This window comes from Euleptes europaea, chromosome 10, assembly GCF_029931775.1.
Source record: "Euleptes europaea isolate rEulEur1 chromosome 10, rEulEur1.hap1, whole genome shotgun sequence".
In the NCBI taxonomy this organism is placed as follows: Eukaryota; Metazoa; Chordata; class Lepidosauria; order Squamata; family Sphaerodactylidae; genus Euleptes; species Euleptes europaea.
This window is the reverse complement of record NC_079321.1, coordinates 15953203-16021679: the sequence shown is the minus strand read 5'-3', so window position 1 is coordinate 16021679 and position 68477 is coordinate 15953203. Positions and strand designations below refer to the sequence as shown.

General features: G+C 42.7%; 2 protein-coding genes and 1 pseudogene across 4 annotated transcripts; all 3 read left to right on the top strand.

Annotated features, from left to right (window-relative positions):
- The first annotated feature begins 17671 nt into the window (after window positions 1-17671).
- On the top strand, window positions 17672-56447 carry LOC130483377 (UDP-glucuronosyltransferase 1A1-like). 3 transcript variants are annotated; one of them, XM_056856131.1, is made up of 5 exons: window positions 17672-18535; window positions 45288-45419; window positions 50679-50766; window positions 52256-52475; window positions 56094-56447. In XM_056856131.1, exons 1-5 carry the CDS (start codon window positions 17672-17674, stop codon window positions 56389-56391), a joined length of 1602 nt encoding a protein of 533 aa, XP_056712109.1. In that variant the 3' UTR covers window positions 56392-56447. The 3 variants fall into 3 exon arrangements, with proteins under 3 accessions (XP_056712109.1, XP_056712110.1, XP_056712111.1); XM_056856132.1 differs by lacking the exon at window positions 17672-18535 and adding an exon at window positions 30803-31666; XM_056856133.1 differs by lacking the exon at window positions 17672-18535 and adding an exon at window positions 43059-43802.
- Window positions 23444-27786, top strand: LOC130483876 (UDP-glucuronosyltransferase 1A1-like; annotated as a pseudogene).
- On the top strand, window positions 28513-29463 carry LOC130483875 (UDP-glucuronosyltransferase 1A1-like). The gene has a single exon (XM_056856787.1). It carries the CDS (start codon window positions 28513-28515, stop codon window positions 29461-29463), a length of 951 nt encoding a protein of 316 aa, XP_056712765.1.
- Window positions 56448-68477: the final 12030 nt, after the last annotated feature.

Below are 68477 nucleotides of genomic sequence, written 5' to 3'. Positions count from 1 at the left end.
TTAGAGCATGCAATCACTAAGTGCCCAAACCCAGTTTCGTATGTCCCAAGATGCTATAGCAGCTTCACCGATCACATGACATTTACCCAACGATTGTTGAACCTACTAATTAGCTTCTTAGAGACACCACTTTTCAAGTTTGTGTATACTAACTACCAAGTGATTGCTTCAGAGCTTCTCAAGAGAGAAGTGCATTTACCGACCCTTTACAGAAATGGCTCTGTTTGGCTTTTACGATATGACTTTGTGTTTGAGTATCCTAGACCAGTTATGTCCAATATGGTCTTTATTGGAGGGATAAATTGTGAAGAAGGAAAACACCTGTCACAGGTAGGTGGTATATATATCAATGTTTTAAGCTCAGCTTTTCAGTGACAGTGTATTTCTTGCTACTAACAAAGTCGTACTTGTGAGATTAAAGGTTTGTAGAAGTGGTTTTGTGTCTCCCCAGTCAGGAAGCAAGGGGTTTGGAAAAACTGTGCTCCACAGTTGGACGCTATGTGACATTCATAAAGACATATGAATAGCACTTTCCCTTTTTAATTTGTGGAGCACGATGAATTTGTGGAGCACGAATTTATTCAACTAGGGATCTAGCAGTTTTTTTATTTCTAGAGTAGCTGGAGTTGTATGAATTTGTGGCTGAGGTTTTCTGTTGCTTTTGTTTCATTTTTACTATTTTTCTTTTTAATCACTGTGCAGTTGATAAAAAAACAAACCAAGTAGCTATATATACTCCATCCGGGGATAGTGGAGCAATACCCTTATTAGGACCAACTCACCATTACAATGTAATGTGCTAGTTAGGGTTGCCAGGTGCCCCCTGACCCAGTGGGGCATGGGGGGGTAGGGTTACCAGGTTCAAGTTAGGACACAACTTTTGGAGATTTGGGGATGGAGCCTGAAGAGGACAGGGATCTCAGTGGGGTACAATGTCATAGAGTCCACCCTCCAAAGCATCTGTTTTGTCCAGGGGAACTGATCTCTTTAGTCTGGAGATGAGCTGTAATTCTGGGGGATCCCCAGGCTCCACCTGGAGGCTGGCGTCCCTAGTGCTAACTGTCAGGGTAGATGTGAAATCACTAACAAGAAATGGGGTAAGGCAGGGAGAGGAAAATATTGTTCTGGGCCTGGTGCAAGTACCAGCCCACTGTTTGAAACAGTCTTGAAGTGTACTGGTTGGGGGTGCTTTGGAGACTAGTAAGTAAGTGCAATTTATTTGTATGTGGCTTTCACAAAACATCATCCACAGAGTAACACATTATAAACAAAAGGAAACATGTACAGCAAAATAAAATCTGGAAGGATTAACATTGATTTAGACCGATAACAACATCATTTCTGGAATTCTGCTCTAGAGCTATCTGCCTTCGCCCTTATTTTCCGTGTTGCCAGAGCAAACAGTGATGGTCTATAAGATATAAACTCGTTTGAGTCAGACTGCAAGAGTATGATTTTCTCCTTTTCAGAGGGAAGGTTTGTACCCACTAGCAGCCCATCAAGAAACTTAACCCTGGGCTGTGCATATAGTGGACAGTAAATAATGGGGTAAATAACAAATCTTGTAGGTTATCCGGGCTGTGTGACCGTGGTCTTGGTCTTTTCTTTCCTGACGTTTCCTGTCCTGCAAAAAGTATCAAAAGTAATGTGCTAATCATTGACCTTTGATACGTTTTGTAGGACAATGATTCAGCTCAAACCCAACCCCTTTCTGACTATATATTACTCTTCCTACACACTTGACACTGAGAGACCCTGTCCTTCAGTGTTACTCCTCTGAAGATGCCTGCCACAGCTGCTGGCGAAACATCAGGAAAGAAAATACCAAGACCACGGTCACACAGCCCGGATAACCTACAAGAACCAATGAACTCTGACCGTGAAAGCCTTCGACAATACCTTGGGGATTTGTTTGTACCGCCCAACTAAAACGGCCATTGGCATTGTTTCAAAGGCTAGAGCAGAAAACGCTGCTCTAAGGTTATAATTTGAAATCTTAGTTAGATACCGGGCTCTAAAGTGGTCACTTTTGAATAATTTAAACCATAGCGTAGACTGTGCTTTCTGAATTAATGTCCTGTCAACCAGGGCATCACCCCTGAAGACCCAGTCTCTTAGTGCGTGTTACCTACTGAAGGTCTTACAAGTTCATCAGGGATGGAGTACTGAGTTAATAATTTATTGTTAAAGCCTGATCATGCCGGGTCCCACAAGAGCATAGTATCAAAGGATAGTTTGCTGAATGCATTTGATCTGTCCGCTCTATTTTTTTAAAAAGGTTTTAGGTCCTCCAGGTAGACGCGGGCCCTAAGATATGGTAGGCCAGTTTCAGCTCTTATCAGAGCAATCAGGGTACCCTTAGGAAGGGCCAGAATACATCTCAAGAACAAATTTTGAATTATTTCTACATTGGCAATATTGTCCTCTTTCCAACCCCAGATTTCCACTCCATATAGGAGGTAAGAAATGACATTGCTTTTGAATAATTTTATAGCCGGATCTATGAGGTGACTTCCCCTGGTGTAGTAAAACCTCAGGATAGAACCCATGCTCCTTGTCGCAGATGACCTTATAGATGCCAGATGGTTGTTCCAGTTTAGGTTCTCTCTAAATTTTAGGCCAAGATATTTAAAGGAGCTACTCTGCTTGATTTGGTTTTCTAGTATACACCAAAGAGAGTTTTTTGCCTTTTTTCTAAAAACCACCACTTTTGTTTTTTCATAATTTATACCCAGGGCCTCCTCCTTACAGTGTGTTCCTAATTGCTGTAAGAGCCTTCTGAACCCAATTTTGGTAAGAGAGATTAAAGCCATATCATCTGCATATAGGAGAACAGATATTTTATTGTCTTGTAGGGTTGGTAGGAAAAATTGAGGGCCAGCTTTGGAGACTAATTACGTTCAACTGTGCTTTCCTCATTTAAAAAGATCTTAGACCTGCCAGAACAAAGATGCAGTGGCCACTCTTCCTTTTGAGAATGTAAAATCATAGAAGTTGGAAGGGACCACCAGGGTCATCTAGTCCAACCCCCTGCACAATGCAGGAAATTCACAACTACCTCCCCCACACACACCCAGTGACCCCTACTCCATGCCCAAAAGATGGCCCAGATGCCCTTCCTCTCATGATCTGCCTAAGGTCATAGAATTAGCATTGCTGACAGATGACCATCTAGCCTCTGCTTAAACACTTCCAGGTAAGGAGTGCTTACAACCTCCCAAGGAAGCCTGTTCCACTGAGGAACCGCTCTAACTGTTAGAAAATTCTTCCTAATGTATAGATGGGAACTCATTTGATTTAATTGCAACCCGTTGGTTCTGGTCCAACCTTCTGGGGCAACAGAAAACAACTTGGCACCTTCCTCTCTATGCCAGCCCTTCAAGTACTTGAAAGATGGTTATCATATCCCCTCTCAGTCTTCTCCTCTTCAGGCTAAACATACCCAACTCCTTCAACCTTTTCTCATAGCAGAGCAGTGATACTTCTGTTGATACAGCCCAAGACCGCATTTGATTACACAGTAAGTGCAAGTCATGGTTTGCTAGTAGGGTTGCCAGGTCCCTCTTTGCCACCAGCAGGAGGTTTTTGGGATGGAGCCTGAGGAGGGCAGGGTTTGGGGAAGGGAGGTGAACTGATCGATATCGGCTGGAGATCAGTTGCAATAGCAAGAGATCTCCAGCTAGTTAAAAAATCACTATATAGATCGATAGACAGGGTTGGCTCCAGTTCTTGGAGTTTCCTGGACAAAATGGACTCCTTTGGGCCCTCCTTGTACATGCATGCAGGGAAATGAACACGCCTCAAGGTGGCGCCTTCTTTGCACTCCTCCATCAGCACCAATCAACAGTTGTTTTCCATTTCCATTCCTCATCATCCTGACAGCTGGAAATGAAAGAGGGCCCTGCAATATCCAGAAGCCTCTAGGGAGGTCTTTCATTTGCACCTGGGAGGAAGGCTAGAGAAGGGTCTGAGCATGGCCTCAGTTCAAGACTGCCCTTCTTCAAGTCCTGTCAGCACTGCGTGGGGCTTAGAAGAAGGCAAGAGAGCCACGCACAGCTGCTTCTGCCTCCTGGGCAGCTCCTTCTCGCTCTTCAAGCTTGGCATTAGGGTTGCCAACCTCCAGGTGGCAGATAATAACAGCACCAGCTCACGATAGTAAACCTAAGCGTCCCCACCTAGGGGCTAGTTCCCACTAGGGAATATAATAAGATGAGGGTCTCTATACAAAAGCAAACTATGCAAAAAGAATTTAATAAACAAAAGTAGTTAATTCACTAAACCAATATAATGGTATAACATAAATTGGTTACTTCACCAGGTCCAATTCCTAAATATCCAAATTGATAACATAATTCAAGTCCAAAATCCAACTGAATGTGTCAATCCAAAGTTCCAAGTTCAGAGTCCAATTTCCAAAAAGTCCAGTCAGAAAATATAATTCATTCATAGGTAAATTTCCTTTCAATCAATTTTCTTTTTGATCAAATTCCTTTTAATCAAAATGCCACCTCCAGATTTGTGTACGTTTCGCAGATATAAGCTTCTTCAGTTGATTCACACGGGTGCATAGACCTCTAGAAAATAAATATGTACACCAAATGTCTAGAACGTAACACCAGTATATCAGACATTGCCATGTAAATGTACCATACATACCGAAGACCAGCTGACCATAAGGTTCTATCTCTCTGAGGGCTGGTAACTGAAACTCTGTGCGTCGACATAAAGTATGCCTTCCCAGCTGTGGCTACTTAGCCCTGTCCAAAGAAATCTATTGCTTAAGGGGACCCTTCAGAGAAAATTGGTGAGGTCAAATTCATTGTTCAAGCCCATAGGGGCCAGTGTTTTGAAGATGTATATTAGTCTTGTTTCGTGCCGATGCAAAATCTTGGAAATATCCTCCATCTGATATCTACACGGTTTATACTGCCAAAGCGCGAAAAACAGCAAATCAGAATCAGAATGACCCTTCTCCAGGAAATGGCTGGTAAGATTGGTGAGCATTGGTGAGCATAAAGCAGGGATACGCTCTAGGACCCTGAAGAAGCTTATATCTGCGAAACGTACACAAATCCGGAGGTGGCATTTTGATTAAAAGGAATAGCCAAGGAATAGAAAGTCTTGAACAATTTCAATTTCATCATTGTTCACCTTAAAGTTGAGTAATTATCCAACAGTTATTAGTTTTGTCTTCTTGATGTTCAGTTCTACTCCTGTTTTGGCACTTTGTCTGTTGTCTTCACAAAATTCTATGAGCTGGAGAGTAACTCATAGAATTCTGCGCAGACAACAATTTCAGGCACCCAATTAGATGATTGTGTGTGTGTGTGTGTGTGTGTGTGTTAAGTGCCGTCAAGTCACTTCCGACTCATGGCGACCCTATGAATCAATGTCCTCCAAATTTTCCTATCCTTAACAGCCTTGCTCAGATCTTGCCAATTGAGGGCCGTGGCTCCCTTTATAGAGTCAATCCACATAATAGAGTTAAAAAGAGACTTTTCATCTCCATATCCACAGATTTGTCTGACCTTTCCCTTGTGGGGCATTCCATTCCTCCCTCCCCAAAAGGAAGTGATGTGATCTAGCTGTTAGTTCCCAAATCCCTTTCTCCTAGGTGTAATTCTTTGACGGATAATAATTTGTCTTACCTCCTGCATATCCATGTTACTGAATTACCCTGTCAAAACTGACTCATTTCCTCTTAGCTTAGAAAGGCCCTTTGAGCATGTAAAGACTGCAGACCCAGTTATTGTAGCTCTGGCATGAATCCTAGGATGCAGGGCATTTTTGCGCAGCCCTTTTTTATCCTTACAAGAATTATGTGGTTTATGTTACTCCTCTTTACAGGAGGCAAACTGAGGCTGACTGACGATGACTGCCAAAGCGGCCATTTTCTCCAGGTAGAATGATCTCTATCGGCTGGAGATCATTTGTAATAGCAGGAGATCTCCACCTAGTACCTGGAGGTTGAGAACGTTACTATTAACCCCATGGCTGAAGTCAAATTTGAACCTTGATCTCCCAGTTCAAAATACAAAAGATCACAAACGGGTCCTCATTGGAGGTATACACTGTGAAAAGAAGACTCCACTGACACAGGTTGAATTGCTCTGAAAATTACATGTATGTACTATTCGGTTTACAAGATGTGAGATTATCAGTGCAAAACCGATGCACGCTTTCCTGGGAGTGGCAAAGTCCAGGCAGAATCAAGCAAAACCAGCAGCAGAACCTATGTCAAACTGAATAATTTTTGCAGAAGGAAGTACAAACTGTGGGGGAAATGCAAAGAAATGTTTAAAATGCTGGCATTCTGTGGTTTGACAATGGTTCTGCTGGGCTTGCCCTGGCAGAGTGGGCCTGGGTTCTGGTGGGCAACTGCATGTCGCATTTGGTTTGCCTGGGCTAGCAAAAGTCCCCCCTCCCTTCAATCTCCACTCTTCTAAGGAGCGTCACCAGCAGTTATGCTGCAAATTTGGTTCCTCTACCTTAAAAAACAGCCCCTCCAGAGCCCCAGAAAGATTCCCCATAAGCTATAATGAAGCTGAATTTTTTTTTCAGATTCCGGACAACCCCCCTGAATAAAACCCATACTGTTATGGGAATTCGGGAATATTCAGGAATCCCAGCAATTTTCAGGTCCAATGTACTAAATCTGTATCCTCCTGACCCTTTTTTTTTATTTATTTTTTGCACACCCCTTAATTGTTCAGAGGCAGGCAACATCTTCCTAAACCTTTCTGTCCTATTTCAGCACCACTCTGTAAAATGTAACAGCTGAAGTTACAAAAGGGTATATTGATTTTCTTCAAAGAGAAATCCCTCCTTTAAAAAAAAGGGGGGGTAAGAGCAATCAATGGCTATAATAAAAAATGTGAATTTCAGAAAAATAAATTCCCCTTTGCATAACAACATAAGGATGCCAGCCTCCAGGTGGGACCTGGGGATCCCCCGGAATTATAGCTGATCTCCAGACTACAGAGGTCAGTTCCCCTGTACGCTATGGAGGGTGGATTCTGTGGCATTGTACCCCACTGAGGTCCTTGCCCTCCCCAGTTCCCCAGGAGAGGCTGTGGCTCAGTGGTAGAGCATCTGATTGGCATGTAGAAGGTCCCAGGTTCAATCCCTGACATCTCCAGTTAAAGGGACTAGGCAAGTAGGTGATGTGAAAGACCTCTGCCTGAGACCCTGGAGAGCTGCTGTCCGTCTGATTAGACAATACTGACTTTGATGGACCAAGAACCTGACTCTGTATAAGGCAGCTTCATGTGTGTTCATATGTGTTCATCATCCCCAAATCTGCAAGAGTTTCCCACCCCGAATCTTCCCTCCATCCCCTGCTGCTGGCCAGAGGGGACCTGGCAACCCTCTAACAACACTAGTTACTTGACTCTGTCTCTGGCACTTACTGAAACAGATGGGTGGTTCCTTGTAAAGTGGAGAATAGATGTAAGAAAAATGTGGTAGCTCTTATATTAGCAAAGATAGGGATTGGTTTTAGATGATGCACTAGGTGTAGAATCAATACAAATCAAATGGGACAATATTACCTTGTGGTTGTGTGCATGTTTTCTCTAGCCACCGACGAGGCTAATTAAGTCTGCAAAGCGGAGCTGAGTGCTGTTGTAAGGAAGGAAGCTGGGAGAGAGAGCTCTGACGTTTGACACACTGCAGGGAAAGAAGGAAAACCAAAGGGCTCAGCATGATTCAGCAGTTTTGTCCAGGATTACCCTTCTATGCCAAACCGCTATGGAGGTAGGGGGAAATGTTGCAACATTCACTTATCAGAGTAGTTCAGATCTCTCTATATCTTGGTCAGCTTGTACCAGGTCGGGCCTTTTATCTGCATTTACAGATCACCATAACACCAGTCTCAGAAAAGAACTGTTTAACTTTACTTGTATATTGGCTACAAAAAGGGGGGGAGAATAAGGATATAAGAACATAAGAAAGGCCCTGCTGGATCAGACGAAGGCCCATCAAGGTCACACATGAACACACATGAAGGTGCCTTATACCAAATCAGACCCTTGGTCCATCAAAGTCAGTATTGTCTACTCAGACCGGCAGCGGATCTCCAGGGTCTCAGGCAGAGGTCTTTCCCATCCACTGCTTGCCTAGTCCCTTTAACTGGAGATGCTGGGGATTGAACCCAGGACCTTCTGCATGCCAAGCAGATGCTCTAGCACTGAGCCACAACCCCTCCCCCAGGAGTGGAGGTCCAGCATTCTGTTCACACAGTGGCCAACCGGGTGCCTCTAGGAAGCTCACAAACAAAACGACTGCAGCAGCATTATCCTGCCTCTGTTCCAAAGCACCTAATATAATAGGCATGTTCCTTTGATCCTGGAGAGAATGGGTATGCATCATGACTTGTATCCATTTTTACTAGTACGGTAGCCATGAATACACCCGTCCTCCATGAACATGTCCACTCCCCTCTTCAAGCCTTCCAAGTTAACAGCCATCATCACATCCTGGGGCAGGGAGTTCCACAGTTTAATTCCCATCCTTTGTACAAGAAGAAATATACTTAGGAAGTCTTTTGTGGGGGAGAGGCGAGAGCTTAAGGAAGGAGGCCAACAAGATGGCAGGGAAAGAGAGAGAGCAGGACAGAATAATCTTGGTGGTACACAGAGTCCTTACCTGGATAGTCCAGGCTAGATCTCAGAAGCTAAGCAGGGTCAGCCCTGGTTAGTACTTGGATGGGAGACCATCAAGGAAGTTCAGGGTTGCTACGCAGTTGTAGGCAATGGCAAACCACTTCTGAACGTCTCTTGCTTTGAAAACCCTGTGAGGGGTCTGCATAAGTTGGCTGTGACTTGATGACAGAAAAAGCAGCTGTATAGGGGCTGGTTGTAAAATCTGGGGAAAGTTATCAATAATAATATTGAGAACCAGTATGGTGTAATGATGAGAGTATTGGATTAAAATCTGGGAGGCCTTGGTTCGAATCCCCACTCGTGCCATGGAAGCTCACTGGGAGGCCCTGGACCAATCACACAGTCTCAGCCTAACCTACCTCACAGGGTTGGCAAGAGGAGAACGATGTAAGCTGCTTTGTGTTCCCCTGGGGATAAAGGCAGGGGATAAATGAATAAAATAAAATATAACCCCAAGGAGACTTATGTTAGGGTTTGCCACATGAGTGACCCCACACATGAAACCATAGACACCGGTTCCCATGGGACCTTTGAAGTCATTGTATACACAGACATGACAAGGATTGATATACTTCCGAAGAAGAAAGGGAAGAAAGATAGATGCTTGAACTGTTGATAGCTTTATTGTCCTGAAGAAGGAGTAGGAGTAGGAGGAGGAGTTGATTTTTATATGCCGACATTCTCTACCTTTTAAGGAGAATCAAACCGGTTTACAATCACTTTCCCTTCTCCCTATAACAGGCACCTTGTGAGGTAGGTGGGGCTGAGAGAGTTCTGAAAGAACTGTGGCTAGCTCAAGGTCACCCAGCTGGCTTCATGTGGAGGAGCAGAACCAACCTGGTTCACCAGATTAGAGTCCGCCGCTCATGCGCAGGAGTGGGGAATCAAACCCGGTTCTCCAGATTAGAGTCTTCCGCTCCTAACCACTACATCACACCGGCTCACCAAGATACTGAGTAGCAAAACTACAGGAAAAACAATAGTTTTCAAGTAAAACTCAGTCCTATGCAGCAAATACAGATGGCAATTCTATGTGGTTCAGTGATAGAAATGTAATAACAATTGACTTATGGCTAGGTGGTGGCTGGAGATCTCTCACCATTACAACTGACCTCCAGGTGACAGAGATCGGTTCTCCTGGAGAAAATTTGAACAACATGTATTTGTCACCTTAAAGATGCAGCAAGGATTGTTGCTTTGAATAGACTTGAAACTTCACTGCAAAATGTTACACTATGTAACTCTGTACAGGCTATTGAAATTGTATAAGTGTTTTTGCTATTGTTGAAAAATTGTATAAGTATCTTGTATTGTTGTATGTCACATTTTTATATAGGTATAGATATAGATAGGATTTTGTTGTCACGTTTTATTAGTGCACAGTAAATTGTCAATTTCATATATATCAAGTCAAGTCAAGTTTATTGTATAAGGCCGTAGGCCATTACAATCTAAAACAGTATAGTAGCAGTTAAAATAGGCAGAACCAGAATCATTAAAAGAATACAAAAATTTTAAAAATTGAAATACGCCCAGTCGGCTCTAACCAACTTTGTCACCCTTCATAGTTTGCTTTTCCCTAATTTTCTTGGCCGCCAGACCACATACAGTGCCAATCTTTTGGAAATATACGGGTCCCTATCTGACAATAAATAGATTAATCTGTCAGCATCCGTTGACAATTGTGACCCTAAAAGAATGTTTGCTAGAAGCTTGTTCCAGGGCTCAGTATATAAAGGGCAGGCCAGGACAAAATGGGGGAGACCCTGCACTGAAGCCCCGCATAGACAAATGCGTTGACCCAGTGGTATTTTTAAAAAACGGCCTGCAAGGAGCTCCGTGGGCAATTTTCATATATATGGCCAGTGTTGCTGTTCATTTTGGTTAACCTCCAGGTGGTGGCTGGAGATCTCTCGCCATTACAACTGACCTCCAGCCGACAGAGATCAGTTCTCCTAGAGAAAATGGTCGCTTGAGCAATTGAACTCTATGGCATTGAAGTCCCTCCCCTCTCCAAACCCCGCCCTCTTCAGGCTCCACCCCCAAAATCTCCAGGTATTTCCCAACCTGGAGATGGCAACCTTACCTATGGCAGCTCAGCAATAACATGTTCACCTCGCAGGGCTATTCTAAGAAAAACCACCAAGGAACAGGTGTGGGGTTGTCTCCAGAGAGACGTGAAAATGCAGAAGGCAGGTGGGGGAATTCTAATTAGATCTTTCAAAGTTTGTAACAGAGGGAAAGTAGCATGGTATAGCCTGATCTTGTCAGAGCTCGGAAGCTAAGCAGGGTTGGCACTTGGATGGGAGACCCCCAAGGAAGACTCTGCAGAGGAAGGCATTGGCAAACCACCTCTGCTTGCCGTGAAAGCCCCTTGCTAGGGACACCATAGGGTGGTTCCAATTTGACATCACTTACACATGTACGTAAGTTTGTAACACATTGAGACTGGCTGTTACATTCAGATTGGCAAACAGCAGGATTCCAAGATGGGATAAACTACCGTCAAGAATCCTTGTTTACACAGTAAGCGCAAGTCATGGTTTGCTAGTAGAGTTGCCAAGTCCCTCTTTACCACCAGTGGGAGGTTTTTGGGGTGGAGCTTGTGGAGGGCGGGGTTTAGAGAGGGGAGGGACTTCAATGCCATAGAGTTCAATTGCCAAAGCGGCCATTTTCTCCAGGACAACTGATCTCTATCAGCTGGAGATCAGTTGTAATAGGGGGAGATCTCCAGCTAGTACCTAGAGGTTGGCAACCCTATTTGCTAGTGAGTGAGTGTGGGGGGGGGGGAGGCGCCTGCAGACCATGTATAGGGTTGCCAACTGCCAGGTAGTAGCAGGAGATCTCCTGCTAATTCATCTGATCTCCAGCCAATAGAGATCAGATCACCTGGAGAAAAATGCCCACTTTGGCAATTGAACTCTATGGCATTGAAGTCCCTCCTCTCCCCAAACCCCGCCCTCCTCAGGCTCCACCCCAAAAATCTCCCACCAGTGGCGAAGAGCGACCTGGCAACCCTATTCATGTAGCGCCTGCCATGGTTTGGGGTTCTCTGTCTGAAGCAAGGCAATGAGAAGCAGCAGTGGTTGTAGCACCCCTTGGTCTGTTACCCTTAGTAAAGAGAGCTGTACCCAGGGTGGGACAAATATACACACCACTGCTGCTGAAACACTGATTGGCCGCAACAACTAACCACGTTTCAAGCTTTTTACAGAATGAGAACTTCTGTTTAGTATAAGAACTTTTTCTGGTTAAAAAGAGCCAGTGTGGTATAGAGGTTAAGAGTGGTGGTCTAGTATTTGGGAGACTCCGGTTCAAATCCCCACTTGTGCCATGGAAGCTTGCTGGGTGACCTTGGGCCAGACACTCTCAGCCCAACCTACTTCACAGGGTTGGTGTGAGGATAAAATGGAGGAGATGCGAACAATGTAAGCTGCTTTGGATCCCCACTGAGGAGATGGGTGGGGTGTAAATGAATAAAATAAAAATAAAATGAAAACATCTCCCCAGCTGATCAAGATGTTCCAAGGTCCCCAGGACCCTCAAGACCCCCCCTTCAGCTATTATTGCCCTGGCCTTATGTTTAAAGGGGGGGAAGGGGTTATATAACAAGAATTATTAATTTAAGTAAGCCTGGTGGTGTTTCGGACACTCACAATGACTGGGCATTAAACTACAGGACACTATGGCATTCAGTCAGAACTTGGTCACACAGTATGAACTTTACATTGAAATGCTGCCCATTTCTTGCACCTTATATGAAGTTTGAACTTCTGTTTGAACTTATGGTGCACACTTTGAACTTCATGTGCTTATCGTGCTAAAGATTTACCTGGACAGCCTAGGGCATGCGAGGGAGGCATCAAAAGGATGGCAAAAGAAATGTGCCAGATGTGATGGGTGGTTTTCTGGCAGGGTCAGAAGACACATGCCGAGACAATTGCTCTCTTCGCTGTTCTTTCAGTACTGCCGCTTTTCAGTTCTTCCCAGAATGTGTGTGTGACTTGTCATAATTCAGTCCAGATAATGTAAATTTTGTACTGATACTTGCTGGTCAAATGACTGTAAATAAACTGAACTGAACAGTCCAGATAAACTGCTGCTGATGTTTCTGACCAACAGTTGAGGATTCATCATGGAATCATAGAGTTGGAAGGCACCACCAGGGTCATCTAGTCCAACCCCCTGCACAATGCAGGAAATTCACAACTACCTCCCCACACACCCCCAGTGACCCCTACTCCATGCCCAGAAGATGGCCAAGGTGCCCTTCCTCTCATGATCTGCCTAAGGTCACAGAATCAGCATTGCTGACAGATGGCCATCTAGCCTTTGCTTAAAAACCTCCAGGGAAGGAGCACTTACCACCTCCTGAGGAAGCCTGTTCCACTGAGGATGGGGTTGCATTTCCCACAACTTGGAGCTGACAGATCCATCCTGAAGATGGAACACTTAAGAGTTCCCCATGGATGCCATGGCTCCCACCAACATTTTTCCTGGTGCCTGCTAATTATTTTTAGAAAGTCAGCAGGGCCAGGGGGGGCTTTTGACCAGCAAGGTTTCTGATTGGCCACTGCAGATTTGAGTGGCTGCATACATTGTTTAAAAAGTTACATTGACAGCAGCTGCCAGCACAGCACAAGGATCTTCACTGTGCGAATGAAGCTAAGCCATAGTATTAGGGTTGCTAGCGTTCAGGTATTAGCTGGCGATCTCCCGCTATTACAACTGATCTCCAGCAGATTGAGATCAGTTCCCCTTGAGAAAATGGCTGCTTTGGCCATTGGACTCTATGGCATTGAAGTCCCTCCCCCCAAACCCCATCCTCCTCAGGGTCTGCCCCAAAAACATCCCGCCGGTGGCAAAGAGGGACCTGGAAACCCTACTGGCCTTGTGTTTAGAGGGGAGCAAGTGCTTACATAACAGAATTATTTATTTAAGGAAGGCCCTCCTTGTGGGTGAGGAAAAGCCTGGTTGTGTTTCAGACACTCACAATGACTGGGCATTAAATTACAGAACACTATGGAGTTCAGTCAGAACCCGGTCACACGATGTGAGCTTTACACTGAAATGGTGCCAATTTCTTGCGCCTTATGATATGAAGTTTGAACTTCTGTTTGAACTTCATGGTGCACAGTTTGAACTTCATGTGCTTATCGTGCTAAACATTTACCTGGACAGCCTAGGTCACGCGAGGGAGGCATTGAGAGGATGGCAAAAGAAATGTGCCAGATGTGATGGGTGGTTTTCTGGCAGGGGCAGAAGACGCAGGCCGCCAAGACAATTGCTCTCTTCGCTGTTCTTTCAGTACTGCTGCTTTCCTGTTCTTCCCAGAATGTGTGTGTAACGTGCCATCAAGTCGCAGCCGACTTATGGTGACCCAAGAGGGTTTTCAAGGCAAGAGACTACCAGAGATGGTTTGCCATTGCCTTCCTCTGCATAGCAACCCCCCAACCCAAAGACATGTTTTCATTCTAGCAAGACTAAATGCATTCCCCACACAGGTTTTAAACTGCCTCTTTCTAAAAATCCCATTCAGGTAGCGCCTGTGTGACTGCGAAGTTGGTGAAATTGAAACCCGGCCTAGGGCACCTACTTATTTTTTGTAAAAATTGGAATAAGGAGAGAACCAGGTGGATCATACCCATTCTAACAAAGTATAATCTTCCTTTAGAACTCTGGATCGTCCCTTTTCTCTTATCAGATCTAGAGATAGATACTTTGAGAAAATTCATCAGGTGGCAAAATATTTAACTCAAGTAAGAGCTCTAAAACTCCTGCTAAATGGTACAGGTATTTTGCTCCAAGAGGTATTGTTGAACCTGTATAATTTTATTATATGTATTTCGTTTATAAATTTTAGATATTTTATAATTTTATGCGTATTTGCTTATGTATTTGCTTATGGCTTTGTTAATGAGCAATAAACCAAACCAAGCATAGCAACCCTGGTATTCCTTGGCGGTCTCCAATCCAAGAACAAGCCAGGAATGATCCTGCTTAGCTTCTGAGATCCGACGAGATCAGGCTAGCCTGCCCATCCAGGTCAGGCCACTTCTCAGAATGCTCATAGAATATTTGAACTCAATTACTTTTACTCAACACATCAAGAATGTGTTTTAAAAAATTATTTTAGTATTTCCTCGGCCATTTTCTTTCAAATTTTGCAGATGTGAACTTAGCTTCAGAATTCCTTCAACGAATCCCAGCGTTGTCTGAGCAGTTAAGTCAGACAGCACCAACACAAGCTGGAAAAAAAACACTAGAAACTTTACTCTCCCAAGTCCATGATGATGAAAGGTGGTCATAACTCAGTCCAGATAAGACTGATGTTGCTGATCAACAGTTGAGGATTCATCATGTTTTGGATGGGGTTGCATTTCCCACAGCTTGGAGCCAACAGATCCATCCTACAGATGGAACACTTAAACTAGAGTTCCCCAACATGATGCCCATGGATACCATGGCACCCATCAAAAATTTTCCTGGTGCCTACTATAGGGTTGCCAACCTCCAGGTGGTGGCTGGAGATCTCCTGCTATTACAAATTATCTCCAGCCGATAGAGATCGGTTCACCTGGAGAAAATGGCCCCTTTGGCAATTGGACTCTATGGCATTGAAGTCCCTCCCCTCCCCAAACCCTCCCCTCCTCAGGCTCCGCCCCAAAAACCTCCTGCCGGTGGCAAAGAGGGATCTGGGAACCCTAGCCTGCTAATTATTTTTTGAAAGTCAGCAGGGATAGGTGGGGCTTTTGACCAGCAAGGCTTCTGATTGGCCATTGCAGATTTGATTGGCTGCGTACATTGTTTAAAAAGTTACATTGACAACAGCAGCTGCCAGCACAGCAGAAGGATCTTCACTGTGCGAATGAAGCTACGCTATGTGCCTTATACAGCCCTGCTGAACAGTTATGAGCCAGCATGGTGTAGCGATTAAGAATGGTGGACTCTAATCCAGAGAACTGGGTTTGATTCCCCACTCCTCTACATGAACGGCAGACTCTAACCTGGAGAACTGGGTTTGTTTCCTCGCTCCTCCACTTGAAGCCTGCTGGATGACCTTGGGCTAGTCACAGTTCTCTCAGGACTCTCTCAGCCCCACTTACCTCACAAGGTGCCTATAGTGGGGGGAGGGGAGGAAAGGTGATTGTAAGCCGGTTTGAGACTCCTTTCAGTAGAGAAAAGTGGGTATAAAAACCAACGCCTCCTCCTCCCCCTCCTCCCTCTTCTTCTTCCTCTTCTTCAGGATTACTTTGTTGGTGACGTGTGGCTATCACAGATGGCACCTTCTTCCTGATGTCACTTCATTGTTGGAATTACCTCCCCTTTCCTGTTCACCGGGCTCCGACTATGATGACTTTTAGGTACCTGGAACAAGTGATGTAGCTTTTCAGACATTTGGAGGAATTTAATCAAGTTTTTCTACTCCTTTTCCCCCTCAGGAAGGACAACAGCTGAGGAACTAAATACATTAAAGCTACTTTGTGTAACCAACGTTTAAGTCTGGGACCCCCTTACTGGTGGTCTTTGGCATTGCAACAGAGCAATTCTGTAGTGCTTTTATTTTTGCATTTGTTTTTAATCCATTGTGAACTGCGAGGCGCAGAGACAAAATGCTGATATCAGTTGAGTGCAGTGAGGCAAGATTCTGGGAGAAGTGTGGGGTCAGGTCCCTTCTCTTGCACATTATGTTTTTGCTTCAAAACAGATCCTCTTACCTTCCTGCTTAAGGATCCTGGGCAAGGAGGGAAAAGTCACACTTTAAATATTTAGGGTTTGTTTTGTATGCCTCTGGCTCAAGGAAAGCTCACTGCGACTATGTAGCTGATGCAGGACAAAAATCTGCCTATAATTATTTTTTTACATACCAAGGGTGGTCAATATATTCCAGCTGCCCTTTAATTATTTCATGCTAAAACACTAGCTCAGCTTCTCTATGGAACCATGACTGGGCCACCATCTTCTTGCTTTATCCCTCTGGAGCGGGTACAATTGAAATTTCTGAGAGCAGCCCTTCAACTAGCCCACTGTGCTTCAAATGCAAATGTGAGTTTAGAGACAGGCATGGCAAAAGTTCAGGCTAGGGTGTGCCTCGCCTCCATTAACCTTTGGCTAAAGTTAAATTTCATTCCTTGAGGCCTAACTCCTATAATTCTTCGACATAGTTATCAATCTACATGGTTAAAGGCAGTCAAGACTAAACTGGCTATCTTGGATTTCCCCCCTCATTCTGTCTTGGAAATGGGGTATGAGCAGTCAAAAAGTTTTAAAACAAAGGGTGATGGATACTGAACGGCAGGCAGATTTAGAGAGATTACCAGCTTTCCTGTCTTCTCAAACTTCTAGATACCTAGTTCCCCCGTCTGCTTATCTCTCCCGTTTGGAGATTTTTAGTTATAGGGAAGCATTTTTCCTTGCTAGGTGTCAAGCACTCCCTTCTGTGGGATGGGCAATACAAAGAGTGCCCAAAGGGAGACAGGCTATGTCCCAGTGGTTTAGGGGAGACTGAAATTACGGAACATGTTTTACTTCATTGCCCTTTATATCAGTAGATTCGTTCTAAGTTTATTCTTCACTTGCTTAGTAGGTATCCCGGTTGATCAGACTCAGTTTACACTTGTATGTTACTTATTGATGAAAAGTCACTGGTTTCGGCATGTACTGCGAAGTTGTGTGCGGCAGTTTGTAATAGTCACCAATCATTGACAGTTTACATTTTTAGCTATATATTACAGAATTTTAAAACAACCTTTATTATTCTGCTTAATTTGTATCTACCCTAAATTATAAGCCAACTCAGATTAAGGGCTGAAATTGTTCAACTGGAGATGCAAGGGACTGACGTTGGAAATTTCGTTATACAAAACATGTGTTTTACCCTGATCTACAACCCTTCTGGAAAGTTAATGTTCAACTAGCATACAACGACCTATGGCATAACAGGCTGCTCTGAAGCAGGCAAATGGTAGTAGACGTTTAATTCTTGCTGAGAGTGTTAGACGAGAGAGATGCTTCCCACTTTCCACTCCCAGAAGGGGTATGTTGCGGCGCTGTTGCTTTTCCTGTCTTGGAATTTTACCTCTGGTGGGAAGCTCCTGGTGGTACCCATGGATGGAAGCCATTGGCTGAGTATGCAGTCTGTCTTGAATCAGCTCAAACAGAACGGCCACGAGATTGTCGTCGTTGCACCTGAAATAAATATGCACATAAAACCATCGGGTGATCTTTATACCATGAAAACATATCCTGTGCCTTTCACAAAAGAAGAGCTGAAGGAACATTTTCGAGGCGGTATAAATGTCATGTTTGAAGATCTCCCTTTTCTATTTAAGTTTGTTAAAACCTATAACAGGATGAAAAATACGACTACTGTGTTGTTTTCCACTTGCACAAGCTTATTATACAATCAAGAACTGATGGAGGACCTTGAGCAGAGCAAATTTGATGCCATTTTTACAGATCCTATGATGCCATGTGGACAAATAGTTGCTGAATATCTTGACGTCCCTTCGGTATTTTTCTTGCGAGGAATTCCCTGTGGTTTAGACTCTGAAGCTCTTCAGTGTCCCACCCCTCCTTCATATGTTCCAAGAATATTTACAACTAATACAGACCGTATGACGTTTGTCCAACGTGTGAAGAACCTGCTTTTTTATATGTCAGAATCCTTCCTTTGTGGATTTGTTTATTCTCCTTATTCAAATCTTGCTGCTGAGTTTCTTCAAAAAGACATTACTGTCACAGAACTTTTGAGTCACGGATCAGTTTGGCTGATGAGAGCAGACTTTGCATTTGATTATCCCAAACCATTAATGCCTAATATGATTGCAATTGGAGGGATCAACTGTGCTGGGAAAAAATCCTTAACTCAGGTTGGTAATTCTTGCAATTTTCTTAAAAACATCAGAATAGGACTCTGAATTTTGTAGATATGTTTTATTAGATACCGATAATACAATTATACCTATATTAGACAAGATGATTCAAAGCGTTTCCAGCAATGGCCACAGTTACTTGCATTTAAAGTCTATTGAAATTCACAGGTTTAAACACACCTGGCTCTACAATCGATTGATGACATTATGTATAAAGGATTCAGCTTTACTAAATCAGCTTTGTGATAATTTAATACTAGAAATATAATTATGATTGAAATGTGTTCCAAACATTTCATAATGGGGATAATAGTTAAGCTTTCGAATCACACAATTGTTTGCTCGTTATAAAAAAAGTAAGTAGCACACTAGCAATTCTGGTAGATCTGCTGCTAAGAAGTAGTTCATGTTATTTACATTATTTTTTTATTTTTTACATTGCTTATAGTCTGCCTTTCTCAATGAGACTCAAGCTGGATTACTCAGTGTAGGTCAAATAGATTCAACAGGATGGAACATCCATTAAAAAAGGCCATAATGTTTAGATTATAGAAACCTGAAAATGAGCAGGAACCTAAAAGCAGAGCTGAAACAAAGGATAAGCATTTAACATGGCATGTTAAACAATGCAGAAATTATGTACCGGTAGTAGGATTATACTTACTTAAACAGCCAGTACGTACTATACACAGTATGTGATTTACTGTGTATCGTACATACTGGATGTTGATGTAAGCATGACCCCTATACATTAGTATATGGTGCTGTACAGTAGTGTGTAGTACCAAAACATCTTTCCAGAACATTTCATTACTGTACAGTCCTAATTTCCTGTGTAAAAATGTCCTGAATAATTCAGTTTTGCATAATTCAGTTTGTGCACTTTGAATTACCTGCTGCTGATTAGAGTTCTTCTGCTGTTAAGATGTTGCATGCAGACACAGAATAAGGGGAGCCAAAACCTTCAGTAGGGTAATAAAAAGGACTAAGTTTAATTATTTACATCGAAAAGGGGAGGGGATCTGCAGTATCCCGCAGGCGAAACCCCATTCTTAACCTAGTTGCAGTGCCTAGGGTTGCCAACTTCCAAATGGTAGTTGGAGATCTCTCGCTATTACAACTCATCTCCAGGCAACAGTGATCAGTCCCCTTGGAGAAAATGGCTGCTTTGGCAATTGGATGCTATGGCATTGAAGTCCCCCCCCTCCCCAAACCCCACCCTTCTCAGGCTCCACCCCCAAAATCATCATGAGTGGTAAAAGGCCCGTTGCGATGCAGCACTTCCTGGTATAAACTGGAAATGATGTGATTGTGTCGGTGCGGCATCGCACACGCAATCCCTGCCTCAGCTCCATCCCAGAACCTCCCACCAGAGCCAAGGGGGGACCAGGCAACCCTAATCCTGGGGTATAATTTGAATGGTGAAGGGATAACCCTCAGACCAGGCTTGGAGTCTCAGGTGTCTTTGTGGACCTGGGATAGGAAGCCCTTGAGGAACATCATTATCCTTGAGCTGTATGTATGAGATAGCTCAAGGCTTGGCGCAAGGGTGGCCTCACCCATAAATTCAGGCATGTGCAAAGAAGAGGAGGCCTGACTCTTCTGCATCCCACCAACGTTTACACCCAGAAGCGCCGTATCGCAACAGGCCTTTTACCACTCAAACTGGGAGTAGTCAAAGGCCCGTTGCAATGAGGCACTTTCAGGTGTAAACCGGAAGTGATGCGATCACGTTGGCATGGCAGCACATGCATGCGATCCCCGCTTCCAAGCCGGGCACTGGATTGTTGGGCAATTGCCCGCCAATCTAAGCAACCTGGCAACCCTACCCAGGATGCTTACCTAAGCTGTACTGTGTACCGTTCAAGCAACTTGACCCACACTGATACCACCGTAATGAACAACCCATGCCTAGGCATTATTGAAAACCAGTGGATTGCCTGTTACTATTTTCAGAGTAGAGTAGGCCAAACCCCTACCCAGGCTAGTGCCATTCTGCCAGAGGGGGAGAAAATCCTACTCAGCTCCCAAATGTGTGATGAGCTAGCACTTACTTTGAAATAAAGGGAGGGAGGGTGGATGTCTCTCTCGTTGTTGGTCAAAAAGACATGGGAGTGGGGCAGATGCCGTCCCTTATATGGCCTTCATCTAGGGTAGCCAACTTCCAAATGGTGGCTGGAGATCTCCCACTATTACAACTGATCTCTAGGCAACACAGATCAGTTCACCTGGAGAAAATGGCAGCTTCAGAGGGTGGGTGGACTTTATGTAGGGTTGCCAGGTCCCCTCTCCTGATCGACAGGAGGTTTTAGGGGGAGGGGCTGGGGCAGCTGTGTGCATTCACGTGCACACAATGGTGTCTCTTCCGCCGCATCACCACAGCTGATTTAACACTCAAACCCCCAAATTTTGAGTGCTAAAGCAGCCGCGGTGATGCGGCACTTCTGGAAGTAAAACTGGAAATGACGTCACCGTGTGTGCACTCGCACCTGATCACCACTACTAATTTTGAGTGCAAAAGCAGCCACAGTGATGTGGTGCTTCCAAAAGTAAAACCGGAAGTGACGTCATCGTAGGTGCACATGCACACAATTACCACTCCAGAGTGGCTGGGTGAATTGGCGGACAATTGCCCACCAAAACCACCCACCTGGCAACCCTACTGTATGGTGTTATACCCCACTGAACTCCCTCTACTCCCAAAACCCACCCTTCTCAGTCTCCACACCCAAAATCGCCAGGTATTTTACAACCGGGAGTTGGCAAACCCTACCTTCATCCTCCACTCCAAGTGCACCCCAAAGAAGGCAGTGTCATTCCACCAGCAGAGGCAAATCACACCCCTTCTCAATGCCTTGTTGAGTCAAGGGTTCCGGAGCTCTCTTCTCATTGCATTTGCACCTAAACCAAAGTGTCTGGATATAAGCGAAATCTCCAGAAATCAGAGTTTATGCTGATAAATTTAGAAGTAACTGAAATTGATGAGAGCTGCTAGCTAGCCCAGGTTAAACGTACTTCATATTTGGTTAAATAGCTTGGTATTTACGTACCTAAGAATAAGGTACGTAACCCCTTTGCACTTTACTCTACTTCTAAGATGGTTTAAAGACATAATAGCAACGTGGGAACCCTTGCACCTCTCGCTTTTTCGATGGAATTAATGCTCTTAAGATGGTGTTATTATCAAAATTAATATTCTTGTTCCGAAATACACTGGTCTCAATATCAGAAGGAAAATTAAAAGAATGGCAAAATATCTGTAATAAGTTAATTTGGCAAAATAAGAGACCCGGGTTAGCCTGGAAAGTTGACCAAAGAAAATGGAATCAAGGTGGCTTAGCTATTACAAATATTACTTTACATTATTATGCGACTCGGTTAACTGGGTACTTATGTGTCTCAATAATATAGACTATAAGCTGAATATGTTTGAGCAATCATTTGTAGGAGCTGGTTTAACTCAGAGAAACCTGAGAGGAATATCTACCATGAACAAGATAATTATTCTATTAACTCTATTGTTGAGACATGGAATACAACAGGAAGCTGGCCCCCAGGTTCTCTGTATTGTCATCCACGGTAGAGAGCTAGCATCAAAGGTTAGCTGAAATGTTAGAGGGGTTGCTTGATGGGAAACTGCTTGAATTGATTGTTATTGTGACCTAGTGAAAGATAGGAAAATGATTGACTATAATTATATCCACGAGAGAAGTGGTGGAGAAATTCCAGTGGTTCACTATCTGCAGATTAAGCATTTAGTAACTGCAAGAATTTGTAGATGAGAGGCAGGAAGAAAAATTATTCCTTTCCAGATGATTATTACATCTATTAGTAAACCCTCCCTCTCTAATTTATATAACCTGTTATGCATTTCTGTGTGGGGTTCCCAATAAGAGTTTAAGAAAAAAATGGCACAAGGCATTAGAACATGATGTGGATAATAACAGGTTTTCTCTGTAAGTCTAAATTTGAGGGAAAATACCATTAAAATGCTGCATTCTTGGCATTTTTCTTCAGCTAGGCAGGCAAGAACCTATACTGGAATCAATATTCAGTGTTGGTACTGTCATAAAACTCATGCAGATTTTGTACATTTGTGGTGGAAATACATTAGTGCAGTGAAATATTGGGTGATGGTTGTGATACTGATTTGTAAAGGAATTATGTGTAATATTGAAAATATAGCGGAATTATGGGACACATGCATCTACATATATATGGCTATAAATAACAGAGCTGGAAGCACTGTCTGCTCGGAGAGGTTTGCTGGGACAAAAAACAGGAAGAAAGATGGAGGAGATTTGGAATGTGCCTTGTCTGCCTAATTGAGTGATATAGCCATTGCGCCTGTTTAATGTATACAATAAACCTAGTTTGGATCTTAAATTGTACTCAGTTGCTTGATACATAGGGTTGCCAACTGCCAGGTAGTAGCAGGAGATCTCCTGCTAATTCAACTGATCTCCAGCCGATAGAGATCAGATCACCTGGAGAAAAGTGGCCGCTTTGGCAATTGAACTCTATGGCATTGAAGTCCCTCCCCTCCACAAACCCTGCCCTCTTCAGGCTCCGCCCCCAAAATATCCTGCCTGTTGAGAAGAGGGACCTGGCAACCCTATTGTTACACAAACATCAACATTTTAAGCTGCTTTTTACTGGATCAAACCACTGATTTGTCCACCCCAATAAACCTCAGATAAAGGCCTGAAATCCTTAAACTGGAGATGCCAGGGACTGACCCCGGAAATTTCGTTGTACAAAGCATGTGTTTTACCCTGATCTACAACCCTTCCCAAAAGTTAATGTTCAACTAGCATACAACGACCTATGACATAACAGGCTGCTCTGAAGCATTCTGATAGTAGTAGATTAATTCTTGCTGAGAGACAGCGTGAGACGAGAGAGATGCTTCCCACGTTCCGCTTCCAGAAGGGGTATGTTGTGGCGCTGTTGCTTTTCCTGTCTTTGAATTTTACCTCTGGTGGGAAGCTCCTGGTGGTACCCATGGATGGAAGCCATTGGCTGAGTATGCAGTCCGTCTTGAAACAGCTCAAACAGAACGGCCACACGATTGTCGTTGTTGCACCTGAAATTAATGTGCAAATAAAACCATTGGATGATCTTTATACCATGAAAACATATCCAGTGCCTTTCACAAAAGAAGAGCTAGAGAAAATGTTTCGAGGCAATATAAATGGCATGTTTGAAGAGCTCCCTTTCCTAGCTAGGCTTCTTAGAACCTATAACCGGGTGAAAAAGACATCTGCTTTTTTTTTCCTACTTGCACTAACTTATTATACAATCAAGAACTGATGGAGTACCTTGAGCAGAGCAAATTTGATGCACTTTTTATAGATCCTATCATGCCATGTGGCCAAATAGTTGCTGAGCATCTGGGTGTCCCTTCGGTATTTTTCTTTCTAGCGATTCCCTGTGGTTTAGACTCTGAAGCTCTTCAGTGCCCCAGTCCTCTTTCTTACGTTCCAAGATTCTTTACAACGAATACAGACCGGATGACGTTTGCCCAACGTGTGAAGAACCTGCTTGTTTATATGTCAGAATCCTTCTTTTGTGGATTTGTTAATTCTCCTTATTCAACTCTGGCTGCAGAGTTTCTTCAAAAAGACATTACTGTCACAGAACTTTTGAGTCATGGATCAGTTTGGCTGATGAAAGAAGACTTTGTATTTTATTATCCCAAACCATTAATGCCTAATATGATTGCAATCGGAGGGATCAATTGTGCCGGGAAAAAATCCTTAACTCAGGTCGGTAACTTTTTCTATTTTCTTAAAAAAAATCAGGCTAGGACTCTGAATTTTGTAGTAATTTTTATTAGATACCAACAATACAATTATATCTATATTAGACAAGATGATTTGAAGAGTTTCTAGCAATGGCCACAGGTCAGTGTCTGATTACTTGCATTTAAAGCTTATTGAAATTCACAGGTTTTAAACACAGCTTACTCTACAATGGATCAATGACATTATGTATAAAAGATTCAGCTTTACTGTACTTTTGTTTGTGATCATTTAATACTAGAAATACAATTATGATTGGAATGTGTTCCAGACATTTTGTAATGGGGATAATACATGGGTTTGCTAATGATACAAATATTTGCTCATTGTAAAAAAAGTAAGTAGTGCACTAGTGATAGGAAGAAAGTAGATTCCTTTGAAATGTGGTGTTGGAGGAGAGTGTTATGGATATCCTCGACTGCCAAAAAAACAAATCAGTGGGTTTTAGATCAAATCAAGCCTGAACTGACCCTAGAAGCTAAAATTAGTAAACTGAGGCTGTCATACTTTGGACATATTATGAGAAGACAAGAGTCACTGGAAAAGACAGTCATGCTAGGAAAAGTTGAAGGCAGCAGGAAAAGAGGAAGACCCAACAAGAGATGGATTGACTGTATAAAGGAAGCCATGGCCCACAATTTGCAAGATCTGAGCAAGGCTGTAGGGATTTGGACACTTTGGAGGAAATTGATTCATAGGGTCACCATGAGTCGGAAATGACTTGACGGCACTTAACACACACACACAGTAATTCCAGTAAGTCTGCTGTTAAGGACTAGTTTATTTCCATTATTTATATTCTGCCTTTCTCACTGAGACTCAAGGCAGAGTACACAGTGTAGGACAAATATAATCAACAGGATGGGCCATCCATTGTAAAAGCAATAAGGCTTGGATTGCAAGCAGTAACCTGAAAACGGAAATGAAACAAAGGACAAGCATTTAATACAACATGTGAAACCATGCAGAAATCACGTAGTAGGACAGACTTACATCAACAGCCAGTACACACGATTTGCTTTTCAAACAACAAGGCAGGGTCCATAAGAGCCCCCAAGTTTTCAAACAAATCATCAGTCAGTCCTTCAGCATTTAGAAAGGATGGATCTGGTTACTAAGAGCCAGCATGGGTTTCTCAAGGACAAGTCACATCAGACTAATCTTATCCCCTTTTTTGAGAAAGATATTACCTTGCTGGATCAGGGGAATAGACATAGTTAATCTTGATTTCAGTAAGGCTTGTGATATTCTTGTGGACAAATTGGGAAAATGTGGTTTAGATCCTATTTCTGTTAGGTGGATCTGTAACTGGTTGACAGATTGCACCCAAAGAGCGCTTGTTAATGGTTCCTCACCCACTTGGAGAGAAGGGACTAGTGCCTTAGGGATCTGTCCTGGGCCCTGTGTTGTTCAACCTTTATAAATTATTTGGATGAAGGAATAGAGGGGATGCTTATTAAATCTGCAGATTATACTAAATTGGGAGGGGTAGCAAATATGGTAGGAGACAGAGCCAGAATACAGGATGATCTTGACAGGCTGGAGAATTGGGCTAAAACTAATAAAATGCACTTCAACAAAGATAAATGTAAAGCTCTGCATTTAGGTAGCAAAAATCAAATGCATAATTATAGGATGGGGGAGACTTGTCTCAGCAGTAGTCTGTGCGAGAAGGATCTTGGGTCTTAGTAGACCAAATACTGAACATGAGTCAGCAGTGTGATGCAGTAGCTAAAAAGGCAAATGCGATCTTGGGATGTATCAACAGAAGTATAGTGTCCACGCGAAGTGATGGTTTTGCTTTACTCTGCTCTGGTTAGACCTCACCTAGAGTATTGTGTTCAGTTTTGGGCACCGCAATTTAAGAAAGATGTAGACAAGCTGGAATGTGTCCAGAGGAGGGCAACAAAGATGGTGAGGGGTCTAGAGACCAAGTCCTAATAAGAAAGGTTGAAGGAGCTGGGTATGTTTAGGCTGAAGAGGAGAAAACTGAGAGGTGATATGATAACCATCTTCAAGTACTTGAAGGGCTGTTATGTGGAGGAGGGTGCTGAGTTTTTTTCTGTTGCTCCAGAACCAACAGGCTGAAACTAAATCAAAAGAGTTTCCATCTAGCCATTAGGAAGAATTTTCTGACAGAGCAGTTGCTCATTGGAATAGGCTTCCTCAGGAGGTGGTAAACTCTCCTTCCCTGGAGGTTTTTAAGAAGAGGTTAGATGGCCGTCTGCCAGCAATGCTGATTCTATAACCTTAGGCAAATGATGAGAGGGAAGGCATCTTGGCCATCTTCTGAGCATGAAGTAGGGGTCACTGGGGGTTTGGGGGTTAGTTGTGAATTTCCTACATTGTGCAGGGGGTTTGACTAGATGACCCTGGTGTTGCCTTCCAACTCTATGAGTCTATGATTCTTAATCTGCTCTTATAAAAAAGCCAACATTACTCTATCTAGGATAAGCGGATCCAGTCCCTCTAGAATATCAGCCCAACCAGTACTACCTCAGTCTTGTCTGGATTCAGTGTCGGGTAGTTCTTTCTTGACCACAGCCTCGAAACACTGGTTCAGAACCAAGACGGATGCACCTGGAGGCTTGGATAATGAAATATAGAGCTGGGTGTCATCTGCATATTGATGATACCCAACCCCAAACCTCTGGACAATCTCATTCAGCAGCCTGAAATATGTATTAAAGGGCATGGGTGAGATAATAGAACTCTGTGGCACCCCACAAGATAAATTCCACCCAGTGAATTCTGCACCCCTGGTGGAGACTCTTTGTATCCGGTCATACAGAAAAGAGTGAAACCACCCAAGGGCTATGCTCTTAACATTCAAGCTGGTGGATAATAGTGGAGTGAAAAAGAAGAGTTGGTTTTTATATGCTGATTTTCTCTATCTTTTAAGGAGAATCAAACCGACTTACAATCTCCTTCCCTTCCTCTCTCAACAACAGACACCTTGTGAGGTATGTGAGGGTGAGAGAACTCTAAGAGAACTGTGACTAGCCCAAGGTCATCCAGATGGTTTCATGTGGAGGAGTGGGGAATCAAACCCGGTTCTCCAGATTAGAGTCTGCCAATCTTAACCACTACACCACACTGATCAACTGTATCAAAGGCTGCTGAGAGGTCCAACAGTATCAACAGGAAAGATGGATCCCTCTTCACCTTCCCTAGAAAAGGAAAATTAGAGACTGGACTGTAATTGGCCATCTCCTCCATAGCCAATGAAGGTTCTTGGAGCAGAGGTCTAATAACTGCCTCCTTAAAGGGAGAAATTAATGATTTTCAGTAATGGCTCTAATACTTTTTCCTGGCAAGATTTTAAAAGTCATGACGGGCATGAGTCAGGAACACAAGGGGTGGCCCTCGCACTTCGAAGGGCCAATCCATAGACACGATCAATCTGAAACTATCCATAACAAAAAGACAAGAAGGCGCTTCTGACACCTCGGGCATTGTGAAGACGTACCTTCCTCTTTGCGGGGTTTGGTTCAAAGATAGCTGGAGCATTTCCTCTGTGCATCATCAGTGATGTTAAACACATGCCACCTTGTAGTATCGTAAACACAGGACATATCAGCTTTGCTTAATTTAAGAAGAATTTTATTAAGTTCTCTGTCTTTCTACCCTGCCTTCTCTCCGTCTCCCTCTCCATTGGCTGCCTCAGCCATCAACCGCATGCAGGAACCTCTAGGGCCAAAACTAACAAACATGCAAAGCAGAAACTTGCCCCTTAGAGGTTTCTTGTATACATTACAACACACCTGTAGTCCTGCTCACTGTATGGTAAGGTTTTCCAGTAGGCAAGGATTTCTCACGAGAAGGTGGAAGAGGAAGAGCCTGGAAATGGCTGAAGACGTTTCCTCTAGTCAGGCCGGGAAAGTTTGTGCTAACTTTGAGGCATTAGGATGGAGGCAGTTACTTGATCAGCATTCAAGATTCTTTCCTTTCACTTCAGAAGACCTTGTTTGGTTAATTCTTCCTGAAAAGTACCTTGTAGGGAACCGGTCCCCTTCGTTTGATTAACTGGATGCAAACTGTCGACTCAAGAAAAACTGAGCCCGCCTTTGACCCTTGCGGAAAAGCAAGTCATGGGAAATTAAACATTTACAGAATAAAGGGTAAAAGGAGCGGGTCAGAGAGCTCCTCACATTTCACATGGTGTTCATAATGAAGTTTGTAAACCCATTTAACTTCGGATTAAACAAGAGCACAACTACTAAGAAGACTCCTCTGCACCAAGGCATCTGCCAGATACCCATATGGTTTTTACTTACTTTCCTTTTCTGGAGCCCTTCAGATGGGGGGAAGGTTTTGGTAATCCCCTTGGATGGCAGCCACTGGCTCAGTATGCGTCTGGTTCTGGAACGCCTTCACCAGAGAGGACATGAAATCGTGGTGATTGCTCCTGATGTACGCATGAGGATTAAGCCATCCATACATTACACATTGAAAACCTTTGCTGTCCCCTACGGAGAAGAATACATGAAAGAAGAAGTCAAACAATTTGGCCAGAAGGCTTTTTCGCAGCAGCCTTTCTTGGCAGAAATGACTGAGATGATTGCAACAACAAGACATATTACCACACGTTTCTTCAACACCTGCAAGCAACTTTTGTACAACAAAGAGATCATTGCTTACCTTGAAGGAAACCAATTTGACGTTGTATTTACAGTTCCGGTGTCACCATGTGGACAGATCTTAGCCGAGCATTTATCCCTCCCTTCTGTTTACTACTCACGGGGTTTCCACTGCGGTTTAGAGGCAACCCAGTGTCCAAACCTGCCTTCTTATGTCCCAGAATACTTCACAGGCTACACAGATCATATGGACTTTAATCAGCGGGTAAAGAACTTTCTCATCAGCCGTTTGGGATTCTTGATGTGTTCTCTTCTTTATTCATCATTCAACATTCTCAGCACAGAGTTCCTGCAGCGAGAGGTGACAGTACACGAGTTATATAGCCAGGCATCCATCTGGCTTCTGCGCTACGACTTTGCATTTGAGTATCCCCGGCCTCTCATGCCAAACATGGTCCTCATTGGAGGTATACACTGTGAAAAGAAGGCTCCGCTGATACAGGTTGGAATTGCTCTAAATGTTACACATACGTACAGTTGAGTTTACAAGATGCGAGATGAACAGTGCAAAACCTATGCTCGCTTTCTTGGGAGTACACCTGAGTAAGATACCGTCAAGGGGAAAACTGCTCCCCCTCCCCAGTAGATTCAACTTCCCTATATCCTAAAATGTCTGTAGTAGGCTTAAACCATCTTTTCAGGATGCCAGAAGTGGAGAATCTAGTGAATTTGAACTTTCCACATCATCTTTTAATTGAAGGGGGGGGGGGAATAGGGTAGAAATCCAGGGATAAAGTTCTCTGCTTATCAAAGTGTTAAATCACCATGTTTTTTTTAAATAATGGAATTTCCATTATTATATGTTATTGAAACATTCTAGCACTTATCATATTAGATCCAGTGGTTCAGGAACTGCAGATTAAGTGTTTAGTAACTACAGGACTTTGTAAGGTAAGAAGAAAAATGATCCTTTCAAGGTGATTGTTACATCTATTAGTAAACCCTCCCCCTAATTTATATAACTTGTTATGATTTCTGTGTGGGGTTTTCAATAAGAGTTTAAGAAAAAAACTGGTACAAGGCATTAAAAAATGAGGTGGATTATAAGGTTTGGAAGGTGTTTTTATTGTTCACAGGGTTTCTCTGTAATTCTGAATTTGAGGGAAAATACCATTAAAATGCTGCATTCTTGGCAACTTTCTCCAGCTAGACAGGCAAGAACTTATATTGGAGTCAATATTCAATGTTGGTACTGCCATAAACCTCATGTAGATTTCATACACTTGTGGTGGAAATGCATTAGTGCAATGAAATATTGAGAAATGGAAGCGATACTGATTTGTAAAGAAATTATGTGTAATATTGAAAATACAGCGAATTATGGGACACATACATACATACATACATACATACATACATACATACATACATGGCTATAGTTAACAGAGCTGGAAACACTGTCTGCTCTGAGAGGTTTGCTGGGAAACAAAACAGGAAGAAAGATGGAGGAGATTTGGAAAGGGCCTTGTCTGCCTAACTGAGTGATATAGCCCTTGTGCCTGTTTAATGTATACAATAAATGTAGTTTGGATCTTAAATTGTACTCAGTTGCTTGATACATCAACATAAACATTTTAAGATAGTTCTTACTGGATCAAACCACTGATTCGTCAAAAGGCCTGAAATCCTTAAACTGGAGATGCCCGGTACCGACGCCGGAAATTTTGTTATACAAAGCATTTTTTTTACATTGAACTACAACCCTTCTCGAAAGTTAATGTTCAACTAGCATACAATGACCTATGATATAACAGGCTGCTTTGAAGCATTCTGATGGTAGTAGATTAATTCTTGCTGAGAGACAGCGTGAGACAAGAGAGATGCTTCCCACGTTCTGCTTCCAGAAGGGGTATGTTGCGGCACTGTTGCTTTTCCTGTCTTGGAATTTTACCTCTGGTGGGAAGCTCCTGGTGGTACCCATGGATGGAAGCCATTGGCTGAGTATGCAGTCCGTCTTGAATCAGCTCAAACAGAATGGGCACGAGATCGTCGTCGTTGCACCTGAAATAAATATGCACATAAAACCATCAGACGATCTTTATACCATGAAAACATATCCTGTGCCTTTCACAAAAGAAGAGCTGGACGAACAATTTCAAGGCAGTATAAATGGCATGTTTGAAGAGCTCCCTTTTTTAGTTAGGTTTGTTAGAACCTATAACAGTGTGAAAAAGACATCTGCTTTGTTTTTTTCCACTTGCACAAGCTTATTATACAATCAAGAACTGATGGAGGACCTTGAGCAGAGCAAATTTGATGCACTTTTTATAGATCCTATGATGCCATGTGGCCAAATAGTTGCTGAATATCTTGACGTCCCTTCAGTATTTTTCTTGCTAGCGATTCCCTGTGGTTTAGACTCTAAAGCACTTCAGTGTCCAAGTCCTCCTTCTTACGTCCCAAGACCGCTTACAACGAATACAGACCGGATGACGTTTGCCCAACGTGTGAAGAACCTGCTTGTTTATATGTCAGAATCCTTCCTTTGTGATGTTGTTTATTCTCCTTATTCAACTCTGGCTGCAGAGTTTCTTCAAAAAGACATGACTGTCACAGAACTTTTGAGTCACGGATCAGTTTGGCTAATGAAAGAAGACCTTGTATTTAATTATCCCAAACCGTTAATGCCTAATATGATTGCAATTGGAGGGATCAATTGTGCCGGGAAAAAATCCTTAACTCAGGTTGGTAACTCTTGCTATTTTCTTTAAAAATATCAAACTAGGACTCTGAATTTTGTAGATATGTTTTATTAGATACCGATAATACAATTATACCTATGTTAGACAAGAGGATTTGAAGAGTTTCCAGCAATGGCCACAGTTCAGTGCCTGATTACTTGCATTTAAAGCCTATTGAAACTCACAGGTTTAAACATACCTAACTCTACAATGGATTGATGACATTATGTATAAAGGATTCAGCTTTACTGAATCAGCTTTGTGATCATTTAATGCTAGAAATATAATTTTGATTGGTATGTGTTCCAGACATTTCATAATGGGGATAATAGATAGGCTTTCGAATCACACAAATGCTTGCTCATTGTAAAAAAAACCCCAAAAAACCAGTAGTGCACAAGTAATTCCAGTACGTCTGCTGTTAATAGCAATTTTTCATTATTTACATAATTTGATTTGGTTCTTGTAGGTTATCCGGGCTGTGTAACCGTGGTCTTGACCACGGTCACACAGCCCGGATAACCTACAAGAACCAATGAACTCTGACCGTGAAAGCCTTCAACAATATAATTTTATTTATTTACATTATTTATATTTTGCCTTTCTCACTGAGACTCAAGGTGGATTACACAGTTTAGGACAAGTATAATCAACAGGATGGGATGTGTAGTAAAAAAAAAAAGCAATAAGGTTTGGATTGCAGAAATCTGAAAACAAGCAGGAACCTGACAAGGGAGCAGTAAGAAAGGATAAGCATTTAACATGACATGTGAAACAATGCAGAAATCATGTAGTAGGACATACTTACAGTAACAGCCAGTATTTGCTTTTCAAACAGCAAGGCAGGGTCCATGAGCATCCCCAAACTCTTAACCTGCTCTGAAAAAGCCAACATTACTCCATCTAGGACAAGCGGATCCAGTCCCTCTAGAATATCAGCCTTCCCAGCCATACTACCTCAGTCTTGTCTGGATTCAACGTCAGTTGTTCTTTCTTCACCTGACCACAGCCACAAAACACTGGTTCAGAACCAAGATGGACTCACCTGGAGGCTTGGATAGTGAAATATAGAGCTGGGTGTCATCTGCATATTGGTGATACCCAACCCCAAAGCTCCGGACAATCTCATTCAGCAGCCTGAAATATGTATTAAAGGGCATGGGTGAGAGAACAGCACTCTGTGGCACCCCACAAAATGAATTCTGCACCTCCGGTGGAGACTCTTTGTATCCGGTCAGACAGAAAAGGGTGAAACCACCAAAGGAGCCTGGAAATGGCTGAAGATGTTTCCTCTAGTCAGGCCATGAGAGTTTGTGCTAACTTTGATGCATTAGGATGGAGGCAGTTACTTGATCAGCATTCAAAGTCCTCTCCGCTCACTTAAGAAGACCTCGTTTGGCTAATTTTTCCTGAAAAGTACCTTGAAGGGAACGAGTCCTGTTTGTTTGGTTAATTTGATACAAACTGTTGAATCAAGAAAAACTGACAGAGCCCGCCTTTGAGGAAAAGCAAGTCATGGGAAGTTAAACATTTACAGAATAAAGGGTAAAAAGAACGGGTCAGAGAGCTACTCACATTTCATGTGGTGTTCAGAATGAAGTTTGTAAACCCATTTAACTTCGGATTAAACAAGAGCAAGACTGCTAAGAGTCATGGCATTAAATCAAGGCATTAAATCACTTTTTAAAAAAATGGAATTTCCATTATTACTTGTTATTGAACCATTCTAGTGCTTATATTAGGTCATGTCCAGGTATCAGATCAGTCCTCAGACAGGTGCATTGATGGAAAGTTACTATCTCTCAGCCTCAGCTTTTCCCAACCTCAAAACAGGGTTAGGGGGTTGCCAACCTTCAAGTGGGGCCTGGTGATCTCCCAAAATTACAATTGATCTCCAGACTCCAGGAGATTCCCAACCCTAGAGTAACTGAGGATGACAATTCACTCAGGATAATTCAGGGAGAAATTGAAATAAGCAGCTTTACTAACCTTCAGCCTTAATTACCACCAGTAGCACTATAAATCTATAAATGAAATATGGTGGACACAAAATGAACCAACTAGCCACTGGTGTCTGAGTGTGGGTAAAATACTGACAGTGCAGTTATGTTACATCACATGTCGCGCAGGATCTTAAAGAGTTCGGGGCAATCCGGCTAGCCAATAACAGCTGCTGTTGGCTAGTTGGATTGCCCCGAACTCTTTAAGATCCTGGCCCATATGTGATGTAGCATAATTGATGGTGAATTAGTAGGCTTACCAGGCGGGAGGTTTTTCCTGTCCTTTGGCAGGAGGTTTTTAGGTTGGAGGTGAGGTGGGATCGCAGGTGTGCGCGTGGCTGCGCCGACGTGATTATGTCGCTTCCATTTTACAACCGGAAGTGCTGCATCAAGAGGCCTTTACCACTCAAACTGGGAGTTTGAGCGGAAAAGGCCTCTTGCGATGCAGCACTTCCGGTTGTAAAATGGAAATAACATACCGCTGTGGGCAGGCGTGCGTGCACGCATTGCCCGCCAACCCTCAGCTGGTCGACGGGAATCCAGGTGGATTGGCGGGGGCGGGTTGGCCGCCTCCACCTGGCACTTGGCAACCCTATGAATTAGGTTAGATTTGTATTAAAGTTCTTGTGATTTAATATAATTTTAGGTATTTTTGTAGTTGACATTGATATTTTTCCTCATGTTTTTTTAACCATTTTGGTTACCTGGTTTGTTCTGAGTTTAATTTTTTCTCTTCACCCCCCCCCCCACTTTTGTTTCATTTTTGCTTAATGTCACTTAGTCCACCCTCCAAAGCAGCCATTTTCTCCAGGGGAACTAATCTCAGTCACCTGGAGATCAGTTGTAATTCCAGGATATCTCCAGCCTAGAGGTTGGCGACTTTATGGATGCTGCATGAATGCTTCCAAAAGGAGCTCTAAGATGTGTAGGGTTGCCAGTCTCCAGGCGGAAAAGGCATGCATGAAAAGGAAGCCCCAAAGCAGTCGGCAGGGGTGACCGCAGGGAGACATTCCCAGTTATTGTAACTCTGGCATGAATCCTAGGATGCAGGGTATTTTTGCGCAGCCCCTTTTTATCATTACAATGAGTATGTGAATTTTGTTACTCTTATTTACAGAAGGCTAAATGAGGCTGACCTAGGGTTGCCAGGTCCAGGTTGGGAAATACCTGAAGATTTTTGGGGCGGAGCCTGAGGAGGGTGGGGTTTGGGGAGGGGAGAGACTTCAGTGCCGTAGAGTCCAATTGCCAAAGCGGCCATTTTCTCCAGGTGAACTGATCTCTATCAGCTGGAGATCCGTTGTAATAGCAGGAGATCTCCAGCTAGTACCTGGAAGTTATTCAACATTTAGCAATCACTATGGCTTCTTAAACAAAAACCAATGATATCAATCTTTGTATAAATAAATCATATATTAGTCTTCTGTTTCTTCACAAAGACAACTTCACAAAGACATGGAAGTTGGCAACCCTAGGCTGACCGACTGGGACTGCCTACTAACCCCATGGCTGAAGTCAAATTTGAACCTTGATCTCCCAATCAAAATACAAAGGAGTGTTTCAGCAGTATAGGATGGGTAGAAGGTTAAAAGTTACTGTTTGCAGGCTTGTGGGTGCTTCTTACATAACACACACTTGCACAAGTTTTGCAATCAGTACATTTTACCTTTGCTCCATTGCTTGACCTGTTGCACACATACTTTCCCCTTTCCTTGGGTATTGGTACAAACAAATGAAATCTCGCCTGTGTGAATATCGGAGAAATGTGCTTTGTTAGCTGTTCTAGAGAAGATGTAAGCCTGACTGAGTTTCCAGGCTGTCTCCAAAATACAAGCTATTTTTTAAAAAGCAGATATAAAAGAAAGAGCTGCATAAAAATCAGCTACCAGTAACATTTTAAATTGATTTGAAGGAACAGGGGCGGTCTTTGTGATTCTGGGGCCCCAGGCAAAACTCAAGGCAGAGAATCACTGTGGCAGTGCAGGAAGAGGAAATTTAAGAGATCTCTGGTGGTGGGCCTTCCCCAATAGGGTTGCCAACCTCCAGGTAACAGCAGGAGATCTCCTGCTATTACAACTAATCTCCAGCCGATAGAGATTAGTTCACCTGGAGAAAATGGCCGCTTTGGCAATTGGACTCTATGGCACTGATGACCCTCCCCTCCCCAAACCCTGCCTTTCTCAGGCTCTACCCCAAAAACCTCCCACCGATGGCGCAGAGGGACCTGGCAACCCTATTCCCCAACCACCCTACAGTTGGTTCCCCTCCTGCACACGCTGCCTGAGTCTCCGTTGTAGGGAGGGCATTTTCTGTTGTTTTTGTCGTCTGCTGTCACATTCCACAGAAATGGGGAAAGAACAGTTAAATCCTCTTTGTACTGTCAGTTTGTGCAAGGAAAGAATGGTATCTCTCAGCTGGCCTGCCTGCCTTTCTTCTCTGGGCTAACAACGTGTTATTCTTCCTGGGCATTTCCCCATGCCAGATCACAGAAATGTTCTCCAAGCTCCATGCTTCCCAGGCCTTCCACCCCATGCTATTTTCCTGACCCGAAACAGCCCTGGGAAGCCACTATTTGCTCTGCTTGGGCTGCACTCATACTGATATGGCTACAAATCAGTTTTCTTCCCCCCACCCCAATAAATTTTTATTGGGGGGAAAATCCATACTTACAAACCCACACATACAGTGTTTCAAGCCTTCCAAAGGGAACCGTATATTAACAACTTAATAACAGCTGAGCAATAACATATCATTCTAGGTTATGAAAAATTCATTTGCTTTAAATCAAAGGCTATCATTTTTAACTACATATTTGCATAACTGCTTAATAAATCTCTGAGTATAATTTTATAACGATTTACCATACATATACAGTTAATCAGATTACAAATTGCTAATTCCTGCTTCTAATAAGCCACCTATAAATTCTACCCTTCCTTATTGTTACCTACTGTAACACTCAAATCAATTCAAATCAATCTACTGTACAATATCAGAATTAAAGTTGAGCATAATCATAATAAAGTTTCCATTTCTTCTGAAACTCCCCCTCGGGTCTTCTATTCAGCAAATGCGTCAATTTTGCCATCACTGCATATTTGGCCATTTTCTCTCTCTACATTTCTACCTCGGGGATTTCTACTTGCTTCCGCTACAAATCAGTTGTTCATAACTGAACAAATAGTGGCTGGCCAGGGCTGTTTCAGGTCAAGAAAATCGCACTGGGCGAGGGGGGGAAGATCTAGGTCCCCTCTCCACACTCCCAATCCAAATCGGACCCCTGTGCACCTTGGAAGCAAAGAGTGTGCAGAACACATTGGTGGCCTGACATGGGGAAAATGTAATGTGCCGTTAGGACTAGGGTTGCCAGGTCCCTCTTTGCCACCAGAGGGAGGTTTTTGGGGCGGAGCCTGAGGAGGGCGGGGTTTGGAGAGGGGAGGGACTTCAATGCCATAGAGTCCAATTGCTGAAATGGCCGTTTTCTCCAGGTGAACTGATTATCAGCTGGAGATCAGTAGTAATAGCAGGAGATCTCCAGCTACTACCTGGTGGTTAGCAAAAAAACAATGGTCTATGCTGAAATAACAAAGTTAGTTGTAACAACCAGCATGTGGGCTCAATATTGAAAGTAAGTGGTAAATAAATTGCTATACTACTATATAACTATGCTCTATAATAATGACTCTTTGGATAACAAAAAAATTGGTGTTATTGTCACACACAAATAATCTAGAAGAGTGTTAATTTCACACACATATATGTTACATAAACCTGAACACAATCCCAATATACCATCAGGCATTCCCCCACCCCCCACCCAGAGCTGAAGTACGAAGCAGCAAAGCCACGCCGAGATGGAAAAAAGCAGCAGGGCTGCTCAAGATGGTATATTGGGATTGTGTTCAGGTTTATGTAACATATATGTGTGTGAAATTAACAGTCTTCTAGATTATTTATGTGTGACAACCACACCAATGTTTTGTTGTCCAAAGTCTTGGTTCATTATTATAGAGCGTAGTGATATAGTGGTATAGCAATTTATTTACCACTTACTTTCAATATTGAGCCCACATGCTGGTTGTTACAACTACTACCTGGTGATTGGCAACCCTAGTTAGGACCCATGTCAGAAGGCGGACGGTGGCAAAAGATGCAGGCGGCGGCTGTGTGCTCAGTGGTATCTCTACCCCTCAAATCACGGAGATGTAGAAGATGTAGATGTTCACAAAAGACAAGGGAGTCAGCGGAATAAGTAGGTCCAGCACTAACTCAATCACATTAACTGGCATTGAATGTGTCTGGAAGAAATATCACCTTGCCCAATACCCGGCCATCAGAACATTAATCAAGAATAAGTGATTAATCAGTGTGCCTTTTGGCCACAAAAGAAACCAACTGCACTGTACATATAAAGTGCCAATAAGTCAAGCTAAGTCATAGCAATCCCAGCAAGGGGCTTTCGAGGCAAGTGAGAAGGAGAGGTGTTGTACATTCTGAGTAATGGGCATTGGACATTTATACACAGGCTGCTATATATTTTTGCTATAGAGTATGAAGCGGGCTTTGCCCTGGACCTGTATCAGTAATCTTGTGCAAGTAATTAGTTCTTATCATAAACCCTTTTCCAGGTTGCTGCAATGATTAAATAAGAGCTATTCAGCATTTTGTCCATGCAAAGGGACCTTGATTAGCAAACATTAAAAATAACAAAATATTTTGAGCCCTGGTTTAGTTAATTCTTCCTGTAAAGTATCATGAAGAGGAATTGCTCCTCTTTGTTTCTGGCATATCAACACTTTACTGATGAATTTGATGCAAACTGTTGAATCAAGAAAAACTAACAGAGCCCGCCTTTGAACCTTGTGGAAAAGCAAGTCAAGGGAAATTAAACATTTACAGAATAAAGGGTAAAAAGAACAGATCAGAGAGATAATCACATTTCATGTTGCGTTCACAATGAAGTTTTTAAACCCATTTAACTTCGAATTAAACAAGAGCATGACTGCTAAGAAGACTCCTCTGGGTCAAGGCATCTGCCAGGTACCCCTGTGGCTTTTACTTACTTTCCTTTTCTGGAGCCTTTCAGATGGGGGGAAGGTTTTGGTAATCCCCTTGGATGGCAGCCACTGGCTCAGTATGCGTCTGGTTCTGGAACGCCTTCACCAGAGAGGACACGAAATCGTTGTGATTGCTCCTGATGTAAGCATGAGGATTAAGCCATCCATACATTACACGATGAAAACATTTGCTATGCCCTATGGAGAAGAATACTGGAAAGAGGAAGTCCGAAAATTTGGCCATAAGACTTTCACACAGCAGCCTTTCCTTGAAAAAACAACTGAGATGATTGCAACAATAAGAAATATCTCCACACTTTTCGTCCAGACCTGCAAGCAACTTTTGTACAACAAAGAGATCATTGCTTACCTTGAAGAAAACCATTTAACGTTGTATTTATGGTTCCAGCATCACCATGTGGACAGATCTTAGCTGAGCATTTATCCCTCCCTTCTGTTTACTACTCAGGGTGGATCCCCTGTGGTTTAGAGGCTACTCAGTGTCCAAATCTGCCTTCTTATGTTCCACAATACCTAACAGGCTACGCAGATCATATGGACTTTAATCAGCGGGTGAAGAACTTTCTCATCAGCCCTTTGAGATTCCTGATGTGTTCTCTTCTTTATTCACCATTCAACGCTCTCAGCATGGAGTTCCTGCAGCGAGAGGTGACAGTACGCGAGTTGTATAGCAAGGCATCCATTTGGCTTCTGCGCTATGACTTTGCATTTGAGTATCCCCGGCCTCTCATGCCAAACATGGTCCTCATTGGAGGTATACACTGTGAAAAGAAGGCTGCACTGACTCAGGTTGGAATTGCTCTAAAAGTTACATATATATACAGTTCAGTTTACAACATGTGAGATTATCAGTGAAAACCTATGCACGCTTTCCTAGGAAGTACACCTGAGTAAGATACCAACAAGGGAAAACTGCTCCCCTCACCAGTGGATTCGACTTTCCTATATCCTTAAATGTCTGCAGTAGGCTTAAACCATATCTTTTCAGGATGTCAGAAGTGGAGAATCTAGTGAATTTGAACTTTCCATATCATCTTTTAATTAGGGGGGTTGGATAGGGTAGAAATCCAGGGATGTTCTCTGCTCATTAAGGCATTAAATCACCGTGGTTTTTTTTTTTAAATAATGGAATTTCCATTATTACATGTTATTGAAACATTCTAGCGCTTATCATATTAGATCCAGTGGTTCAGGAACTGCAGGTTAAGAGCTTAGTAACTACAAGACTTTGTAAATGAGAGGTAGGAAGAAAAACTATACCTTTCAAGGTGATTGTTACATCTATTAGTAAACCCTCCTTCTCTAATTTATATAACCTGTTATGCATTTCTGTGTGGGGTTCCCAATAAGAGTTTAAGAAAAAATGGCACAAGGTATTAGAATATGAGGTAGATAATGAGATGTGGACTTTTTTATTGTTCACAGACTTTCTCTGTAATCCTAAATTTGAGGGAAAGTACCATTAAATTGCTGCATTCTTGGCATCTTTTCTCCAGCTAGACAGGCAAGAACTTATACTGGAGTCAATATTCAGTGTTGGTACTGCCATAAACCTCATGTAGATTTCATACATTTATAGTGGAAATGCATTAGTGCAGTGAAATATTGAGAAATGTTTGCGATACTGATTTGTAAAGGAATTATGTGTAATATTGAAAATATAGCGGAATTATGGCACCCACACATATACGTATACATGGCTATAGATAACAGAGCTGGAAACACCGTCTGCTCGGAGAGGTTTGCTGGGACACAAAACAGGAAGAAAGATGGAGGAGATTTGGAAAGGGCCTTGTCTGTCTAACTGAGTGATATAGCCCTTGTGCCTGTTTAATGTATACGATAAACCTAGTTTGGATCTTAAATTGTACTCAGTTGCTTGATACATCAACATAAACATTTTAAGATGCTTTTTACTGGATCAAACCACTGATTCGTCAACCCCAATAAACCTCAGATAAAAGCCTGAAATCCTTAAACTGGAGATGCCAGGGACTGACCCCGGAAATTTCGTTATACAAAGCATGTTTTTTACCTCGAACTACAACCCTTCTCGAAAGTTAATGTTCAACTAGCATACAACGACCTATGACATAACAGGCCGCTCTGAAGCATGCAGGTGGTAGTAGACGCTTAATTCTTGCAGAGAGACAGAGTGAGACGAGAGAGATGCTCCCCACTTTCCACTCCCAGAAGGGGTGTGTTGCAGCGCTGTTGCTTTTCCTGTCTTTGAATTTTACCTCTGGTGGAAAGCTCCTGGTGGTACCCACGGATGGAAGTCATTGGCTGAGTATGCTGTCCGTCCTGAATCAGCTCAAGCAGAACGGCCACGAGATTGTCGTCGTTGCACCTGAAATAAATATGCACATAAAACCATCGGACAATCTTTATACCATGAAAACGTATCCTGTGCCTTTCACAAAAGAAGAGCTCGACGAACCTTTTCGAGGCAATATAAATGGCATGTTTGAAGAGCTCCCTTTTCTAGTTAGGTTTGTTAGAAACTATAACAGGGTGAAAAATATATCTGCTTTGTTTTTTTCCACTTGCACAAGCTTATTATACAATCAAGAACTGATGGAGGACCTTGAGCAGAGCAAATTTGATGCCCTTTTTACAGATCCTGTGATGCCATGTGGACAAATAGTTGCTGAGTATCTGGGTGTCCCTTCGGTATTTTTCTTGCTAGCGATTCCCTGTGGTTTAGACTCTGAAGCACTTCAGTGCCCCAGTCCTCCTTCTTATGTTCCAAGACCACTTACAACGAATACAGACCGGATGACGTTTGCCCAACGTGTGAAGAATCTGCTGTTCCGCATCGCAGAATCCTTCCTTTGTGGTTTTGTTTATTCTCCTTATTCAAATCTCGCTGCAGAGTTTCTTCAAAAAGACATTACTGTCACAGAACTGTTGAGTCATGGATCAGTTTGGCTGATGAAAGAAGACCTTGTATTTAATTATCCAAAACCGTTAATGCCTAATATGATTGCGATTGGAGGGATCAATTGTGCTGGGAAAAAATCCTTAACTCAGGTTGGTAACTCTTGCTATTTTCTTTAAAAACATCAAACTAGGACTCTGAATTTTGTAGATAATTCTTATTAGATGCCGACAATACAATTATACCTGCTGTATATTAGACAAGATGATTTGAAAAGTTTCCAGCAATGGCCACAGCTCAGTGTCTGATTACTTGCATTTAAGGCCTATTGAAATTCACAGGTTTAAACACACCTGGCTCTATAATGGATTGATGACATTATGTATAAAGGATTCAGCTTTGCTGAATCAGCTTTGTGATAATTTAATACTACAAATATAATTATGATTGGAATGTGTTCCAGACATTTCCAGAAAACATTTTGTTCCAGAAAATTAGAGACTGGCCTGTAATTGGCCACCTCATCCCTAGCCAATGAAGGTTTTTGGAGCAGAGGTCTAATAACTGCCTCCTTCAAGGGGAGAGCCCCCTCAATCAGGGAGAAATTAATGTTTTTCCGTAATGGCTCTAATACTTTTTCCTGGCAAGATTTTAAAAGTCATGACGGGCATGAGTCAGGAACACAAGGGGTGGCCCTCACACTTCGAAGGGTCCGGTCAGAATCCATAGGCAGGATCAATCTGAAACTAGCCATAACAAAAAGACAAGCAGGCGCTTCTGACACCTCTAGCTTTGGGAGGAAGTAATTTCTTCTTTGCAGGGTTTGGTTCAAAGATAGCTGCAGCATTTCCTCTGTGCATCACAAGTGGTGTCAAACACTTGCTGGCTGATGTCCTGCTCACTGCATGGGGAAGTTTTCCAGAAGGCACAGATTTCTCAGGAGAAGGTGGAAGAGGAGGAGCCTGGAAATGGCTGAAGATGTTTCCTCTAGTTACAAACTGTGAGAGTTTGTGCTATCTTTGAGGTGTAAGGATGGAGGCGGTTACTTGATCAGCATTCAAGGCCCTTTCCTCTAATTCTTCCTGAAAAGTACCTTGAAGGGAACCAGCCCTCTTTGTTTGATTAATTTGATGCATATCGTTGAATCAAGAAAAACTGACAGAGTCCGCCTTTGACCCTTGTGGAAAAGCAAGTCATGGGAAGTTAAACATTTACAAAATAAAGGGTAAAAAGAGTGGGTCAGGGAGCTACTCACATTTCATGTGGTGTTCACAATGAAGTTTGTAAACCCATTTAACTTCAAATTAAACAAGAACATGACTGCTAAGAAGATTCCTCTGGGTCAAAACATCTGCCAGGTACCCCTGTGGCTTTTACTTACTTTCCTTTTCTGGAGCCCTTCAGATGGGGGGAAGGTTTTGGTAATCCCCTTGGATGGCAGCCACTGGCTTAGTATGCGTCTGGTTCTGGAACAACTTCACCAGAGAGGACACAAAATCGTAGTGATTGCTCCTGATGTACGCTTGAAGATTAAGCCATCCATACATTACACATTGAAAACCTTTGCTGTCCCCTACGGAGAAGAATACATAAAAGAGGAGGTCCGAAAATTTGGCCAGAAGGCTTTTTCACAGCATTTCTTGGCAGAAATGACTGAGATGATTGCAACAACGAGAAATATTACCACACTTTTCTTCAACACCTGCAAGCAACTTTTGTACAACAAAGAGATCATTGCATACCTTGAAGAAAACCAATTTGACGTTGTATTTACAGTTCCGGTGTCACCATGTGGACAGATAATAGCCGAGCATTTGTCCCTCCCTTCTGTTTACTACTCACGGGGTTTCCACTGCGGTTTAGAGGCAACCCAGTGTCCAAATCTGCCTTCTTATGTCCCAGAATACTTCACAGGCTACACAGATCATATGGACTTTAATCAGTGGGTAAAGAACTTTCTCATCAGCCCTTTGAGATTCTTGGTGTGTTCTCTTCTTTATTCATCATACAACATTCTCAGCACCGCGTTCCTGCATCGAGAGGTGACAGTACGCAAGTTGTATGGCCAGGCATCCATCTGGCTTCTGCGCTATGACTTTGCATTTGAGTATCCCCGGCCTCTCATGCCAAACATGGTCCTCATTGGAGGTATACACTGTGAAAAGAAGGCTGCACTGACTCAGGTTGGAATTGCTCTAAAAGTTGCATGTATGCACAATTCAGTTTACAAGATGTGAGATTATCAGTGCAAACCTGAGAACCCTTTCCTGGGAGTAAGACTGGAATATCTGAACAGGTTGGAATAAGCCAGTAGGAAACTGCCTTTACCCTTTGGCATAATATTAGAACTAAGAGCCAGAAGTACATTTACAGGGAGGAGATTTGAAATGAAACATTAAAAAAAAAATTCCCTGTACACAGTTAATTTATGTAACTTTGTTCAGAAGTACCAGTAGTTATGGGTAAATGAAGCTGTGCGAGAAATCTACAAAGTGAGAAACAAACAAACAGCTACTAGATTCCCCTTCTGACTATATTCTGTATATTGCAAGGCCATTGGGGCAGGGAAGAAGAAGAAAAGTTAGTTTTTATATGCCAACTTTTACTACCTTTTAAGGAACAATCAAACTGGCTTACAATCTCCTTCCCTTCCTCTCCCCACAACAGACTTTTTGTGAGGTAGGTGAGGCTGAGAGAGCTCTGAGATAGCTGTGACTAGCCCAAGGTTATCCACCTGGCTTCATGTGTAGGAGCGGGGAAACCAACCCGGTTCACCAGATTAGAGTCCGCCAACCATGCAGAGGAGTGGGGAATCAAACCCAGTTCTCCAGATTAGAGTCCATTGCTCCTAACCTCTATACCACACTGACTCTTTTATATGCTGTGTTTGTACAGGATCAAGATCACAATGTATGAGCAATTAGGTAAGAGACTCACGGTGTCTGTTTTAATGCTAACCCAAACCCTTTAACGCCTAATATTTCAACAGGGTTCGAAGTGCTCCTTTAACAGTAAATGTAGTTAAGACTTCCTAAAACATCAAGGTGTTACCATGGCCCAAGACAGAAAGTTGGGCTGGGTGAACAATCTAACTGACTCTTAGCAGTGCTTTTCCGTTGAGAGTTGAAGGAAATCCCAGCGGTATTAATGATTTGGGAAAATTTGGTTGTGGGTTTGTATTAAAACTGAAGTTACACAATTACACTGAAATTAAACAGGTGAAGTCAGGAAATTAAAACATTATTGAACTGCAGCCATGAGTAGAAAGCAACTTAACGGCACTTAACACACACACAAAAACTCCCAAGGCAAATTTCAATTATTTTACCAATCTAGAAAATGAATGATACCATTACTAAAGGTCAGATTACACTGTTCAACATTTATCATTGTTGCAAATGAACTTAAACATTATCAGATTTTGAAAAGGGTATAGTACTTTTGTGCTCCTGAGTCCTAATTTATGTTCAAAAATTACTGTTGTAATAATCTTGTTACTCTCAATATTTTTTTTGGGTGGTAGAAAGCACTTCTTGAACTGTTTAATATTACCTTCTCTGCATCTATCTGTCAAGATGAGCCATGTTGTTTCAAATTAACCTGTTGCCTAGGTTATGTGATAGGAACGTCACAAATAATTTTCATTGGAAATTTATTTATTTTTGTAGGAATTCGAAGCCATAGTAAATGCATCTGGCGAACACGGCATTGTGGTGTTTTCTTTGGGCTCCATGGTCTCTGAGATTCCAGTGAAAAAAGCCATGGAAATTGCAGAAGCATTGGGAACAATACCCCAGACGGTAAGAGGCAAAAATGGAAAATTATCTAGTGGAATGCATTTATTTGGAGGCCAAGGGAAAAGGTGCCAATTGTCAGCTGCATTATTTATTGAACACATGGAACCAACAGCAAATCAGATAAGGAAATGTTGGGAAGTGAGAGGAGTAAAACGTGGCATGGAAGAAATTAAAACTATGTTATTTGCTAATGATTTAAAGTTGAGTTTAACATAACCTGCAGTGTCACTGAGAGCAGACAGCGAGGAGAAAAGGAGGATGGAAGAATTCAAATAAATGAGGAAAAGAGACTTTTAGAATATTGGTTCAGAACACTCAATATCATGGTTCACATATCCCTATATCTTTATATCTAACCATCAGGGCTGGCCCCGTTGCAAATTTTAAAACATCGCACAGCCAAGCCAGCCAAGCCTAAGAGGTAGGTTTCTCAAACCCAGGAGAACCCCCAGGTTTAAAATCTGAAATGTTAAAAAGAGAGAAGAAGGAACTCCCAAAACCATCAATAGTGATGTTTCTACAGGTGCAGACAATGCAAAAAAACCTATCTGGAGGTCTTCGTCACTTGAGATCTCACAAGGAAGCCTTGCAATATGTGTGTGTGTGTGGGGGGGTCAATATTGGTTGCTAAGGCTTCATTGTTGCAATATGGGTTGCCAATTATTTATTTATGCAGTTATTTAAAATATTTATTAGCTATCTTTCTTCCTACAGAGCTCAAGTCAGCTTACAATATGAATAAAATACCAAAAAAAAATCAAAACATAAAACCAACATTTAAAATCACAATTTAGGACTGCCTTAATTAAACGCAGCCCTAAATTAATCAGTCTTCAGCTGCGTCCTACAGATCAAAAGTGAGGGGGCCAGGCAGGCCTCCCCGGGGAGGTTGTTCCATAATGGTGGGGCTGCCACTGAAAAGGCCCTCTCTCATGTACCCACCAAAAAAGCATCTTTGATTGATGGGACAGTCAGGAGGGCCTCCCCTTGTGATCTTAATTCCCAGGCAGGAACATATGGGAGAAAACGGTCCCTTGGATACCCTGGTCCCAAGCCATGTAGGGGTTTAAAGGTCAGAACCAATCCCTTGAATTGAGATCTGATGAGATTGGGCTAGCCTGGAGCATGAAGCTGCATTCTCTGATCAAACTCGGTGGACTTCTCTACTACAGACACGAGGGGGCGGTGCAACAGGGGTTTGTGTGCATAGCAGGAGAGGGAAAGAAGATGTTGAGTTTTTGGCGTCAGGTATTTCGCAAGTCAGGGCCAACAGCTTTGGTCAGAGCCCACCAAATTTACAGCAGCCACCTTAACAAAGAAGCCCAGAGCAGGACAAAAATTCCAGTTCTTAAAACTTTCTGGAGCTACAGCAGCTGTTTAGCCCAGCATTAGCTGCAAGTTAATGATCTGATCACTGCCCATCTCTTTTCTCCCTTTCCTTAATTCTCTCTAATCCCTGCCTTTCCCGTTTCTGCTTGGTTGTCTTTGATTGCCTTCATCTTCTGTTCCTTCCAATCATGTCCCCTTCTGTGTTTCCCAGCAATGTTGTTATTTATCCTTATTTTTGGGGAATTAAAATTACCCCGAAGTGAAAAGTAAGGATCTGTGCTAATAAATGAAAACAGAACTGATAATTGCAGAAAAAAAGAGTATGCTTTGGGGGAAAGAGTAACGTTCTAAGATAAGCCAACTTTAAATATTATTTTAACTGATGTATTACGAAATGTTCAGCTATATTTTACATATAAGCAAAACGAGATGTTTAGTTGGATCCATTTTTGTAGGTACAATGTTATTTGGACCTTTTCATCAGAAGAGTTCTGCATAGCTTGAATAATTGCATCTTCCTGATTATCACACAAAAAGTGAATCCAGAGCAGTAATATACAGTGTGCTTTATCCTCTTGAAAACCACTTTTGGGGGGATAACTGTGGTAACAGAAAATATACAGTGCACGCATTCAAATGCAGTCGCCCCCCTCCCTTTCTGCAGGTAGGGTTGCCAGGTCCCTCTTTGCCACCAGCGGGAGGTTTTGGGGGCAGAGCCTGAGGAGGGCAGGGTTTGAGGAGGGACTTCAATGCCAAAGAGTCCAAATGGCCAAAGCGGCCATTTTCTCCAGCTGAACTGACCTCTATTGGCTGGAGATCAGTTATAATAGCAGGAGATCTCCAGCTAGTACCTGGAGGTTGGCAACCCTATCTGCAGGTAGTTTCGGTTTGACTGGAAATGGGTTCTGGGGTTCCAACTGAAGCATAGCAGGTGGGGGGTGCTGTCATGCTTTGAGGAGGTTTGCCTTGGAGCTGGGTCGCTCTTGCTGGCCCTTGAAGAGTACCAAGAACTCAGAGGCTGGCAGGGGCTGGAGCCCGGAGGGAGCCCCCTAGCCAGCCAGAGGGATGGGCCCTTGTTTGCCTGCCAGCCCCCTTGCCCTGCAGCATGCAGCCGACCCCTCGTGCTTTGCCGGGAGAGACTTTGCCTTAGGGTTGCCAACTTCCAGGTGGTGGCTGGAGATCTCCCACTATTACAACTGATCTCCAGCCGATAGAGATCAGTTCACCTGGAGAAAATGGCCGCTTTGGCAATTGTGTTGGATGCAAAAGCCAGACCCTGTTCAATGGCACAGACCCACCCAGAACAGGGACGACTCAGGTTATTTTTTTTAGAAGTAAGAGGTATATTTATTTATTCATGCCAGCATAAGAGAGAATGTGGGTCTCTCGACCTAAAACCACATCTCTGAATTATTATTCAAAATGGAGAGATATTTATACACTTCTAGAGTCTATTGTTAGATCAGATTTCATGATGCAGTATAACCTCGTGATATGCCCGCCCCTGAGCTCAATTTACGATTAGTTCACCATCCTGTTTATGCGTACTAGTCAGTATCAGTCTCTGACGCAACCTTTACACCTGTGCAAAAGTTTTAAACTTTTGTTAGGATATACCGCTCCCTACTGGCTTATATAGATAACTACAGCTTATAAGTATTAATTAAACTTGTACCTTTATAGAATAATATTTTCAAATAAATTGAAATTTTACACTTCCCTCAGTTGGACTCTATGGCATTGAAATCCCTTCCCTCCCCAAACCCTTCCCTCCTCAGGATTCGCCCCCCAAAACCTCCAGGTATTTCCCAACCCGGAGCTGGCAACCCTGCTTTGCCTGGCCCCTGCCAACCTACACTTTCCCTCCTGCGGCGCCTAGAGAAGCAGACAGCGAACCAAATCCCACCGCCTGAGCCAAGTGAGGCCGCTGTGCATGCCAAAATTATCAGGGTGAGGGAAAGAGCCTTGTGGAGAGGTTTGAGATTGCCTTTGTGCCTTTCAATCCCTCGAGCATATGAATGCAAGGAGGTTAGTCTCTCTTTGGACAACTGTGCTTTGGTGGTAGTGATTTTCTATCTCCCTGGGTCAGGCCTTGGGAGTGCATGGGGGGGCATCTTTGACTTTTGCCCCAGGCCCCTAGCCTCACTAAGAACATCCCTGAGCAGCAGAGGCAGAACACAGAAAATGTTATAATCTGTTGGAATTGCCGCTATAAAAGTAGGATTAAATCAGTGATGCTCATTCGGTTGCTCAGGAGTAGGGTTGCCAACCTCCAGATAGTGAGCAAAACAAAAACAAAGGCACCTCTGTGCCTATACCGAATAGGTTTGGAAATTAGCACGGGAAAGTGGTACCCAAATGCACATAAACAGGTTGCAAAAAACAAGTCTGTAATGAGTAATAAAGATGGAAAGAACAAAGCAAGTGTACAACATGAAAACTTAGCAACTAAGTGACTGGTTATATACAAATATACAGGTAAGCATGAAACAGTCTATTGGTGTGTATCTGGAGGCAAAAAGTCCTCTTCTGAGTTTCAACACTAGTATCCCATTGGGAACCTGTTGACAGTGCTGCTGCAGAATGTTGAATTGAAATGGACTTGTATATGTAATTGACTTACTACAAAATGAATGATGCAATGTGGGGCTGAAGAAACGAATGTGAAACGGCCGTCCCCTAGCTTTTGGATTTATACCTACTATTGGATATCCTGTTGAACTGATTAATTTTGAAACTCAGAAGAGGACTTTTTGCCTCCAGATACACACCAATAGACTGTTTCATGCTTACCTGTATATTTGTATATAACCAGTCACTTAGTTGCTAAGTTTTCATGTTGTACACTTGTTTTGTTCTTTCCATCTTTATTACTCATTACAGACTTGTTTTTTGCAACCTGTTTATGTGCATTTGTGTACCACTTTCCCGTGCTAATTTCCAAACCTCCAGATAGTGGCTGGACGTCTCCTGCGATTACAACTGATTTCCAGTCAACAGAGATCAGTTTGCCTGGAGAAAATGGCCGCTTTGGCAATTGGACTCTATGGCATTGAAGTCCCTTCCCTCCCCAAACCCCGCCCTCCTCAGGCTCCACCCCAAAAATCTCCCACCAGTGGCGAAGAGGGACCTGGCAGCCCTACTCTGGAGCCAACTGTGGCTCTTCTGAGCACAGCTTCCCTTGTCACCATGTTCCAGGGAAGTGGGCGATTTCTTTAGAAATTGGAATCATCTCCTCATTACTAAGTGCCCAAAACAAAACTGTTGCTTTTTTAATTTTTAAAACACAACACAACTTGTCTATGCTGATTTAATCAAGGTTGTCCAGATGTAGGAGTATATGAGTCTGGGTCAAGTAGCTGGATGAGGTGGTGGAACGTGGCATACCACTGTTGAAGGTTAACTCATAAAACAAAACTCCCAGTAGTGGGGAAAGATAACCCTTCACGTTCAGATGTACTCTGGTAATTAAAAGGGTTCTATTATACATATATTATTACTTGTGTGTGTTTAGTTAGCACACAGGCCACGTATAGATAGGGTTGCCAGGCCCTTTTTCGCAAAGGAGGTTTTTGGGGTGGAGCCTGAGGAGGGCAGGGTTTGGGGAGGGACTTCAGTGCCATAGAGTCCAATTGCCAAAGTGGCCATTTTCTCCAGGTGAACTGATCTCCATCGGCTGGAGATCAGTTGTAATAGCAGGAGATCTCCAGCTAGTACCTGGTGGTTGGCAACCCTATGCATAGACCTGTGGCCCTTTTGGCTGAGTGTAATTACGAATGTGGCTCTCTGTGATCCACAGAGTGAGAACCAATGGATTAAATGTGTGTTTTTTTGGGGGGGGGGTTCTTTTCTCACTACTCCTTTGAAGGAAAAAAAAATCAAAACTGGCAAACATTTCATTCCACATTATTTTATATTTCCGAATCCATGAAGGTGCTGTGGAGGTACACTGGAGAAGTGCCCCCCAACCTTGCGAAGAACACCAAACTTGTCAAGTGGCTTCCGCAGAATGATCTACTTGGTATGTCTGGACCAAAAATTATTTTGATGCAGCCCCACCCCCCAATCATGAACATCATAACTAATTCTCAACATGGCCCCAGAAGCGGATACTTAAATCCACAGACTACACAAATGATGGTTTTCAGATGAATATTAAAAGTTCAGGTTTTGTTTGAAGCTTTTTCTATTTCTTATAATCCACTTTGAAAGTTCTTTCAGGCTCCTTTCCATTCCTGTTCAGCTGGCCTAGAGTTAGAAATTATTACTCAAAAAGAAAATGTCCTGCTATTTCCATCAGATAGTCTTTTCCAGTAGAAGGATGGGGTTGATCATAATTTAGGTGAGGGTGCTTTGAATTGTGGCCCCCTAACACCTGACTTTGCACAGACAATGCAAATATTTGACATAAGCTTGTTTTAAAAATATACCTGATGTGGTTCTCACTGCAGGACATTAGAAGATGGAGGCTTTAGGGTTGCCAACTACCTGGTGAAAAAAATGTCCTGCCCCTTTAATAGAAGCTTAATGAGTGGAAATGGTCAGGTGAAGCTTTTCGTGACATGGAAGAAAATAACATCATGTGGTGAATAACATCCCATTAAGCCTCTATTAAAGGGACAGGATGCTTCCCTCCCAGTCACAGGTTGCTGGCAACCTTGGGAGTCTTCCATGGAGTATACATGGTGCCAGAGCAGGAGGAGAGCAGGGTTTAGGGCCTGCAAAAATGTTGTCAAACTGGGGAGGTCCCTACATTACTATCATTTCAGAACCACAGTTCTAGACTCATGCTATAGAACAAACCAGGGACAAATCTGCAGTAGCAGGTCTGGTCCTGTCCAGTTTAGAATCAAAGAGTTGGAAGGGGCCATACAGGCCGTCTAGTCCAACCCCCTGCTCAATGCGGGATCAGAGCATCCCTGAAAAGTGTTCGTCCAGCTGCTGCTTGAAGACTGCCAGTGAGGGGGAGCTCACCACCTCCCTAGGCAGTTGGTTCTACTGCTGAACTACTCTTATTGTAAAAAATATTTCCTAATATCCAGCCGGTACCTTTCCACCCACAATTTAAAACCATTATTGCAAATCCTATCCTCCGCCGCTGATAGGAACAGCTCCCTGCCCTCCTCTAAGTGACAGCCTTTCAAATACTTAAAGAGAGCAATCATGTCCCCCCTCAAACGTCTCTTCTCCAGACTAAATATTCCCTTCCCAAGTCCCTCGGCCTTTCCTCATAGGGCTTGGTCTCCAGGCCCCTTGAATCCTCGTCACTCTCTTCCACACCCATTTGTGATGGTGAAACGGTCCTCCTAACTTCCCCTGCCACCTTGATCAGCACTTTCCTACCCTCTGAACAACATACACAACAGCTGAGCTTCATCACTGAGGTTTTGTTAACGTTGGCTGCATCTGTAATAATGCCTTTCTACCATATATATTAGAGGAGATGTGTAGAGACCAGCAATCTATTCAACTCAGTTTCATTTCCCCAACTATCTTTCTTGCTCCTACAGCTCATCCGAAAGCCAGAGCCTTTATCACCCACGCAGGCTCCCACGGGATTTATGAAGGAATCTGCAATGCAGTCCCAATGGTGCTGATGCCCCTTTTTGGAGATCAGATGGACAACGCCAAGCGGATGGAATCTCGGGGAGCAGGAGTGACCCTCAATGTACTTGAGATGACTTCCAAGGACCTCTCTGATGCATTGAAGGCTGTTATTTATGATAAAACGTGAGTAGTGAAAGGCATTATGGCACCAAACTCATTTACGGGCGAGTCTTAAATACAATTATAATTAAATATCCCACTTTGGGAGGGAAGGCAGCATGGAATAGCCTGATCTCATCAGATCTCAGAAGCTAAGCAGGGTCGTCCCTGGTTAGTATTTGGATGGGAGACCACCAAGGAATACCAGGGTTGCTGTGCAGAGGAAGGCATTGGCAAACCACTTCTTTTAGTCTCTTGCCTTGTAAACCCCATAAGGGGTTGCCATAAGTTGGTTGTGACTTGACGGCACTTTACACACAAACAAAGTCACCATTTTACAGAGAAATAGAATTGATCCACTATTGGGATACCTGTGATTGGCATTTCCTTCTGCTTTTTCTTTTCTTCCTTTTCTTTTTTTGCCTTTCTTTCCTTGTTTCTTTATTTCATCAGTGCCCCTTCCATTGGCAAGTACTAATCATTCAGAAATATATGGCTGTGGAAATTAAAAAGTGCACGGTTTCAGGTAAAAGGCAAACATTCAACATTTCTTTCAGTAAAGCCTTTGTTACTGCTGCTTTGGTTCTCCAATTGAACACATGATCCCTGACACCAGTCATTTGCAAACTGTGCTCTGGAAAAATTCAGGGTTCATCAGAAGTTAATCAAAGCGATGTTCATGAGATCAATATTAGTAGCATCCAAGTGTTCTTCAAAACCTGATATCAGTATACCTGATACTAGGGACCTTTCCCATAAACGTTTAGGTGTAGAAGTAGAGTTGCCAACAATTTGTGAGGGGGGGGGGGGAGCATCCTGTCACTTTAATAGAGGCTTAATAGGATTATATTTATCATGGGATGAAAAGTTTCACCTGCCCGTTTCCAACCATTAAGCCTCTATTAAAGGGATAGGACATTTTTTTCACCAGATAGTTGGCAACCCTATAAAGAAGAATTTTTTCAATGTGTTTTTGAAGGCACCTTCAGGTCATGCAATGTCCATGGTCCATGTAATTTTTTTGGCCTAGAACATGCTACAGATTGTTCTGCAACATATGGGGGCTTCATTCCTGGCACACATGCATAAATTCCTTGGCAGACTGGTTGATGTGTATTCTGTACACAGTAATTGGTAGGCAGAATTATTCACATTAACCTAATTCAATCAAGGAAAGAACTGCATGTCTTGTATTTTCATTGGGTATAGGCCTAATTCAGAAACAAAATGAAGGGAAGCCCTTTCTCTGTAAGTTCTTTGATAACATCCAGTTTTCCTTTCCAAACACGTGGGCATTCGCTTACTCATCAGCATAACATTCCTTAGTTTATGTTTTCAGATGTCAAAAACTGGAATTTGATCTTGCATTCAAATAGTGTGAGCAAAATAGTAGCTGAGATCAGCAAATGACAACTAAATAGTAGTATTCCTTTTAAAATATAATCTTTAACGAGTCCAAGCAAAATGGATGGGTTAAAAGATATCCAATAATTATGCTGCTAGTTTGAAGTATATCTTCCCAATAGCTGTATGTCACTAAATGTGCATAGAAATTCCTATGCTAAATTTTAATACATTTTAAAAATCTGGAATGTATTAATAAGCAATGAGGTACCGTACTTACAAATAAGATTCTTCATCAGTTCTACCATCTTGGGCTCATCTTCTTCTTGTCAGCTGTGCAGGTCCAAAAGAAAAATCCAGAAACCCAAAACACAATCCACATGATACCTTTTATTAGGACTAACCAAATATTAGGCGCATTTAGTTTGGTCCTAATAAAAGGTATGTGTTGTGGGGTTTTGGATTCAGCCACTTGTTCATCCTCTGGTGTACCTATACCAACTACTTGTAAGTTACAGCCTTATACCTTTAATTTGTATTTGATGGGACAAATGAGGCTCGGAATCATGGCAGAATTTAATAATCATTTGGCCCATGTGTCAGGACTGCCCTTCTATTCTCCGCACTGTACAAAGAGGTCAGTCCCTGCACAAAATAATAAATGGACACAAATCTGACACTAAAAATAGAAACTTTAAGTCACTATTCTCCTACAAAAGAACTTCAAAGGGAGGGGATGCAAAGGGTAATTGCTGAGTTCACATTCACCAAGAAATTTAACACTATGTCTCAGCCACATCTTAACAGGGCTCTGTCATTTCTCACCCACCAAAGGTGCTAATATCTTGTACGTCCCAGCACTTTAAAATGTTAATTACAGCAGTGGTACCTCTGAAACTTCCTATTCTGTCTGCTTATCTCATTTCATCCTGAACTAGGTTTTACATTTTGTCTAACCCCTTATGAAGTTTTAAAGGCAGAGGTGGTTTGCCAGTGCTTTCCTCTGCCCAGCAACCCTGGTCTTCTTTGGTGGTCTCCCATCCAAATACTAACCAGGGCTGACCCTGCTTAGCTTCCGAGATCGGGCTGTACCATGCTGCCTGCCCTCCCAAAAAGGCAGGATATAAATGTTTAAATAAATAAATAAAATAAAAGTTTCCCTTCCTTCCCTTGCTTGCAGCTTTTAAATCCCCCTCCCCTGATAAAAAAAATCCCATTACTGCAAATGTAACTTTCATTTAATTCAAACTTAAAGAGGGATATCAAAAGAAATCCTTTTCCAGTTAAACAACTGAGGGAGTTCAAGTCTTTGAAAGTGTGATCCCACCTTGTAGTACTTATATTTCTGTGCAAAAGAATGCTTTGCTAAGACTGAAAAATGTTTGGAAACACACAAGCATGCCACAAGAGGGTGAAAGTCATTAAAGGTCCCAAAAGGAAACTAAGTAGCTCACTTCTCCCCGTAACACATTTGATACAGCAAAAACTATGGCCTTTTATGCATGGCTGTTTCCCTCATGGTCACCCCTCCAATGGCTTCGGGTCTTTGTGTTGATTATGCATGCCATTTCTAACCGTCAGAGGTCCCCTCGCTCTCCCCTGTGTTTCCCCGCGTTTTGCCCACGTTTTCAAATTCGAGATAAAACAGATCTCTAAAAATGCAGGCAAAACACAGGGAAATGCAGGGGGAGAGCGAGGTGACCTCTGGCGGTCGGAAACTGCATGCATAATCAACACAAAGACCCAAAGTCATCGGAAGGGTGACAACGAGGGAAATAGCCATGCATAAAAGGCCTATGTTAATGAGTGTAAGACATTAAAAACCTGTGTTTTCCCAGGGATAAGGGGGGGGAGAAAAAAAAGAAGGGGGAACCTCTGATAGAAGACAGAAAAAAATGTGCACAGCACCATAGGTTGCAAGGCGTTTATCTAATAACTTGTAGCTACTCCAAAATTTTACAAAATAGTAGTAACAACAAAGGATCAAATAAATTGCAAAACGTATTACAGTATACAAATAATGAGCAAACGCAAAAAGCAAAAGCAAAAACCCAGACCCGCAACAGTGACAGTGTCTGCCGCCTAGTATTCCCAGGGATAAGGGCTATTTCATCAATGAGGTTTACTCCCTGGTAAGTGTTCTTGCTAATCTGGATATCTGATGAAGTGTTATGCAGAATTAAAAAAAAAAATTCTACAGGATTCCTGTTTATTTCAGAAATGTTCCGAAAGCAGCACCGCTGATCAATGTACATAAAGAGGTTCTGAGTATCCCATTATCTTTCACAATGCTTTTAGGTACAAAGAGAATATCATGCGTCTTTCAGCCCTCCACCTGGACAGGCCCATCCACCCGCTCGACCTGGCTGTACATTGGGTGGAATTTGTGATGAAGCATAAGGGTGCTCCTCATCTGCGGCCAGCAGCCCACGACCTCAACTGGATCCAGTACCATTCCCTTGATGTTATTGCCTTTCTCTTGGCCGTGGTCCTCCTTGTGCTCTTCATCTCACTGAAGTGCTGTCTTTTCTGCTTTAGGAAGTGTTTCTGCAAAAAAGGAAGATTGAGCAAGAAAAGCAAATCAAAATCCCAGTAAAAGAGGGGGTTGGGAAGAGATGAAGGGAATAAGCTTTGTCCTTATTGATTCTAAGGCACCCCTTATTGATCTCAGAATTCTGGGGGGCCAATTCCCTCCTTTTTTTTAAAGTACAGGGACTTGCATGGGTCACCCCCACTACTTACATATGCATACAAGCATTTTGACCAATGAAACAATGAATATTACCAACTTGGATTTCCAATGGATCTGTAAATTTCAAGGCTCCAGACTCCTGCAGTTCATAGATATAAGAGGGGATAAATGATCTGCATTACTTATTAAACAAGTTATTTCAGTGCATATGTAGGAATGGGAGCTACTAATTCTCAAACTAGTAATATTGACAAACTAGATTAACCAAGAAGAAGCATTTTCAAAGTGTAAATGCCTCCAAAGATTAGGGTTGCCAGCACCGGGTTGGGAAATACCTGGAGATTTTGGGGGTGGAGTCTGAGGAGGGTGGGGTTTGGAGAGGGAGGGACTTCAATGCCATAGAGTCCAATTGCCAAAGTGGCCATTTTCTCCAGGGGAACTGATTTCTATCACTTAGAGATCAGTTGTAATACAGGAGGTCTCCAGCCACTACCTGGAGGTTGGAACCCTACCAAAGATGCATCATCCCTTTGAAACAGCGGGTTAGCATTTGTGGTTCTTCGAAACATATTAATTTAATAAATTGTGTCAAACTGAAAAGCCTGTGGAAGATAATTAGTGTAATTTAAGGTTGTGGTTTACAGATTACAAGTATTAATGGAGTTAGAACAGGTCTTTCTTTCCCCTTTACCTTTGCCGTTGCTATGATGGATTTGTATTCTCTTCTTCAAGAAAAAGAGTACTATGAATTTATTTTTATCAGGCTGTTATTCATTCTGTACCAGGACTCTCATTTTTGAATGCCTGTTTACCAAAAGCAATCTGTGACGATTGGATGAAAACTGATAAAAATAATATATTGAAACATTGCCTTGGGTTGTTCAAAGCTCTTCACATAAATTATCCTTGTTCTCATAAATCCTTGGGTTGTTAGTGGCATGAACACCCCAACCACCAAGGCACAACTTTTGATTAGGCTGGCAGCATCTTGGCTAGGCACAAGCACAATTATTATTCAAATAAATAATTTCTTGAACAGTATTTGCCATGCTATCAAACCGAACATGTTTTAATGTGAAAATTGTGTTGATAAGCACTGTTCAGCTGCTGTATAAATCCAAATGGACCAATGCGGTAAACTCCACTAGTCTTTGCAACAGATAGTCTGCAAATAAATCTCAAATGATAACGAGTAGTCCTTTTTTCCTTAAGTGGGGGAGGATGGGCTAGATCAGTTGTATCCGAGCCTGGATTTTGTGTGCTGGAAACACCTTTGGCCTGATACACTGCAGCTGTGATCAACAAAAATAATTCAGTATCATCTATGAGCCATTTCTAAGAATGTATGTCCATATTATGAGCATTCATATAATTAATAAAAGCATACCAAACCTGCTGAAGTTATTTTCCAGAATCATCATGAGACCTTGGCTGTGTTGCAAGACATATCTAACCATTCTGAATTAGAAGGGAGGGTGAACAGGGTCTCCGTTGCAATACTCCACTAACAGTGCAATACTATGCAGAGTAATTCCATTGAAATGAATGGGCTTAGACTGGAGTAACTCTCTTTAGGATTGCACTGTTAGTCTTACACTGGGACAGGATCTTGCAGAACTAGTTGTAGAGCCAGCGGGGTGTAGTGGTTAAGAGCAGTGGTTTGGAGAGGTGGACTCTGATCTGGAGAACCGGGTTTGATTTCCCACTCCTCCACATGAGCAGCGGAGGCTAATCTGGTGAACTGGGTTTGTTTCCCTGCTCCTCCACATGAAGCCAGCTGGGTGACCTTGGGCTAGTCACACTCTCTCAGCCCCACCTCCCTCACAGGGTGTCTGTTGTGGGAGGGGAAGGGAAGGTGATTGTAAGCTGGTTTGATTCTGCCTTAAGTGGTAGAGAAAGTTGGCATATAAAAACCTACTACTACTACTCTTCTTAGCTGAAACTGCCTGTTGAGATCTCTGTGGAACAGCCTGGGATAGCTCTCATGTCGCAATTGGCTACAATGCAATGTATTTCCATTGGCAGGGTGGATCACATAAGACTTTGGATCAAACTATATTCAACATGCTGTTTGACTGTTACATCAAGTCTATAGCCACCATTTTAATTTTATCTGGTTTCGGGCTTTCAGCAGAAATTACGTCTCCTACAAATGTCAGTTCTCTTACACCAAAACTAATTTCTGTCCATTCATTTTTAAGTTTGCGTCTCTTGTGGCATCCAGGACTTCCCAAAGTCATCAGTCAGGGTTCTTTTTAATTGTACACCAAACTAGAATATCATTGATTGGTGTTTCCACTCCACAGATGGGCTCTGTAGCAAGTTAAGGTTTTAAGACAGACTTCTAGGGTAGATGCAATGCCAAATGGTAAGGCATATAAATCTAGACCAGTGGTTCCCAAAGTGGGCAGTACCACCCCCTGGGGGTGGGTGGGATTACCTAGGGGGGCACTAAAAGGCAAGAGGGCAGCAGGGGGCGCTAGAGGTGGGTCCCTTCAACTGTGTTGTTCACTAATTTACAATAGATCAGGCTATGGCACCATGCTGGCAAATTTAGTGGAAACTATCAGAATTTTCCCCCAGTCATTGAAGAGCTGGTACCACTGGATCAAGTTCATCAGTTTTGTTGAATAAATGTCAACTAAAACATTTTAATTTTATTTTGAATAGACGTGCAATTGTTACTGTTTGGAAATGTTATTGTTATCTTCTTTACTGAGTCATGAAAACCCCTATTTTGAATAATGCTTTTTATAGGATAGGGTTGGGGGCACTGGGGTTGAGTTTGTGGAACCAGGGGGGCGGTGGCCCAAAAGTTTGGGAACCACTGATCTAGACCATCCAACTGGAGTAATAAACCTACAGTTTGAGACATCTTTGTTGACTTCAACTGCCAAAATCCAGGTTGGGAAACAACTCCTGGAAATTTGGGGAAGGAGCCTGGGGAGGACAAGGACCTCAGCAGGATAGAGTGCCATAGAGTCCACCCTCCAAAGCATCCATTTTCTCCAGGGGAACTGATCTATGTAGTATGGAGATGAGCTGTAATTCTGGGGGAACACCAGATCTCACCTGGAGGCTGGCATCCCTACAAAATCCTGAAGAATTCAATGTTCTAAACTGTTGTGCATTTGCAAACTGGGCCATTTCCTCCTCTTCGGTTGGCCATTTGAAGTCCTCTCTTTTGATTGCCATATTGAGACTTCTTGAATCCAAAGATATATGTAACAGGCCATTATGCTGCTCCACAAGCACTGAAGAGTTTATCCAGTCTGTTCTTTGATTTTTTTAAAAACAATTTGCATACAAGTCATCAATCTCTGTGAGCTCAGATTTCAATTTCTCCCAGAGCTCAAACAGCACTTCCCTGCACAGGTGTGCAAAAAGGAGGTAATACCTTCTTTATCTGAATAGAGCGCTGAACTGGCAACAGCCCAGCCCCAGCCCTGTAAACAAATCCTGGTTATGCTTGTGTGAGTGCCTCGTTCCCTTGGTTAGAACTGTAATGCAAATACACATGTAGCCAGATTTCATTTTTCATAAGCTTCTAAGCCTTGTATAGGTGTCACATTCTTGGGTGTACAATAATGAACAAGAACTTATGCACAACATTTTTGTATTTGGCACTAGCAATGCAGCTTCCCAATACCAGGACATATGTTCCAGAGTAACCCGCACCTTTTGTTTTTGTTGATCCCAGTTCTGGCCTTACTGATAACCTTTATAATCCTGTTCAGATAACACTTTAACTTGAGCCCAGGTGTCCAGATTAAATGTGATAACTCTCATTCATCTCCACTAGCAGAATCTAATCCCTGCAATCGGTTTTTCTTGCTTCTGCTATGTCAACATAAAGCTCCTGATCCAAAGTATCTTCAACTGCGTGTACTTGATACTTAGGGTTGCCAACCTCCAGGTAGTAGCTGGAGATCTTCTGCTATTACAACTGATCTCCAGCCGATAGAGATCAGTTCACCTGGAGAAAATGGCTGCTTTGGCAATTGAACTCTATGGCATCGAAGTCCAGCCCTCCCCAAACCCCGCCCTCCTCAGGCTCCACCCCAAAACCTCCCGCCGGTGGCAAAGAGGGACCTGGCAACCCTATTGATACTTTTGTGTGTGTGCTGTGACCAAGCAGCATATTGTAAAATGATTGTGCTTCCCACAGTTAACACAAGGCTTTTAAAATGCCTTGCGCTATTTAGGATCATGATGCATTCCACAAGTTTTGCATCCTTGCCTCTTTTCCATTTTCACCCAAGTAATTGCTAGTGAGCCCTGACTTGGATGGCCCAGGCTAGCCTGATTTCGTCAGATCTCAGAAGCTAAACAGGGTAAGCCCTGGTTAGTATTTGGCTGGGAGACCACCAAGGGATACCAGGGTTGCTGGGCAGAGGAAGGCACTGGCAAACCACCTCTCTGTTAGTCTCTTGCCATGAAAACCCCAAAAGGGGTCGCCATATCTCGGCTGCGACTTGGCGGCACTTTACACACACACACACACACACACACACACACACACACAATTGCTATGAGAAAGCTATTTTTGTTTTTGAAGATGCCCACCTTGCACTTTGCTCCTTTAAGTTAAGGAGATGGACAGCACCTTCAGATGAATCCATGTCTTTGGCTTTTGTCTTGGGGTAAATCTCCCTCATATAACAGCTGTTCTCTGAGGAGATAATCTCTGATTCCACAGTCAACTCTGTCCCTTATCAGAGATTTTCAGTTCACCAGAGCCACAGTGTTTACTAAGCCTTCTTAATTCTGTAACATGGTGGTCCATCCTTTGACCTGCTTTTTGCATGCATGCAAACATTTTCCTTCCAAAGTGCCATTCCTCCTAGGCACGCAATATTCTTTAGCGATGTCTGTTATTTAGTTTCATTCTTTCATCTTCTGCAAACCCAGAATTATTATAAACATCCAAATCCTCCTCCCCGGCAATATACAGAAAATTGAGGATCTGATTTTATCACTTTTATCTTCTGCTGCTACAGCTGCGAAGTAGAGTTACAAACTTTGTCTAAATATTTTCAAATTTTCTGAAATATCCCCTTATAAATTCAGGCCCAACAATAGTTGCAACATATCTGTGAGGTTCCTGCTATTCAGCAGGACTTACACAAAATTGCGCACAATCCTGAAGGGGGGGAGGCAAAGCTCCTTAGGAGCGGTGTGACCCCATGCCGGCATTACTGGGTTTTATATTTGGTTAATATAGCAGAGTTTGCCCAGTCATGGAAGCGAGATACTGAGCGCAATAAATTTAGTCTTCCCAAGAAGTAAATTGCAAAAAAGTAGAACTTTCATTTATTCAGGTTGTGTTTGTTAACATTCTTGTTGCAGTTGATAAAAGATAGAAAGCCTCATCTAAAGAATACATGTCCCTATACAAGTGGCTAGCTAATCCAGCGTCATGTGAGTGCAAGTATGATTTTATGGTTTATGCAGGAGAGACCTGTAGAAACGTCTGCCTCCTTTGCAGACCATGTGGGAAGAGAGAGACAGACAAAAAATGGCTACTAAGAGGGAGGAGGACTTAGAGAGTAGCCCCCAAGTTCAGCCAAAACAGGAACATCCCATTAAAGAGACAACAAACTTAAGAGACAACAAACTTAGAGTAAATTAGCACCCCCCAATGTCAAGGCATGCTGAGTCGCTCTCACTCCAACAGGCATAAGTGCCCACGATTCTTAAGTGTAAGGATGTGTCACTGGCAACCAAGATCAAGTTAATTCATGCCATCGTATTCCCTATTACTACGTACGGGTGTGAAAGCTGGACATTGAAGAAAGCTGATAGGAAGAAAGTAGATTCTTTTAAAATGTGGTGTTGGAGGAAATACGGATACCATGGACGGCCAAAAAAACAAATCAGTGGATTATAGATCAAATCAAGCCTGAGCTGACCCTAGAAGCTAAAATGACTAAACTGAGGCTATCGTATTTTGGTCACATTATGAGAAGACAAGAGTCACTGGAGAAGACAATCATGACAGGAAAAGTTGAGGGCAGCTGGAAAAGAGGAAGACCCAACAAGAGACTCAATAAAGGAAGCCACAGCCCTCAGTTTGCAAGACCTAAGCAAGGCTGTCAAAGATAGGACATTTTGGAGGACATTGATTCATAGGGTCGCCATGAGTCAGAAGCGACTTGACGGCACAACACACACACACAAGGGACACTTATGTCATCATGGGTGGCATCCATGCCAGCCCTGGCATGCCATGCAGCGGGGCTTGGGCATTGCCTCCTGGCAGTGTTCCAGTGGCACAAGTCCCTGTGCCTGCATCCTGGGAGGCATTTTTGGGGCATTCTTGGGGGCAGAGCTGCCTTTAGGCAGTTTCCGAACCCGTTTCCCTGGGAACACCTACTCAAGCTGCAGCATTGCTACACCAGGTATTTTGGTGGCATAGCCTCACTTTTAACAATGGGCGCATTTTCCCAATTTTAATTTGTAATAGCCTTTTATTTTCTTTGTGGTGGCTGCACCACTCCCAACTGCTGTCTGTCAAGAATAGGGTTGCCAGTTACGGGTTGGGAAATACCTGGAGATAGGAAATAGGGCGACATCACCACTGGTTGGTCCATGAAAAGGAACTATTTCTACTGACGTAATACCATGCTCTGAATTGTTTGACATGTCCTGTTTAATATGCTTTGTTCAGACAACAGCTCAGTTTCAGATTTCCACAATTCCTAGTCCTATTATATTGCTTATTAGATATATTGTGCCTCCGGTCTAGTGGGATTCGTAAATGGCTAATTGAAAACCTTTCCCTATAGAAGATCTTTCCTCTTCTTCTTCAAATCATCCTTCCCAGAATCATCAACTTTTTATTATTTTAACCTAACTTTGATTTTTATTCAGAGCTGATATTGTATTGAAATAAAACTTGATTGATTAGATATATTGTCCTATTGATTGCATTGGTTTACATGGTGTAATCCATTTTGAGTCTCAGTGAGAAAGGCAGGCTGTAAATAATGTAAATAAATAAAAATAAAGAAATTGTATGTGGGTTGCACCAAAGCTGACATTTGCAAACAAGTCACATTTCGATGACGTCTAGTGGAACCAGAACCCCTCTCTTATACTGATATCTGAGATTCAATATCCTGCACACATTATGTTTTTGCAGCTAGACGCTGGTTGTACAATCACTTTGGGCTGCTCTAATCCCTTTGGATTGGATTTGTTAATCTCAGTATCTGATTCTGGACAGCTCCGATTCCCTCCCACCTTTCTGTTCTTTTTAAGACCCGACAAGAGGTGTCTTTGTTGCCTCAGTAATAGCAGCTTGCAGATGACAGATGTTTATCATGTGTCCCAGCTGTTGCCAGGAAACAAATTGTTGACTACAGGAAGAAGAAGGAGGAGGAGTCGTTTTTTTATATGCCGACTTTCTCTACCATTTAAGGGAGAATCAAACTGGCTTACAATCACCTTCCCTTCCTTTCCCCACAACAGACACTCCATTTATGCCTCGGAGGTTTTGCCTTGGATTTGCTGCTCTAGATGCACATTTTCCCCATTCAAAATTCTCAAAACTCTGCATGGGGGCTTATTGTTGAGTTTTGAAAACTTGGATGGGGGAAATGTGCATCTAAAGAGAGGCAAATCCAAGGCAAAACCTCCTGTGCATAAATGGCCTTTGTGAGGTAGGTGAGGCTGAAAGGAGGAGGAAAGGCTGCCTATGTGAGGGGTGAGGTCAGAAACTACTTAAAGCTGGTCCCTCACTGTGTGAGCATTTTTGCTGCGGGATCCTCACACTTCCCTCTCTGTGGTAAAAATGTGGGATTAGCTAGTTGCTTCAGGGCCACGCAGCAATTTTGGGGGTCCCCGATTGGCTGGTATAAGGGAACTTCTTTTGCCTCCTCCACATTTGTTGTTGTGGGATTGGGTTATATAAATAGCTCTGATCCTGTTGAGGCCCAAACTAGGTTTGGCAGTATTTGTGTGGGTGCTTGTTTTGTTACATCTTTACATTGATTCATCATTAAGCCTGTGGGCAGTTGGAATTGCACCTATTATGGTCATATATTTGTATAGAATCCTTATTGAGAAATTGATCCGCTGATGAAGCCTTGGCGAAACGTGAATAACGATCTAGACAACACGTCCATCTTCATCTTTTCCAGCTGTTCTAGTTGTTCATATGGCCTCAAAACGTTTGGACAATTGCCCTTACCCGGAAATTTGAACTCTGTAAAAGAAATTGTCAAGTCATTGATAAGCAACAACATTCAGTACTTACCTTATCTTTTTGATCCTTTGTATTTTGTGTATTGTTTGTTGTATGTGTTTTCACTGTACACCTTTTTGCACTTAATATATTTAATTGCATTGGAAATTTGTGCTGTTTTTGTCTTCTTCATACTATACAGCACAGAGCCTTCTTTTTCTAATTAATTAGGCTGGCAAGATAACCTCGGGCGCTCGAGAGGATTTTTGTACTTCTATTGAAGAAAAGATTATATACACCTATCGCAACCTGGATTCCATCTGCCCCCTCAGCATTCCTCAGGAAATAGGAACATTCTGTACATTTTTTTGAAACAGAGGATGTCCTATTTCTTGCCAAAAAAGATATGGGAGGGGAAGGAACTGTAGTTACACACTGGTAAAAACTGAGAATCACTTCTGGCCATGCAGAACACAAAAACTGGCATCCCTCATCATGGTCAAGCCTCGATGGTCAAAACTCTGTACGCTTTTCCCTGGACGTCCGAGAGGAAAATTAGTTCAATGGTAGACCAGAAGGGCTGATGATTTATTTATTTTTTATTTAAAATGTTTTTATGCCACTGTTCCACCCGATCAGGGTCCTCAACATGAAAATATTAAAATACTGGAACAATTAAAAACAACGTTTAAAATTACAAAATAGTTCAATAAAAACACAAACAGACAGCACCAGAACCAAGCAGGAGGCCAGTAACTGTTATTAGGGGTATGCCAAATGTTACAAAAAGGTTTTCACCCGCTGGCCAAAGGCACTGATAGAGGGAGGCAGGCGAATAAGAAACGTACTGAGGTGATACCAGTTTGATGGATACCTCCATTTATTATATTAAAGATTCACCAAAGCACAGACCCTCGCCCACCCCATGGAACATACCCACATCTCAGCTTCTCCAGGACATCAACCCTAGCCTCAAGGAACAAATCTGTTCCCTGAGAAACCACTGCTCCAGTCCACCTATGATCACACATGCACAACTAGGGTTGCCAACCTCCAGGTACTTTCAGGAAGGTAGGAGAACCTTTGGGGTCTACTGACCACACTGTTTTGAGGTACATTTACCCGCGGGAGTTTGTTATATTGTAGCAATTCGCAATGACAAGGATTTTGTAGACCAACTGATGAAGCGTTTTTGCGAAACGCACACCAATCTAGAGGTGCATGTCCACATATTTTTCTCATTGGAAGCGCCGAGTGCTCCGGTGGGGCACTTTTCCGACTTTTGAACAGTGGAACCGCAAGGAAGTTTTTTCCCCTCTTGCATCACTACGTTTCACCACTTCTTTGAAACGGCTTCTGCTTATGTTAGCATTTGAAAGGACTATTTCCGCTACGGGTTTGTTCCTTTGAGAAATTGATATTCTTTCTTTGTTATGTTAAGCATTGCAGAAATTTGTGATAGATATTATTAGTAAATGATTGTATAATTGATCTTTAAACTGAGCCTCGTGCTGTTGTTCATTAATAACTAGCTGCAGATCTCCTGGCACTAGTGGGATCTCCTGCTATTACATCTGATCTCTAGCCGATATATATCAGTTCGCCTGGAGAAAATGGCTTCTTTGGCAATTGGACTCTGTGGCATTGAAGTCCCTCCCATCCCCAAACCCCGCCCTCCTCAGGCTCCACCCCAAAAACCTCCCACCGGTGGTAAAGAGGGAACTGGCAACCCCACACACAACTTCTTCGCTGCAGGCAGATATTCATACATACGGCCCTCTTTGCAAAACACTGGATAGACCCCACCTGCTGGCATTCTACCTTCATTGCTGGTTTGGTTGTTTAAAGGTGTTAAGGGTTAGTAAGCGTGACACTAAGGAACTATGTGGACTCTTGTACAAAGAAGATTAATGTATAGTACTCTGACCTAGAATCATAGAATCATAGAGTTGGAAGGGACCACCAGGGCCATCAAGTCCAACCCCCTGCACAATGCAGGAAATTCACAACTACCTCCCCCCTCCACACCCCTAGTGACCAGAAGATGGCCAAGTTGCCCTCCCTCTCATCATCTGCCTAAGGTCACAGAATCAGCATTGCTGACAGATGGCCATCTAACCTCTTCTTAAAAACCTCCAGGGAAGGAGAGCTTAACACCTCCCGGGGAAGCCTGTTCCACTGAGGAACCGCTCTGACTGTTAGAAAATTCTTCCTAATGTCTAGACGGAAACTCTTTTGATTTAATTTCAACCCGTTGGTTCTGGTCTGACCTTCTTGAGCAACAGAAAACAACTCGGCACCCTCCTCTCTATGACAGCCCTTCAAGTACTTGAACATGGTTATCATATCCCCTCTCAGTCTTCTCCTCTTCAGGCTAAACATATCCAGCTCCTTCAACCTTTCCTAATAGGACTTGGTCTCCAGACCCCTCACCATCTTTGTTGCCCTTCTCTGGACACGTTCCAGCTTGTCTACATCTTTCTTAAATTGTGGTGCCCAAAACTGAACACAGTACTCTAGTTGAGGTCTAACCAGAGCAGAGTTAAGCGATACCATCACTTCGCATGATCTGTACACTATACTTCTGTTGATGTAGCCCAAGACTGCGTTTGCCTTTTTAGTTACAGCATCACACTGCTGACTCATGTTCGGTGTTTGGTCTACTAAGACCCCAAGATCCTTTTCACACACACCACTGCTCAAACAAGTCTCCCCCATCCTATAATTATGCATTTGATTTTTCCTACCTAAATGCAGAACTTTACATTTGTCTTTGTTGAAGTGCATTTTATTAGTTCTAGCCCATTTCTCCAGTCTGTCAAGATCATCCTGCATCTTGGCTCTGTCTTCTACCGTATAGCCCAGACTAGCCCGACCTCTGGCTTACAATCACTTTCCCTTTCCTTCCCCACAACAGTCACCCTGTGAGGTAGGTGAGTCTGAGAGAGTGTGACTAGCCCAAGGTCACCCAGCTGGCTTCATGTGTAGGAGTAGGGAATCAAACCCGGTTCTCCAGATCAGACTCCACCGCTCTTAACCACTACACCACGCTGGCTCTCACAAGAGCATGAGAAAGAATTGATGGTGGTATACAAAGTCCAGAGACAGATTAAATATGCACGTAATCGATGAAACTGGACCTTCTAGATGATAAGCAGGTATAATCCACTCTTGGAGGCAAACTGCCTGTTACCTCTGATGACCATTAGACCAAATCTGAAGTTAAGCCTGTGCTATGCAATTTGGCTCATTTGCACGAGTCATCTGTAGTTATTTAATTTTGCTGTGCTGCAAAAAACACTGGCATGTGGATTTGTAGTGGTGGATCTGGATGGAAATGCTGAAGGGAGGTTAAGTCAGATGGTAATACTTGGTGCCTTCTAGCTCCAATGACTCTACGATTAAAAATGAATGAATGATTTTCAATCTGATCTAGATGACACTTTTAATATTAAGAGCTATAACCATTTATATTAATAGAGTATGTTATATGAAAGTTAAATGAATTTTAAATGGGTTTAAGAACAATTAAGATCAGAACATATCACGTTGGGATAACAATACTTTCTTAAGAAGCGGATAGAGGTGGTGGGGAAGTCTGAGAAATTTCCCTTTTTTTCTTTTTCTGTGTAATGTTTATATCTTCTTGATTGTTATGGAAAATTTCTATTATAAAAACCAATAAAATTTATATTTAAAAAATGAATGAATGAGGAATAGGAGCCAACACATACCGAAAGATTTTTTCTGGAAAGCAGACAGAAGAAATGCAGGCCCAAGGTGGCATGGTAGGAGCACGGGT

Coding starts and splice junctions, on each gene's coding strand:
- LOC130483377 (XM_056856131.1), top strand. CDS start 17,672: ATGCTTCCCACTTTCCACTCCCAGAAGGGGTATGTTGCGGCGCTGTTG. Junction 18,536..45,287: donor GGAAAAAATCCTTAACTCAG/GTTGGTAATTCT, acceptor TTATTTTTGTAG/GAATTCGAAGCCATAGTAAA. Junction 52,476..56,093: donor GCTGTTATTTATGATAAAAC/GTGAGTAGTGAA, acceptor CAATGCTTTTAG/GTACAAAGAGAATATCATGC.
- LOC130483875 (XM_056856787.1), top strand. CDS start 28,513: ATGAAGTTTGTAAACCCATTTAACTTCGGATTAAACAAGAGCACAACT.